At 44.9% G+C, this 71,320-nt stretch overlaps 1 protein-coding gene across 1 annotated transcript; it reads left to right on the forward strand.

The window, feature by feature from the left end:
* The first annotated feature begins 12,916 nt into the window (after nucleotides 1–12,916).
* Nucleotides 12,917–47,058, forward strand: CDS1 (CDP-diacylglycerol synthase 1). Its single transcript, XM_087736362.1, has 13 exons — nucleotides 12,917–13,297; nucleotides 21,390–21,517; nucleotides 25,222–25,318; nucleotides 30,435–30,532; nucleotides 32,859–32,998; nucleotides 34,547–34,605; nucleotides 36,801–36,883; nucleotides 38,380–38,467; nucleotides 39,558–39,626; nucleotides 40,439–40,591; nucleotides 43,163–43,282; nucleotides 45,303–45,406; nucleotides 46,592–47,058. Exons 1-13 carry the CDS (start codon nucleotides 13,208–13,210, stop codon nucleotides 46,719–46,721), a joined length of 1,359 nt encoding a protein of 452 aa, XP_087592488.1. The 5' UTR covers nucleotides 12,917–13,207; the 3' UTR covers nucleotides 46,722–47,058.
* The last annotated feature ends 24,262 nt before the right edge of the window (nucleotides 47,059–71,320 follow it).

Genomic DNA, 71,320 nt, shown 5'->3' on the forward strand with positions numbered 1-71,320 from the left:
TTTCTTCGAGTGATGGATAGGTATTTAGACACCTTTTTGTTGTAGCAGCCCTATAAAGCCACCGAATCATTTGTTGCCTGCCCTACATGGTGGAAGGGAACTGAGCCAGGAAAGCCTAATGTTCTTCTGGGTGCTAATTCCAACTCTTAATCAAGATCTGATTACCAAAAAGGAAGACAGAGCATAAAAACGCTATAAAGATTTAAAATTTTTCTCTCTTGCCCATAATTCACGCCGCAAATGTGTCCATTATGGCATTCACTCTAGCAGGGAAATTGTGATGTTGTTGCAAGATTCCCTACAGCAGAGCTCCTGCCAATGATGATGAATAATCTCGGTCCATATGCTAGCTCTATACAGCTCTATAGTGCCAGTGTGCTCTCGTTCTCTTTCTGCTTCCTCAAAAACACGGAATATCTGAAGAACAGTAAAAGCTAATTAAAAATAGTTAATAGGTTAATCAGACTCGGTCTTATATTTATCTAATGCAGAGCACTGATTCTTTAGTGATGTAGCTTTCAGGCATTACCACGAGCCAAGAAAATGAATCAGACATTTAATGGAGATGTGGAAACGGAAATTTCTTGTAAGACTACAAAATCGCAAGCCAATAATACACTAAAATATAATAAAGTTATCATTAAAATTCCACGCATGAAATGCCATCCTCTGTGTTCTCTCTCGCTAGGCGATAAACCAAGGCAAAGCTGGCCCGAAAATTTTTCGGGAGCCAGGCCTTTGGATACATCTCACCTGCTTTTTAGCATTCTGGTCCCAGAGTGTCTGCCTGCAGACCTCTGGTGACAGCCGAAGGCAGAGGCATCGCTTCGACGATGACCCCGCTGCGGACCCCCCGGTTTGCTTTTCCCAGTGCCAAGGGCCACGAAACGCTGCCAGCTCCAGCTGGGGGCTGTACTGGAGACATCAACCTAGGACTGATATCGCTCTGCGTTACTGATGTGGTCCGACCGCGCAGGAATGGTTTCTGTGGGTAACAGCTTCCCCTTTCCAGCCGGTGGCGGGTGCTGCGAGCCCTGCCTTCCCCGAGGGCTTCCAGTCGCTTCTGAGGGCACGCTCATGTCACTTTGCTGCTCCGACGCTGTGGTTTCCACATCCTGGCTGAATTTCTGTTTCCATTTACACTGAAGAACAACTGGGAACGGAGGCCGAGACTGTAATGAGACTGAGTGGAAACAGGACCTGGTCATTGCCTTTTTAAACAGCTGTAAGGACAAGGAGGGTGTTGCAGGCTGCTGCTTACAGTCACCTCTGTTGCCATTTCAATATTTCTTTTGCTTTTCTTAAATGAGATGTTCGAGCCTTTTCCATATCCTCAGTAGGGCAAAATATTTTTCTCCTTTCTGGAGCACTGAAAATATTTGATGCTGGAGCAGAGTAGTTACTTTTACTTTTGATTTGTGATCGTTGGTCCAGCCTGACCCCTGCTGGGGGAAAGCCAGGGGGAGAGGATTACGAGTGCAGTGTCCATCTGTCCGGGATCCACAGGTTCACCGGAGAGCATTCCCGGCACAGTCCTGCTCCCAGCCTTCTCCCACCCCCAGGCCCGGGCCCTGCTCAGGCTCTGCCCTCACCGCACGCTCCCCTCTCGGCACTACAAGCCTTACCTGAAATTTGTCCAGCTTACATCTCCAAAGACTGCCCACCACCTCCGTTGTTATGCTGCAGTGTGAAAGCAACAGGTATCTATTTAATGTGGCCGCAGGGGCCCGCTGCAGGTGCACCCAGCCCTCCTCTGGCATCCCGGCTCCAAAGCCCTGCCAGCCATAGCCGTGTGGCATTACCAATTACCAGGTCACTGCTTATCCTAATTAGTGCACAACAGATTTCTCAGTATTGCCGTGTTTGTCTATTCCCGTGTGGTGCTACCAAGAGCTGCAGCCGGCACGGATGTGCCCATGATGCGACGTGGCGGTCAGACAAGGTATTTCCCTCTAGCCTCGTGCTTGCGAAGGATCACTATCCTCGCGGTAGGGATGGCCCTTCTTTCCACTGGAAATGGGAGCAGCAGCACTGGGGACTGCTGCTGCCTCTGCCCACCTCAGTCTGCAGCGTGACTGCTTTTGAGTGGCCTGCTCCATTTCCTTGGCTTCTCCCCTTGGCTTGGGGAACCCGTGAGGCCTGGACGCGTGTGGCTGACCAGACACAGGCAAGGAAACTATTTTAGAAACCTTCCGTTAACAGTCATGCTGAAATGTATGTGTCATAGGCCAGAGGTGTAACAGCAGGGACAAGGGGCACTGGTGCTCCATCTCCCTCATGTATCTTTGCCTAAGGGTTGTGAAGGTGCCACCCTTCCAAAGTCACCTTCCTTTTTCTTTCCATCATGCATTGCTGCACAGAAATGTCCCACTGTGCTGTGTATGTGCACATGAGGTGTGGATAAAGACACCAATTTAGACCCGCCAGAAGTTCACCCATCATCCCCCGGCTCCCGTCGGGGTCGAGCCACCCAAGCACACGCAGGGCAGTGAGCGTCCCGACGGCCGCAGTGGTTGGGTAGGGGTCCAGGCGCTACCCTGGCATTCACGTGAGCGCTTTTTTGATGTGGATAGCCAGGGATGCTGTAAGGCTAAAGCTAATGTCTGGCTTTACTTTGGTTTCACATTAACAGCAAAAATGTATGGAAATGTAACTGGCATAGCTGGAGCTTTTATACAGTTTCTTTCACTCTGCGAGACAAATATATGTACGGTAGGCCATTGCTGGCTATTGATCTTTAAGCAGCCCCCCGTGGAAATCAGCAGAGAGCGCTTTGCTTAGAAATTGTTGGCACAGGGTGGTCCACTGTCAGGGAACTGGAAATCGTTAAATTGATGATCTAAATGGGGATGGGAGGGAGAAAGCGGCGGCAGTAGCTATCATTATGTGCATATTTTTATGATTTTTAGAAAATCATATTTCAGCATTTTCCATCACATCAAAGGCTGACAGGGCTGCATTGATGAGCAGATTCAGAGTAAATGACAGAGAAAATTACCGAGCGCGGTGTGCTTCGTAACGCGACTTTGTTTAAGAACAAATCTCGCTTGCTCCGTTCCAGCTTCAGTGGAGCAACACGCCGAGGGGCCTCAGCGGCGTGCGGGCACGGGGGCTCGGGGAGCCGGGCCGGGGCCCGGGGGGGCCCGGGCAGCCCCAGGCGGTGCCCGGCAGCCCCAGGCGGTGCCCGGCAGCCGGCGGGTTCCCGGGGCCGCGGCCGGCCGGCGGCGCGGTGCTCGCTCCGGCAGCTCCACCTAGCGAGGAGCGCTCTCCCCGGCCTGCTCCGGCTCCCCGCCGGCTCTCCGGCGCTGGAAACCCCAGCGCTGCGTCCGCAGGGCAAGGCAGGGCCTCCCTGTCTTCCCCATCCTCCCCAGTCCTGGTCCCACCAACCCAGGCCGGGGGTCCGGCGGAGGCAAGCTCTCCTCCAGCCCCGCAGCAGCACCCGGCTCGCCTGGCTGAGCCTCCCGAGGAGCAAGGCTGGAAGAGAGACACCCTGCTCAGGGAAGGGCACGAGGAACGAGGTGGAAGCTTGATGCTTTCATCCTCTCTCTTACAGCCTGCTGAAAAAACACCTCAGCTAGTCTACAGGGGTTTTATCTCAATAACGAACTTTCTCTGAGCTGCCACCCCTAAGCTCTTTGCTTGTGAATCACCATAATGCACTCAGGTCACACCAAGCTTCCCTTGCTCCAAGCCCCTTGCCTCACTTCTTCTCTGAACCCAGGTGGGCTCAGCAAGGCCCCGCTGCCTTGGCCATGCTGGTCCTGGCCTGGCACAAACCAGTGGCAAGAGGACAAGTGGCTGGTTGCTCTCAGTGCACGGGCAAATAGCGAGGGGAGTCACCAGGCGCTGCCTGGGCCAGTCCCCCTGCCCCAGCAGAGCAGCAGGGCAGACCCTGTGCTCTCCTTCCCACCACCGAAAAACCTTACCATGTCACGTCCTGCACAGAGGCCGGCTGCTTGCTTTGTAACTTGATTAGAATATAATAAGGGAAGATACAAACCTATTTGCATAATCATGAAGGTCACGATGCTTCTGCCTGCCCTATGCCAGCAGAGGCTGCTGTGCCGTAAGGGAAGGGGCAAGAGTGTCTCATCCTGGATGGGGCCAGGGCTGTAGGCTGCACCGTTGCTTTAGGTGTGCACCGTTCCTTTAGGTGTGCACCATTGCTTTTGGTGTGCACCATTGCTTTCCTTGGGCTTTGCTGAAGCAGAGCAGCCTGGCAGCAGGTTGAGCAGCGGGAAGGAGTTACTTCCCTCCCTCCCGTCAACATGTGGCACCATCCAGCCCTGCAAATTCCAGGTCACCTTACTGGCCCCGGCAACGGTGTGGGATTTTGGCCCGCAGCCGCTCAGGGCTGCCAGGCTGGCCCTGCGGCCGCAGGGAAGCGCAGGACGGCTGGACCTGCTCTCCAGAGGTGCGATGGGGAAGGTGGGGAGAATGCTGTGGAGCCTGGGAGCTGCTGAGGGAAGCAGGAAGACTGATGGTCAGATTTTTCTGTAATAAGCCGGATCCTTAGGAGAGGAGGCTTGTTCAGGTTTGTTTGTTTGTTTCCCTGTGCCTTTCTCTCTCTAGAGAAGGAGATGCAGACCAAGAAAAAGCCTGAAGCCAGAAGGGGCAATTTCCTACTGTGACAGTTTGAATCCAACTTCCCACCTCAGTCTGCAGTGGCATTGCCAAGGACTCCTGGGATAAAGCATGCCACTATTTCTTGCCCCACAGAGGAAATTGTCATTTTTCTACAGATTTCTCAGTCATCTCTACTGGCTCTGACTCCTGTTCACATTCACACTTTCCTTCTCATCTGTCATAACCAGTGGTGTCAATAGGAGTCACGTTCTGCAGCTTGCATGAACTTCTAGTGGTACTGAGGACAGGGCAGCAGGGAACGCTTGACTGCAGTAAGATACCCAGGGGTTTTGTCTCTTCTACCTCCAAGCGTGTTCTTGATGCTTTGCTCTTTTGAAATAATTTCTTCCAGTACTAGCTTTGGTTAGCTGTCATGGTGGCATGAAGGATGCTGTTCAGAAAGCACCTCCTGAGCGTGTTGGTACACCAGCTGGCTGAAAGTGAGTCTTCTTGAATTGGCAAACAGGGAATTTATTTAGTTTGCAGTTGCATGAAAAAAAACCTGGATCGAAGAGTGAGTGAACCTGAAGATACGGTTCTGGACTTCTTTCTCTTGTTTTGGCCTTGCACTGCAGGCTTCAGGTAAGCAGGCAGCCGTCTGGCACAACAGTAGAAGCAGAAGAAAGCCACTTGCTGTGGTTGCTCTCCGTTTCCATTTCGGCTCTTGCTCTTCCGGCAGTACCTGACTGAGGACCGGCCACATTGGTCAGAGCCCCAGAGGGAGCTAAAAATGCTAAGAGGCAGAACTGGTGGTGCCTCTTTTGGGCAACCATTACCCAATCCTTCTGGTCTTGCAGATCCCTCCTTCACTGTGATCTCAGCACGAGGCAGGCAGCTAGCTGAGGGGCCTGGGGGACAGGTAGCAGGCTGATTGACCCCAGCTTCCTTGGCCCATTTAGCGCACAGAGCACGTCTCTAGAAGAAGCTGTCTGTTCAGGACCAAGTGCTTTTCCAATAAATCTGGCACCTCCAGGTAAGAAAAAGAGGCATAAGAAGAACTTGGCAGCAGCTGCCCCCGTGTGTGCTGGCGACTTAGTGAGGAGAGAAGTGAGATCAGGAGCAGGAGTGCAGTGGCGCACATCCAGAAATCAGCAGTCAAGGTTTGCTGAGGGGCTTTCAACCACAATCCTGAAAACTTTCAAAAGAGAAGAGGCCTTGAGTGTCTGTCTAGCTGACTTTTTCTTGGCTCTTTTTAGGTGAGGGGAAGACACTTCTCTCAATCTGTATTCCCCTAGTAAAGAGCTCAGGGTCTCATGTAACACAGTTCCAGTCCACAGGGTTTGGAGAAAGATGGCAAAGATGCCAAAGGTATAACCAGTCAGTAATTTTTAGTGTATTTTATGACTATACCCCTGGAATATAACTCTCAGATAATTCACCTAAGTGAATATGTAGGAGCACCTTTGTAAAGCACAAGATGTACTTCAATCTGAAGACTACCACAACAAAATGGCAGCAAACCAGGACTTTACAGGGCAACCTTTCCAGATCGTGACTGTAATACTTGGCTTAATTGCATCCTGCCAACTGCTCGCCACTTATAAAATACACTCTGAGCGTGCCATAATGCTCCGCTTGTCCCTTGAGATAAGACAGTAGGATGGTATTGCTGGCAAAACAGAGTGATATTTCATAAACTGCTGAAAATCAATGGTGATATGCCTGCTCATACCTTAGATGAACTTTTCTTATGAACTCGAAAGTAATAGTGTGGGTAATACTAGAGTTCAATTAAGTGAAATGACATAAAACTTTTTGAAAGCAGCATAAAAAGGAGGGGAGCAAATCCAGTGACAGAAAGCAGAGACAAGTGCAAGCTGTGCTCTGTGCACCACAAGTCAAGTAAACAGTAAATACTTCACGTGGAAGCGTTACTCTGACCTGAGAATGGGAGCAGATATTGCTGAAATGGCAGAACAGCTTCTGCCTCGGCGCAAGAAGATGGCAGAATACCCACTGATGGGCCTGGGGCTCGGCCTTGTTGCAACGGGCCGAAATGGGGATTGCCCATAGTGCGGTAGGAAAGCCCCTTCCCTGACAGCCCAGCCGTCAGAGAGCTTTGTAGTCTGCTCAGTTACACAGAAAGAACCAGAATGACCTGCGACTGAAGAGGGAAAATAAAGTTTGGGCACAAGCACAGTCCCCTTGAGATCATGCAGAAGGGCTTGTCTCTTGCGGATGAAGACAGCTGGCTGTTAGATGCAGGTGCTTGTGGCCTTAAGGCTGGTGCTAACCATACATATGTTAATATAAATGGTCTCCACCTCCAGTGAAACCGCTGGGCAGTGCACTGGGCACAATGAGTTTGCTTGGCCAAGTTTCTCCTGGGAAGGAGGTTTTGCCAAACAGAGTGTGGGGGCTGTGTAGGAGGCAACAGGTCTCCTCTTCCTCCCTCCTGCCCTGCCCGCTGCAGGCTGTGGGTAGGGCTCCCGACCTTGTCCTCTGAGGCACCGGGTGTCCCAGCACCCCCTGAGTCACCGCCAGACTGGCACCACTCTGAAGGTGCTGGTGAGCTGTCGTGCGGCAGCCCCAGCTGCGGGGTCACCCAAAGGAACTAGTGTGTATCTAGTGAGGCCTTTCTAAAAGCATCTTATAAAACCTCACGGAGAGCGGTTTGCTCTTCAGTCCTGCCCAAGACACCCAGAGGGTAAGCTAATTTCTCCAAAGACTTTAGATTGAATTCAGTGGGGAACAGCTGATTCTGTCAGTGCTATGTTTCATGGGACTTGTCTAGAATGCAGCCAGCTCCTCTTTTCTCTCTGGCAGTCACTCACATTTTGACAGAGCGGTGCCGTCAGTCCCTTTAAACGATCTAGTGATTACCTCTTCAGCCTCACCCAGCTGGAGCTGCAAGGTATAGCCTCTACCCCTGGCATCAGCCAGTCTGTTTCCTCATCAGGCTTGTCCCCACCTTCTTCCATGCCCACACACTCCTTGCAAAAGATACCCCTGCCAGCAGCGAAGAGTTGCAAGCCGATGAATTATGGTATTCCAAACAGAGGTTTGTATTAAAAGAAAGGATCTGCATGGCTAATATAACATGCAATGCATGTGAAATCGCACAGCAAGGGTGTGTTGCAGATTCATGGCATGTTCAGACAGCCGCAACAAGTAAGTTCAAGAATTAATTTCACATCTTATATGAAAACAGCAGCAGCTTGCTGAACACCCACCGTGTATGAACCCTTTATTGGGAAAAAGCAAGAGCATCCCAGGGATTATGGTAGGAAGGAGAGATCAAGGATAAGTACAGTAGCACAATAGCTGTGCAATACTCAGCCACTTGGACCAAACCGAAGGCGACGGCTGCCTGGGGCAAAGGTTTCTGCAGCCAGACCTTTCACAGTGGTCACTAGATATGCTCCTCAGACTTTGGTGCTTACTTTGGAAATAATGAGGTCAGTTTGTTTTGTTGTTTTGTTTTTTCTGGCATACAAGTGGCCTGCTTTATAAAGTTCAAATGTGCAAGTAATAAGCAAATAATTCTTGACCACAAATACCATGGACTATGATGTTTTTATGCCAGACTAGCAAATGTAAACAGATTACATGACATGTTAATTAAACACAAAAGAACAATTCAGTGCTGTCAGTGGATTTAAATTACTAAAATATAGATATGTATGCTCTATTCAGAACGCCTTGGCAAAGTATCATTGGCTTTTGACCCATGTTAAACCCAGCAAGACAGTATTAAAGCTCATGCTGTATTCATTTAGAGGGGGAAAAACAGCCTCTTGATTGACTCATACACTCCTACATTCCAGTGCAGCTTTCCTTTTTTTCAGCATCTGAGTCTAGTGCTTAGAGCTGGAGGAGAATTCATCTCAGAGTGCACAGGTTGTGTAATAACGAGCTTCTGACCTGGAATTTCAGCTCTGAGCGTATCCCGAGCACCTGGGCTTCAGCGCCCTGCTCCCACGCGCCGTCTCAAGGCAGCGCCAGGCAGTGTTTTGCAGCTCTCGGTTTTGTCAGGGGAGCACAGGGTATTAATAGCTTGCCTTGTGCTTTGGAGAACAAACACTCAGCATGATCTGAGGCTGTTGTATCGCTGTTCTCTCTGCTTCTTTCTGGCTTGGGGTTATCGTCTTCATAATGATCTAGGGATGCAAAAAGATTATAAATTGATTAAATGCAGCACATTACAATATCTTTCATAATTAATATTATCTGAGCGGATATCAAGCTGTTGTTGACATCGTTTGACGTTGCTGTCTATGCTGACCAGTAGGTATCGACATTTGCCACTTGTCTCACTTGTTCTGCGCATCAGGAGGAATCCATTTCAAAAACCCAAAAGCTGCGAACAACTTCTGTTTCCGAGACTGCCAGCAATAGGGCTCCTCAGCGTTACGTCTGCAGATGTGCCGTTCTTTCCAGCACACGTTTTGAGCCGGGTACCTTCTGTTCCTCAGCCTCTGAGCGGCTAGGGGACCAGTTCCTTGCATTTGCTTCTGCTGCAGCAGCAATGAAGCAGCCCCGCTCTGCTTCTTTCCCACACAAAGGGGCTTTCAGAGCAGAGTCAGCAGAGACGACAACAGCCCCTAGCCGGCTGCCTTTCTGTCGGGAGGCTGTATGTGGCTTATGTAAGTGCTTTAACACAGGGCTTATATAACTCTTTTAATGTCAGGGCTTTAGTTTTGCGTCTGCCTGCAGAGAACTCCCCCTTCTGTACGTAGGTCGAGGCAGGCAGCAGAGAGGCAGGTCCCGGCTACGCAGACAAGGCAGAACTGGAGTGCGGGGCAGGGAGGAGCGTGGCCGCGGCAGGTGATGTGTCTTAACTTTGGGCTCCTGGGGGAAGTACAGGGATGTGCTTGTTAGGGGCTTTCCCGCGCTGCAGACAATGTTGGGCCAGGTCGCTGAGGTTTGGGTTGTTTGCTGGCAGTTTTCAGCCACTAAATTCATGTGGGAATACAAGGCGAAGGCAAAGGCAAGACAGAGCAACAAAATCCTCCGAGGCCTCACACATCAAGATACTGAATTTCCATACAAGACAGGTGATAATATTTGCATGTCAGAAAAGTCGGCGGCTGACGTGATAATGCCCTTGTGCGCAGAGAGCAGGAATGTTTCTGCCGCACGTTGTGAAAACACGCAGGGCCACAACATTTGGAGCAGTGATGTTACATTCCAGCCAGTGTAGTTACTTGCCCCAAAGGAACCTGAGTAACAGGGTGTTGACTTGGAAAATTCCCATCCGACCAGTCTAACCAGCTGCGACTCAAGAGACACACTGGGCTCCCATGACTGCAAGGCGCTGCAACCAAGAAGCGAGAAGCGGGACAACCACGCTCTGCTTGCTCGCTAAGCCCCCTGCCCTGCAGCTCTTCTGGGAGCCGCTTGCCTCTTTCCTCTGGGCTGGAGAGGCTTGAAACACTGCGATACAGCTGTTTTGCTGGCCCTCCTCGCGTTTCCGAGCACTCCACGGGTGAAAAGGTGCATGGCAGCAGCAGGAGCACCCGGCTGGGAGAGAGAAGGAGTGAAGCTGGGGCTGGGTTCCCGCCTGATCCCGCTGCAACCTGGTCTTTGTTTTTAATTCTCTCTCTCCTGGTGGCCCTGCCCAGAAGATTGCTCATTCCCTCACCCCACTGTCACCAGTTGTTCATTGCTCACTCTCTTTCTTATGCCCGAAATGCAGTGACTCATCTTCTTGCATTCACCTTGCCTCTGCTCATTAATATGTTTCGAGTACTTCACCTTTTCCTCCTTTGCCATTATCGTTACTTTCTTCCATCACACCATTTGCTAAACAAATATTTTTTCCTCCGAGCTTTTCTGGGTGAATTCTTTTCCCCTTCACTGTTTAGGTTAAGGATGGAGCAAAGATGTAGGAGAAATGGAGGCTCTTACTCCTCTCCTGGATAGGATGTAAAGATCTGCTTAATGATCTTTATGCAGGTATTGAAGCATTGTCTCTGTCTTGTCGACCACAGACGGGCCTTTTCTGAGGCAAAAGCGTAGCATCTAGTCATTCTCAGCCCTGTATTTGTTAGGCCAGGTTTACCAGGAAGGTTTATAACAAGGCATGTACTTCTTCAGCCAGACCCAGCTGCTCCGTGGTGGCTGTAGGGCAGTTAGTGTCCACCCCGCCCCGGGCTACTGACCCACGTGTGGGATCTGCGCGCTGGGGGCAACAGCCTGGATGTCTGCTCCACGCACCGCAGCCACCACGGGCGGCAAAGCTGCGGAGACCAGACAAACCACTTCTTATTTTCGCTGCACAGAGGAAATAAAATTTGATGCTTTCCCCTAGACAGATGGTCCCATTGCAGGGCCAGCAGAGTAAATGCGTGTCTTGCGCTTGAAGTAAGGGAAACTGGTTTCTTCTGAAAGCTTTGCTGGAGAAATGCTCGCAAGGGAAAATTCAATAGTAGCAGCATACTGAAAGAGGGGAGAGTGGAAAGGATGCCTCGTTACCCATTGGGACCCACTCTGTGCCCAGCTCACCCTGTATGGTTTAGGTTTCTTCCCTGCTGGGTGGGGAACTGTTTCCCACCCTCGCATATTCTGAGGAAAGAGAGCTGAGTTTTGGCTCCATTTTCCCCCAATAAGATTTCACTTACAGAGAAATAGATTTAAAATTATACTTAGTAAGAGTGAAGTGTTGGAGGATCCAGGCCATATGGCCATATTGCTGATCTGCAGTGGGCTGCCGTTGTCACCTTTGTCCATAAGGGACCCGATGGCAGAAGCTGTGCCTCTGTGGCCTGTCTGGTCTGGCGCTGGGTCTCTTCTTTGCCTTCTGCTGGAGCAGCCCTCCTCTTAGCACACCCGGTTTTTGCGCGTGCTTGGGGACGCTGCAGGCACGCTACCTCCTGACACTGTCAGCAGTGCACGGGTAAAACTTTTCACAGAAACGGCTGTTTTTCCTGAACACTGAAGGGTCCGCGCTTGTCATCAGCGAGGTCAGAGTTGGTTTATCAACGCCATAATCCGTGTCCGCTCACAGCAGCTCGCTCTAACTTCCTGAACCGCGGCGTTGTCATTAACAACATGCCGGGCATACCTTCGGAGGGTCATAATAATAATGTTGTTTACAAAATAAAATGAAATCATGAAATAAAACCAATCAAGCTCAGTGAAACTGGTCACCATAGGGATAACGTACATAACAGCAGACGTGGCTAGACACTGCCTTGCAAGAGGTGCTGGCCCCGTGTTTGCAGACACAGTAAGCCAGCATATGGACACTGAGGTGCCATCCAGACTGAGTGTCTTTATGGGAATGCTCTGGGCCAGCTGGCTGTTGCCGTGGCCAGACTGTCGGTAGCCATACAAACACGGTAGAGCAGGACGGGCACTGTAACAGGGCAGCCAGAGGGATTCAGCAGGCTTTGGGAAGCGAAGGTAGTGTTTGCTCTCCTGGTCACCCGAGAGCAGCGTGACAGAGCTGAGAGGCACTCTGACACCATCATCTGAACTGGACCAGAGGGCCGGGATGACACCGAATTGTAGCAAGTCTCAGCAGACAGGGGTGATTTCCAGACAGCTCGGCAGGTCACGGTGTTCAGCAGGGTCTGCTTGTCCTTGCAGGGGGATGCGCCCCGCTTTGCTGCGCAGCCAGGCCTGCCCCCGGTGCCTCCCGCACGGGGGCAGCTCTGGGGAAGAGGGCCCGTGCACCGTGCGCCTCTCACACCCACCCTCTGCGCAGCTCCTGGGGCAGCCTGTCTAGCAAACACTGGCTATTTTGAGAGGAAGATAGAGCTGACAGCGTAATATCCGTGACAGAGCATGTGTAACTGCCCTTGCAGCGCATTTTTCTTGACTGTGACCTCTGCTTCACGTTTCTGTACAGGCTGGTGGCACCGTGCCTGGCGGGGCGCGTGGCGTGGTGGGGCAGGAGCGGGGCAAGCACCGAGCTTGCCTTTTCAAACGGGCACACAGCAGCGGGGCAGAAGCATCCCAGAGGAACGCAAAGCACTCCACGGACAAGCAGCGACGCCCGTGCGGGCTGCAGCACCGGCGGCCACGGGTGCCGCCGCAGGGGTGGTACCAGGGCTGCCTGCAGATGCCCGCCCCGGGGAGCTCACCGCCGGCCCGCGGGCGGGCAGCAGGCCCAGGCCCCCGCCCGCAGGCTGCGCGCGGAGGCAGGGCAGGCGGCGCGCGCGGGGGCGGCGGGAAGCACCGCCGGGGCGGGGCCGGGGACGGCCACACCCCCCTCCCCGCCCACCGTCGGGCGAGGCCCCGCCCCGCCGCGCCCCCTGCGCCGGTCGGGGGCGTGGCCAGTGCCGGGGGCGGAGCGCCGGGCGCACCTGGGCGACCCGCCCCCTCCCTCTCCGCCCCAGCCGCCGCCGCGGGGACGCGGGCGCTTCTCCGCTCCCGGGGCGGTGGGGTCCGGCCGCGTCCCCGAGCCGTGGCGGCGGCGGCGTCCGCAGCGAGAACGCCCCCCTCCCCGGCGGGGCGGATAGCGCCAGGCCCCTCAGAGGAGACGGAGACGGAGACGGAGAAGGAGGAGGCGGCGGCGGCGGCCGCCGGGCTCCGCGGCGCGGCCTCCGCGCCCTCCCCGCCCTCTCCGTCCCGATCGGCCCGGCTCCGCCTGCGCCCGCTCGCCGCCGGGTGGGCGTTGGGCTCCCGCGGCGCGATGTCGGCGCGGCGGCGGCGGAGGGCGGCTGCCGAAGAGGAGGAAGAGGAGGCGGCGGCGGAGGAGGAGGAGGCAGCGGGTAGCGACAAGGTGAGGGCGCGCGGCCGGGGGCCGTTGGCGGCCGTTGGGGCAGGTGTGGGGGCGCGCGGCGAGGGGAGGGGCGGGGTGCGGGAAGCGGCGCTGCCGCCCCCCAGGGATCGCCGGGCCCTGACTGCGACACGCGTGGGGCGCCGCGCCCCCTGCCTCGGACCGCCGTCCTCCCGCGCTGTAACCCCGCTGCTCGCTCCCCGTGGCGGCAGCAGGGGCAGGGCGCCGTGCCAAGGGGCCTCGGCGCCCGCCGCGCGGGGGTTAGGGGCCCACGCGTGTCCTGCCCCGCTGCCGCCTCCCCCCCCCCGCCGAGTCTGAAATGGGAGCGTCCGGTTCTTCTCCGGGCCCGCAGCAAAAGCTGAACGCCGCTGACCCTGTCAGGCTGCGTGTTGTAGTTCTCCCCTCGCCGAAGTAGCAGGGCCGGGCGAGGAGCGCGCTTCGGCGTGGCCGGGCCGGTGTGGCAGCAGGGAAACAGGCACGGAACGGCGATCGGCCCCGGTTAGAGGCTGTGTCAGCACTTCCCCAGCAGCTATTTCTGTTTTATGGCCTTTTAAGTGATAGGCATTCACCTCTGGCCTGGAAAGGACTTACAGTATGACATTTCTGCTAAGGCAAGAGGTTTTCAAAATACGAAGGCTATGCATCAGGTTCATTATAGTGGCAAAACAGCCACAGTGCTGTTCTTTTGTTTGCTGCGGAGTTAAGGCTTATCTCTACAAAAGCTAAGCACATCCCAGTTGCTAATTGTCTGAATAAAATGAAAGAGATGTTCTCCTTTTGCTAACTGGAATTAAAAAAAAAAAAAAAGCTTTCTGATTGCTAAACTGAGTTTGCAATACATGGTGGAGGGCTCACGCATCGGTGACTATTTATTAAACCTGCATGGATGTCGAAGTTGCAGGGCGTGCAGTCTGCCTTAGGCGTTGTGGCAAGGAATTGGAAAGTGAAACTCAATAGGCAGTGTTTATTCCGCGCTTTCGTTGCGTGAACTCAAAGCCAATGAACTTGAAAATTTGCAGTACTGTGCTGCGTTGAAGGCTGTGATCGAATAAGGTAATGTTTTGGCTATACCTGTGCAGAGAGTATTTCTCTGTAGATGAGAATTAGCTTTTAAACATAATTTCTTGTAGCAGTGTGCTCAGAAAGCTGTCCTTTTGTGGCGTTGTTCAGGTTTGCTTTATTTTGTAGGCTAAGCTCATTTCTGAGGTGCACAGTGAGCTGCCTTCAAAGAATTCTTCCCATTCAAAGCCTCTACTCTCCAGGCCTCAAAAGGGGGCACCTAAAACTTGCTAATGTTATTCTTGGTTTACCTGTGTGATTTCCAGAGAGGAAAATGCTGTTCTTGTCTACAGGCCTGCTGCGCTTTTACTTTAGCTGCTTGACAGTCTAGTGTTTCATCCAGTTTCAGATGATGTTGAACAGAAAGGACTCTGCTGCTGTGTGTGCAGCTAGGGTGTTGGTTACAGGAGATGAATTTCGATATGCATACGTTTGTGATGATTGCTTGAGCTGTTAGATAGTGGAAAGCCTTTTCCACTGCACAAAAGACTTTTTGATGGATTATTTGGGGGACCCTCCTTGTTCCCGTTAGAGTTGTTCAACCTCTGTGCGATGTGCGCTGCACTGGTGACCTTTGTCATGGCTCACAAGCGACGTTAAGGGTTGATTTTGCATATTAAACTGTCCTTAGTGACGTTGGTAACTGAGAAGATAAACCAACATTTTGTACTGAGTTTTCTCTCAGTGGGTCGCAGTTTGGGTCTCTGTTTTGAATATGAGTACATGAGTCATGTCTGCTGTAGGTGATTCGATGGGAAGCATCTGGTCGTCTGGATTCACAGGTGCCACATTATAGGCCTTCTTAGATGGTTATCTTTCTGCTCTGCCTCTTGCCTGACCTTTACAACGAGTGGATAGCTTATTGTCCTTTGGCTATTTTGAGATGACCTATTTGGCGTGGTAATTGCGCGTTTGGACCCAAAACTTGGTCGTTTATTCGTAACTACTCAGGATGGCCAGGATGCAGTGGTTTTCCACTGCTTCCTAGTACGCAGCTCAGAAACATCACCCTCTTCCTCACTTGTAATGAAGAAGAAAACTTGTTTGTCTCCTTTCATATGGTACCTGCTCTGTGCTGTTTCTGCTCTTGTTGACTCGATTAATTCAGGCTTCGAGATACGTAAAGGCGACATGCTTTAAAGCACCTTGTTTGCCAAAGTAGAGAAGCACTCTGTGTTTGCTGAAGAACTCCACAAACACTAAATATGTCTGGAGTGTTTTATCTGTTGTACTTTTAGTCCTGTTTTCAGTATGTAATCTGATACTTTTTGTGTTACGCTTACTCGTTTCCTACTGAATTTAAGTGAAGCTGTTTTTTTTTCTCATTTGCATGGGTTTTTTACCACTAACTGGAAACAACTGGTAGCCATTTCTACATCCATATAATTTCAAATAAAAGTAACTTCCTTGGTTTTGTATGAAGGAATATGGTATGCCCTTTGTGAAGCTTCTTCCTGAAGTTCCCAAGCTCTGCAAGTCTCGGTGTCTTTAGTTGCTCACTAGCTTTGTTGAGCTGATGACTTTTTGCAAAATTCCCATGAACATGCCTTTGCCCTGAAGGGCTTTGCAATTTCACAAGTTTGTCGTTTCTTTGCATTGTCCTGTGGCATGCAGGAGTGACTTTTCGGTTGTCTCTTTCTGATTTGCTGCTGCTTGCCCTGGGACGCTCTTTTCCTAAGAATGTCTTGTCAAAGTGCCTTCATAAATACTCTGCGGCCCTTGGGAGCAAGAGGAATGATTTGGCATTCAAATACTTAATATGTTGAAGTCTGTTAAAGTTTTACAGATTGATCTGTGTGTCTTCGTGCTTCTTTTAAAATTCCGGTTGTTTGCATTCTTTACTAAAAAGCAAGTGACACTGCTTTCAAATGCTTCAAAAAAATTGGTGTATCCTGGAAGTAATCACTCTTTGTACTGTGCAGAGTTGTTGGAGTAGGACAGGGACGAGGTAGTGGAATCGTGTGGCATTGCTGGCTGTGGGAACAAGTGCCTCTTTGCCTAGGATCATTGTTAACTATCTGTAACTAAAACAAGCCCAGAATCACTGACCACTGTTTTTCCTATGGTATTGAAAAAGCTGTTTCTGTTCTGTGAGACAGCCCTTCCAGGGAATCAATTGCTAGATAAGTTGCTCAGACCTGTGAAGCTGGGTTTGGGACTTGGGTCTTTGATGCCCAAAACCTTCCAAACCTGCTTGGAGATGAATGAAATTCCTGGTGGCAGAGTGGGTTATGGCGGAACAATAGAGCCTGTCGTGGATCACTTAGTTACTTCATTTGACTTACTACTGTACTACAATATCCAGAAAATGGATCTGTTTAATTTTCATAGAGAAGTCTGACCTCTCTGCTGTCTGCTACAAGCATGGTAATAATAATAAGGGCTGACTATTTCCAAACCTTTGTTTTCTTGGAAGTGGTGGTGAATTAGTACTAATGCAGATAGTAAAGGAATTTGTAGGTTTCAGTTGTCGATTCAGTGCGTGCGGTTCTCTTGCTTGTGTTTCTGCACATGTCAGGCTTTAAGAGTTCGGAAAAAAAGGTTTCATTATTCAGGATCTTCTGACACTTTGATATCTTGACTTCAGAGGAAGGTATCAAGGTACATCTAATTAAATATGCTACCGTGTGGTCCACTTGAACTATTGACTTCATTGTAAAACTTGTGAAAGAAACTGCAGAAAGGTCGAAGCTGGAGGAGAAAACTTTACTTAAAGTAGCACTTACACAGGTAAAATGACAATAATTAAATTCTTTTGCTTGCTAACTTTTTTCATGTTAGCTGTTGGAAAATGTCTTCATTTTCTCACTTGCTCTTCATGTAGATGCTGCATTCTCCAAGAAAAACATATTTGCTGTCTACTTGGGAGTTCCTTATTGTGTCCTGGAAAAAAATGCAGTACAAGCAAAACATTGCAAGTGCCTTTGTAACTAGAATAATTCTTGTGCGTGGTTCACTCAGCACGTGTTAATTGTAGTGGAGGGCATGTGGTACAAAAGAGCAATTCAGATGCGTATGTCCTTTTAGATGATGAAAGATTGACGTGTCTATTTTTTTCTGCATGACACACAGCTGTGTTCTGGTAGCAGGTGCGAAGTAGCCAGCAAGCAGAAATCCACATGGAAGCTTAATTTGTGGCAAGATGTCGCATGTTTTGAACTCCTGGTAGGAGGCTCGGGCTCTTGACTGTTTGAGTTCCTCCTTTGTATGTCCAAGTATTTGTGGTCTTGTACAGAAGACTTAGCTTAAGGGTGAAAGTCTTGTCTTTAAGAACACCAAAATTAAATCAAAACAAAGCCCTACAACTAAATAAACCTTTGTCTCAGGGTACTTTGGAAACGATGAAAACCAATGAGTGTCATAGTGTGTCAGATAGGCGTGTTTATTATGTGCTGAGCTGTTTGTAGTGTGTGAATAACTGTCATGTTTGCCTTCTTCCCTGTACTTGTTAGGCCTGCATCGTCTCAGCCTTGTTGGACTTGTATTCTATGAGCTGATCAGATAGATTCTCTTGAAGGAACACGTGCCTTCAAAGGAAGAGAAGCAAGGCAACGACCTCATTGCAACATCTATCTGTTACAGACACTTTAGATGTGAATCAGGGAGACAGGAGTAGCACATGTTCTGCATGTGAAAGGCTCTGTCACCTGCAGTTGGAGAACTCTAGAAAAAAGTGAAAATACCTCAGATCAAACATTTAATTTGGAGTTGGGGTTGAAAGGTGTCTTAGTCACTTAGGACAGTACGACTTCTGCTGTTTTCAATTAACCTTTGAAAAACCTTGTAAATACCTGCTCACAGTAGGAAGCGCATGGCATTTCAATTAATACCCCTTGTTGTTACTGTGTATTCAGCCTGCCCAAATCCCAAACCTGAAGAGCAGGAGAAGGAAGCGCTGCTTGGTTTTATACTGAACTCCAAAACTGCTTCTACAAGGTCAAGCTGAAGGAGCAAGACTCTTGATTTTTTTTTTTTGAGGGTTTTAATAGTGATTAACTCAGTGTTTCCTTCCATAATGATTGTTGTTATTCATGGCTATAAACTGGAATGTTTATAATCAATCATGTAAAATAATCAAGAAGACAATTAGCAAGAAAGGCTTGTCCCCCGGTGATGGGGTTCTCTAAGCACTTCACGATGCAGAAGACAATTAACTAGCTTCTAGTTAACAACTTCCTCTTTGGCTTCTGACTTTGCAAATTAAATGGCTTATTCAGGAAATAGTTGTGGCCATTATAGCAATTAACCGGAAAATAAAGTATTCAAGGTCATTTTTGAGGCATGTTACAAAGGGAAGTTGAAGATAGTCGGGGGTTTGTCTCCCACTGGTTATTGTAGTAATGTAAAGCTAAAAAATGACCAAATGCACCAAGTTCTATGCAACTTTCAGGTTGCACCAGCCAAACTCCCGGTAGCGGCAGTATGAAGCATGAGGTACCGAAAAACACATCGGATACGCACAGGCTCCTTCTTCAAGGTGCTCAGATACTCTGAAAAATGCCATGCTCTTGTGAATTCAGATGTTGGAAACGGCAAATCTAAAACATTGCTTCTAATGAGGTGCATAAGTGACAGGTGTGTGTTAAATATCAGAGGGATAAAACTAAGTATGAATTTTTTTTTTTTTGATGTTTAAACACCGGTTGAGTATGGAAACATTTTCTGCAATACCAAAAGCCCAAAAATGGAACAAAAAAGTTTGGAGGTATTCTTAGTTCCGAGTGCTTAAAAGAGAACATTTCTGCCATGTGCAAGCAAGGATTAGCATTAAAGATGCTAAGTCGTGGTCTTAGGGCCAGGATTACTGCCCATCGTCTGCACAGTGAGTCGTGTCTTCTAGAACCGTACAGATAGCTGGCTGCACCCCAGTGCAGGTCACGGGAGTTGGAACCTGGTTTTGGGAGAGATCCGTGATTCCCGCCCCAGTCGCATCTGTAGTTGATATCCTGAGCTGTGGTACAACACTATGAGAAACATCTCTGAATAACAAGGTTGCAAGCAGAGTAATTTTTTATTTATTTATGTGTTTTTTCAGATGTTCTACAGACTTTCTGAAGTCTGGACCACAGTTAGAGTATTTGCTCTTTTTACTTGTATTAATTATACACAATGTCTGTCTAATAATTATTCAGCTGTGGGGTTTCAAGGAATAGGAAAAGCATTGATCATGTTTTTCAAAGAAGTAAATGATGTAAACTCCATTCAAGAATTTCATCTTGGGCACGTGTGCGGTACATAAAGTGAGTGAGAAAAACACAGGCCTAACATGTTGAAAAAAGAGAATTACTCTTCCTGTTGTTACCTGTTTCCCTCGTGCGTGTGTATAGTGCCAGCTCACGGGCTCGGGTTCCAGAAAGACAAAACCAGTTTGTAAGTGGGAAGGGTGGTGTCCCCGCAGAGCGCGGGGGCTGGGGCGGGTCGGAGGGGCGAGCCCGGCGCCGGCCGGGGCTGCGGGAGGGCCGGCTGCAGCACCCTGGTCAGCTCCGGCCCGCCCGCAGCCGCCGCTGCGCAGCTGCTGCCTGTAGGCTTCGACGTGGACGTTGGACGGCGGGGCTTGAAAAGCTTTATCTGTTCCACCTGTGTCGTTTACAGAGGTCAGTCACTGAGGCAATGGTTACACTGAGGTGTAGCTTCCTGGGAAAGGCCAACGGATTGAGAGGACGAGGCAGTAGCCTATAAACAGAGTAACCATGCGGTGGCTGGGGTGGTAGGCCGCCTTACTTCTGTGGTGTCTTATGGGGGGGGGGGCGAGAGGGAGGATATACTTCTGCTGTCTTCCAAAATGCCAAAAATACTCAGAACAAGGGAAGAAAATAATATTATATAGGAAAGAAAAGCAGTCATGTTCATGGAAATGGATTAAGGAGAAAGAACCGAGATCTGCGATGAGGAAGTTGGAAAGAGAGGGAGACTGAGAAATAGCAGTATAGTGGTGGTGAAAAAAGTTTCCAACCACTTCACAGTCTCCAGAGCTATTAAGAAGTGATGAACCTGAGGCGGCAGGGCCGGCTGGAAGCTGTTTGGGATTGTAAGGAGGTGAGGCAAGTCAGGCAGGTCAGGAGGAAGTTCAGATCTCGGGAGAGCCAGACACTGAGCTAGAGACAGCTCTCTGCCTTACTGCTACACCAGGGCTGAGTGCAGCCTTCTGACTACCTGGAGTTGTGGTGTTTGTAACATTAGAACGAGTTAAGTAAATCATCAGCACCCTTAGTGCTGGGTTTAACTGAGGGGAAAAATAGTCTTGACAGTCTACTCTGACCGTTAGTGACAATTTGTACACTGTCACCAAAATATGTACTGCCTATTTTGCATTTGGGTTAGACAGTCTGTCTAGATGATGTCTTCCTGAGTGGTCGTTAATGAATACTGAAGAAACAACTGCAGTCATGGAGTCTTACAAGAAATTATTCTGAGTAATACTGTGTCCATAGGACACTTGGTCACTTCACAGTTTGGTTTTGGATCATTCTTTTCAAGCTGGAGGGTTCAAGTCCTAGTGTATGTGTGAGGCTGTGCCCACAACCTCTTCTCATTGTACAAAGGGACTGTTTTTTCATGCATTCCATTTCCTTTTTTTCTTAATTTGATATTAAACCACCAGAAGACCCTTCTCCTTATTCCACAAAAGGTTGGTTTGAGATGTAGGTGAGAGAATGTCTTAGAGGGTTGGGGATTTCTGTTAAACTCATGTGTTCTGTCAGCTGTAGTATTTCTGGAAACATATGTTCTTGCGCTTAGATACGTGGGTTGAAAAAGGGCCTAGATTGTGAAGTTTCTTGAGCACAGCAGGTAATGTCACAACATCTGAGTACTGGCCCTTCTTAGAAACATTTATTGGGATACATTTGTCTCCTACAACATCTACGGTTTCACTAGTACACCACTGTTGTCTTTTTAGAAGGTCATGTAGATATTATCAGTTCCTAAAGTAATGTTGATGACTCTGAATACTGTTTTCTGACATAATAACTAATAATCTTGCATGTTGTGTTGTGTTGGTTTTCTTCCTTTTTTTTTTTTTTTTTTTTGGTCATAGGAAGTGGATTTGGAAGAAAGACTTGGTGAGTTGGATCTTAGAAGTGATTCAGATGTTCCTGATGTTCCTCCACCAACAGACAGCACTCCAGAAATCCTCAAAAGGGCTTTATCAGGCTTGTCTGCCAGGTATAGTAAAACAAACAGCTCTCAAATTTAATAACTGCTGGCTAAAATTCTTATGATTATGTTGCAGTTTTAATTTTTACAGATTGTACTGCAGTTTTAAATGTCGTATGATACACATGAAAATTCAAGGATAAATTTTTATTGGATATCATTGATTTATTTATGCTTTGATGGTCCCTTCAGTGTAATATTTCTGAAGATTGCCCATTGCATGCATTTCTAAGTAAACCACTGCAATGTTTAGCTACAGTTTACATAAACATTTGTCATTGCTCAGTCTAAGCATTGCAATAAAATGGGCTAAAGAATGGTCACCGGGTTTGATATCCAGAATAACTGTTTCTGGGGGTTATAATAAACTGATTTCCTATATCCAAGGTTGGGGGGAGGAGGCGTGGTGTTTGTGTATGAATGAAAAGGGAAGAACTGTAAATTCTCTGGGTGAGCTTTGCTAGCTTTTTGTGACCGCATTTCCACTTCTAAATAATTTTTCTTTACCGTTAAATACAACATAGCTTTTATTTTCATATCTTTTAAAGCAATGTTTACTTTTTTCCTGCTGTCTCTTTTCAAACCTAGCTTTCTGCCTGCAACCCCTGTTCACAAGAGCTTAAGGGCTAGCAAATGCCAGGGGGAGTGTATGTGTATAGATACACAGATAATCGTGGAGACCTGCATATTCATGGAGGCTAACAAATAAAGTCCTTACTATAATTTTTTTATACAGTCCCTTTACAGCACTTGATCAGTCAAACCCTTCTGGAGGTGGCAATTCACATTACATTTTTTTCACTAATGCAATGAAAGAGCAGTTGGGTGTGTGATAGATCACATACCAAAAAACTACCTGGTAAAATGAATGTGTGTACCATATATAAGTTATGCTCAATATAACAAACCAAGCAATATACAATGTATATTTTAGATGCAACTTAGGTCTTGCAAGAGTCAAAAGAAGGATCTCCAATCCAGATCATGATTAAAAACTTCCAGGTCCTTGTAAAAAAACCTAATCTCCAGTAGGTATCTCTAATAGCAGAGAGAAACTACATTTTTTTTTACTTGCTCCTTTTTTAATCTGTTGTCTGTTTCTGTTGTGATGTCTGGCAGCTATAAACAAACGTATTGTTTCCAGGTTTCAAAAAGCATGTTTCTAAACTGCACCAGCTGTGAGTAGAATGTGATGTTCTCTACTGCCATCACACTGCGAGGAGTATCTAGCTCCTATTGCTTTCAGAGTTCTCTTACCATGTTAAATGTTGTGCAAGTCCTAAGTCTCCAAATCAGATTCGTTCCAAAGGGCGCTTGCATGGTGATACTAAGAGGCACAGGCAAAACCTTTCCTGTTTCACACGCTTCAAAGTCTTTATTGGAGTGTTTGCACAAAGGTGCACAAAGGTGCTTTGAGAGCAAAATTAAATTCTTGGTGCTTTATGAATGCTAGATTGAAAATTACCTGCTAGTTTAGTAACTGGCAGTCCCACCAGAGCTGTTGTCATAGCGCTCAACATGAGTTGCACTGTAACTCCCAGAAATATTGATTCTTTTTGTATTTGGCCTTTAGAGGAAATAGCATCTGTAACTTTCCAGTGGAGAGTTAGGATACAATAAACTTGTCAGGTGGCTTCCTAGATTCTGGAGCTTGTTGTCTTACTGAAGCTGTCTTTCCGGTGCTGTGCTTGTCAACGCCCTCAAGATCCTATGTGGTATTTTAACATTGTTCTTAAGGGAAGTTGAATTCTTCTTAAGGAGTCTGGCTCACTATAGATATGCCACTAGGAGCAAGCTGCTACTCTATAGTTCACGACATAGAGGAACAGAAAACATCTGTTGTGATAAAGCCCGTTGTGCCTTTGTTCTGATGCTTAAGGCAAATCCAATTAGTGTCTTTAGCTGCCATTAACCTGCTGATGAATAGCATCCTTGAAAATCACATTAATATAGTTGAAGTTTACATTAAAACTGGAATATGATGCAAAACTAAGTGCCCCCTGAATCAGGTGTATCTCCTGATGCAGCAATGAAACACTAAGGCTGATAGAAAGCAAAACATGAGAATGAATTTCTTTAAGCTATAGTAGGGTTTTCTGTGTTTAGCAGTAACTTGTGATTTGCTGGTTCAGTGTACTTTTAGAGGCAAAATTCTTGAAGGGAAAAACACGGGCAAAAGAGGAGAAAAACTTACTGAAAAGTAATATGAACAATAAAATACAGACTATTGGTAACTAGAAACACTTCCATGGCAGAGTGGGGCATGTGATGAGGTTTTTTTTTTTAAACTGTTTTTTTTTTAAATGAACTGGGCTCTTAATTTTTCCTGATAATGGCCTTTGCGGGCAGGGGATTGGGGGTGTAGAGGGCATGGGAAATAACATTTTGGTTACTCTAGAAATTAAAAAAAAACAAAAAAACAAAAAACAAAAAAAACCACCACAAAAACCAAGCCAGCAAAAACTTCCCAGTTGTTTGTTTCTTTTTAAAAAGAACTCTTTTTTTTTTTTTTTTTTCTTTTTCTCTTCCTCTCATTCAAAGAAAACATTCCACACCTCAAGTGCTGTGTTCAGTTTTGGGCCCCTCCCTACAAGGAGGACATGGAGGTGCTGGAGCGTGTCCAGAGGAGGGCAACGAAGCTGGGGAAGGGTCTGGAGCACAAGTCTTAGGAGGAGCAGCTGAGGGAACTGGGGTTGTTTAGTCTGGAGAAGAGGAGGCTGAGGGGAGACCTTATGGCTCTCTACAACCACGTGACGGCAGGTTGTAGCAAGGTGGGGGTTGGTCTCTTCTCCCAAGTAACAAGTGATAGGACCAGAGGAAATGGCCTCAGGTTGCGCCAGGGCAGGTTTAGATTGGATATTAGGAAAAATTTCTTCACTGAGAGGGTGGTCAAGCATTGGACCAGGCTGCCCAGGGAAGTGGTTGAGTCCCCATCCCTGGAGGTATTTAAAAGACATCTAGATGTGGTGCTTAGGGACATGGTTTAGTGGTGGACTTGATGATCTCAAAGGTGTTTTCCAACCTAAATGATGACATGATTCTATGGTAATGGGAATTTCTATTTTGCTTTGATTAGGTAGCCACAAGCAGCTGCAAAGGTCTACAAGGGCAAAAGAGTACATCATTTGATATGTATTTGACCCATCACTCCTCGTTGTCACATGTTTTCCTGTCCTAGTTCCAGTGCTCACAAGAGCACAGGACTGCGATAAATAGATAACCCTCTACCTGGCAAAATAGCTACTTTGCCGCTATGGAAAGTTGGTGATCACCTGGTTGGTTTTTTTTTTTTTTTTTTGTCTGTTACTCCTCAAAGCATCATATGCTTTTACCTAGCAGCCTGTCTTTCATATGTAAGCCTTTACATGGCTGGGCCCCCATCAATCTTGCTGACTCTTGATGCTTTTTGAGGGTCCTGGTGTATTTTCACAGCAGCTTCAATATGGGGTTGGTCCATTTAATTGCAAATGACGTTTGGTGGGGGGGAGCATGGGGGAAGAAGAAAGGTGGCTAACTTTAATTTCTTTTACTGTGTCTCCTGCTTAGTTGGATAGTTGGTTGATTCCGTGTTTCTTGCTATGTGTTTTATAAGGAAGAAAATTTCTGGAACTCCCACTGTTTCTAATACACTTTAATCTCTAGTTAGTAAAAGAAGTGGCATTTATTTTCATTTATAACTGCTCGCTTTTTATTCCCCTCTTTTTTTTAAATAGATGGAAAAATTGGTGGATTCGTGGAATTCTCACTCTAGCTATGATTTCTGTGTTTTTTCTGGTCATATACCTGGGATCATTTATGCTGATGCTTCTGGTAAGTTTGTTTAAATACATTCTGCCATGCAAGAATTACTTGCTCGCTTCGTTCATCGTGCCTAAGACAGCTGGAAGCAAACCACGCAGACAATTCAGAGCAATTTGTGTCTTATTTGCGTAAATGTAAATACTTTTGAAAAACACTGGACAGATTCACAACTGGGCCTTGTGGATTAAGGAATTCTTATATACTGTAATTAATTTTTTTTTTAAGTAGGAATTAAAATAACTCTAAGAAGTTGAACGATTGTTGCCTTGAAGTTTACTAAGCTACTGTCATCCATTTCCTTGTCCGGTTCCCATCACCTACTGTTACATTCTTTGAGGTTTGTTTTAAAAAACAAACAAACAAAACCCAAACAAACACTCAAAAAATTCCCCCCCCCCCCCAACCCCAAATCCAAAAAAATGAAGACACAAGAGGTTGGTTTTTTGAGGCTGAGGAAAGCAGGCAGCTCTGGTCTGCTGTCACTGGCACTGGAAGGCTTTCCTCAGGCATGCTTCGTTAATTCCCTGCTTCTCTACGGGGCTGCCTTCTGGCCTTGGGTTTATCTGTAGAATGGAGTTAGATCCCTTTCCAAGGTACAGAGATAAAGTGCATTTTTAGGTCATGAAGTGAAATAATAATAAAATATTCATCCACCCTGCATACCCGGTCAGCCTTTACTGCTTCTTTCCATCATTTTTATTGCTGGTATTTTTATTGAGTAATGGTTTAACTATCTTACCCAGTCATGGCAAGTAACAGGCAGGGATGTGGCTTCTAAAACACTGGAAATGGTACTTCTGGGTAACTGCTTTGATTTTTTACTCTAAGTTTGTTTAACTGTTGAAATGTGCTTTTGCTTTTTTCATGGCCTCTTGTGAAACACCTTTTGGATTGTATTCAGAGAATCATTTAGGTTGGAAAAGACCTTTAAGATCATCAAGTCCAACCGTTAACCCAGCACTGCCAAGTCCACCCCTAAACCGTGTCCCTAAATGCCACAGCTACACGGCTTTTAAATACCTCCAGGGATGGGGACTCAACCACTTCCCTGGGCAGCCTGGTCCAGTGCCTGACTACCCTTTCAGTGGAGTTTTTCCTAATATCTAATCTAAACCTGCCCTGGCACAACCTGAGGCCATTTCCTCTGGTCCTATCACTTGTTACTCGGGAGAAGAGACCAACCCCCACCTCCCTACAACCTCCTTTCAGGTAGTTGTAGAGAGCCATAAGGTCTTCCCTCAGCCTCCTTTTCTCCAGGCTAAACAACCCCAGTTCCCTCAGCTGCTCCTCCTAAGACTTGTTCTCTAGACCCTTCACCAGCTTCGTTGCCCTTCTCTGGACACACTCCAGCACCTCAACGTCCTTCTTGTAGGGAGGGGCCCAAAACTGAACACAGTACTCGAGGTGTGGCCTCGCCAGTGCCGAGTAGAGGGGGACGATCACTTCCCTGGACCTGTTGGCCACACTATTCCTGATACAAGCCAGGATGCCATTGGCCCTCTTGGCCACCTGGGCACACTGCCAGCTCATATTCAGCCAGCTGTCAACCAGCACCCCCAGGTCCTTTTCTGCCAGGCAGCTCTCCAGCCACTCTTCCCCAAGCCTGTAGCGTAGCATGGGGTTGTTGTGCCCCAAGTGCAGGACCCGGCACTTGGCCTTGTTGAACCTCATACAGTTGGCCTCGGCCCATCGATCCAGCCTGTCCAGATCCCTCTGTAGAGCCTTCCTACCCTCCAGCAGATCAACACTCCCAGCCAACTTGGTGTCATTTGCAAACTTACTGAGGGTGCACTCGATCCCCTCATCCAGGTCCTTGATGAAGATATTGAACAGAACCCACCCCAGTAGTGAGCCCTGGGGAACATCACTTGTGACCGGCCCCCAACTGGATTTAACTCCATTCACCACAACTCTTTGGGCCGGGCCATCCAGCCCGTTTTTCACCCAGCAAAGAGTATGCCCATCCAAGCCATGAGCAGCCAGTTTCTCCGGCAGAATGCTGTGGGAAATGGTGTCAAAGGCTTTACTAAAGTCCAGGTAAACAACATCCACAGCCTTTCCCTCATCCACTAAGCAGGTCAGCTTGTCATAGGAGATCATCAGGTTAGTCAAGCAGGACCTGCCCTTCATAAACCCATGCTGACTGGGTTGATGATCACCTGATCCCCTGGTTGTCCTGCACATGCCACCTGATGGCACTCAGGATGATCTGCTCCATAACCTCCCCCAGCACCGAGGTCAGACTGACAGGCTTGTAGTTTCTTGGATCCTCCTTCCAGCCCTTCTTGTAGATGGGTGTCACATTTGCTTAACCTCCAGTCAACTGGGACCTCCCCAATTAGCCAGGACTGCTGATAAAGGATTGAAAGTGGCTTGGTGAGCACCTTCACCAGCTCCCTCCGTACCCTTTGGTGGATCCCATCTGGTCCCATAGACTTGTGTGTGTCTACGTGGTGTAGCAGGTTGCTAATCATTTCCCCTTGGATTATGGGGGCTTCATTCTGCTCCCTGTCCTTCAGCTCAGGGGGCTGGGTACCCCAAGAATAACTGGTCTGAGTATTATAGACCGAGGCAAAGAAGGCATTATGTACCTCAGCTTTTTCCTCATTCTTTGTCACTGTATTTCCCCCTGCGTCCAAGAAAGGATGGAGATTCTCCTTAGCTCTCCCTTTGTTGCTAATGTATTTACAAATATTTTTTATTATCTTTTACGGCAGTAGCCACATTAAGTTCTAGTTGGGCTTTGGCCCTTCTAATGTTCTCCCTGCATAACCTCATGACATCCTTGTAGTCCTCCTGAGTTGCCTGCCCCTTCTTCCAAAGGTCGTAAACTCCCTTTTTTTTCCTAAATTATCTTGAGAGACTGGAATGCTGTTTCACCAGTATTATGATGTGCGTATGGTCTACATCTGAATTAGTCTGTTTTATATTTCCTGTTTTCAAGTGAATGACATAACAAACTAGTAATTCATTGTTTCATTGGTGGAGGATTTTCTTTTTTGTATGTGAAGAAACAACAAAAAAAGCCACTTTAAAGTGTAGGTTGTTGTAGAGAGATAATTTTTTTGCAGTCCTTCCTTTAGTAGTCTGTTATACTTGGGAATGATGATAACAAACAACAAGGAACTAATCAATTTGCAGCATGATTTGGTATATTCATTATATACTCTGAGATTGCAATCATGGGCAAAGCTATCAAGAGATGAAGCAAAAAGTAATTAAAGTTAGTATAGAATTGGAATAGAGTTCTGCCTCTGTTGTACCGTAAAGCAAAAACTCTGTCTTCTAATGTAATAAACTGTTCATAAAGTGGACATTTGAGACTATGTAAAAAGAAGAATGGAGGGAAAAAACAGTTTTGTTCATGAATTATTTCACTTCACTGCAATGAAATAGCTTACATTTAAACCCGAGTTGTCATGTTAAAACCAAATCTTAATTCTGAGATTGAAAATGCCCAGAGACTTGTAGGAAGGGTAATCCAGTGGTGTTCGGAGGACAAGCCCTGAGACTGCTCTAAAAAGTTGGGAGGCATGTTTTACATTTGCCTGCTACTAAGGTAACAGGCACAAGCTTCCATGCCTTTGAACCCCAGTGTCCTTTTTCACTGTAAGGTGCGATCCTTTAATGTTGCTGTTGCGTATAGCATTTAAGTTTTATAACATAGGCCAAGCAGAACAAAGAGCACGAGATAGGGGAGCTTAAAAATTAATTCACTGAGGTGGTGTAAGACTGTTTTAAATTGTGTTTGCATGTTGAGCAAGATGAAATTTATTCATGAATGCAGGTGGTAAGAGAATACTGCAAAGCCTAGCATGCCGACGTGCGCAATCAGCCTGGGTAGGTTCTTACTCCTGCCCCTGCACGGGATTACTGATGACCTGTGTTTGGCAGTACTGGATATCTGGGCAGGGCGATCTGCTTGGTGACTGTGGATTAGAAACAAATGGCAGAGAGTCCTTTGGAGCCCAAAGACTGACAGGACCTACTACCAGACTTGCATGGGCAAGCACTGAAGTAGTGAAATCAGCAAAACAAAATGAAAGCTGTGGAGGATGTGATGTTTAGACCTGGGTTAGACAAGCTTTGCTTCTAATCATCAATGCTAATTGCCCTTAATGAGACGCTTGCAAGTGGAAGACCTGGGTGTCCAAGTTGTGTTGCACAGCTAGTTTTTTTTCCATTGGGCCTAGAAAATATTTCTTAAACTAAATTTAAAGATAAAACTTAGCCAAAAGAAATAGAAGAGCCTTCTTTACAGGAAGTACTTTTGACCTGCTGCTGCCAAAATGTTTTAATGAAGAAAAGTCAGGAGCTTTCCCTTGTTTCACAAGCATATTCTTGCAGCTAGCTGTTGTGGTTTAACCCAGCAGGCAGCTAACCACCACACAGCCGTTCACTCACTCCCCCCAGTGGGATAGGGGAGAGAATTGGAAAAAAGGTAAAACTCGTGGGTTCAGATAAAGATAATTTAATAGGACAGAAGGGGAAGGGAAAATAATAATGATAAAAGAATGCACAAAACAAGTGACGCACAATGCAATTGCTCACCACTCGCTGAGTGATGCCCAGCCAGTTCTCAAGCAGCGGCCATGCCCCCTGGCCAATTTCCCCCAGGTTTTTTTTTGTTTAGCATGATGTCATATGGTATGGAATATCCCTTTGGCCAGTCTGGGTCAGCTGTCCTGGCTGTGTCCCCTCCCAGCTTCTTGTGCACTTCCAGCCTCCTCGGTGGCAGGGCAGTATGAGAAGTTGAAAAGTCCTTGACTTAGTACTCACTGCTCAGCAACAACTAAAACATCAGCGTGTTATCAACATTATTCTCATCCTAAATCCAAAACACAGCACTATTCCAACTACTAGGAAGAAAATAAACTCTATCCCAGCCGAAAACAGGACACTAGCCCAATGTGTTTTTTCTCAGCTTGCCTAGTGGTTTTGAAGTTTTGTGGGGGGTTTAAATGGAGCTTTAGTTTTCCTTGGACTCGCTTTGAAGCTGTCCGTTTTCTGTGTGGAATTTGAATTCAGAATAATTTCTCTTCTTAATGCATGTTGCAGTACTACTTACTGCCTTTAAGAAACAACGGCAGCATATTTACATAGTTTTTTATTTCTCTTATTTTAGGTCTTAAGCATCCAAGTGAAGTGTTACCATGAAATCATTACTATAGGTTACAGAGTCTACCACTCGTATGACTTACCATGGTTTAGATCCCTCAGCTGGTGAGTAGCAAGCAAGAACATCAATAAGTAGGGACGTTAAACTTAAATCTTCATGTTCTTCATATCCGGTCATGGTGGAATGATAGCTTTGTCCGTCATGTGCAGACATAAAACTTGACAGCTGTCTCTAATGCAGCCTTCTGTAGTTGTCTTCCACCTGTGAACTTAGACAAGTCAGTTGGCCTTTTACTACTTCAATTATTTTTCCTTGTTATAAATATGTATATATGTACACGTATGTGTATGCATGCATATATGCTTTAAGTCAGAATTGAGCATGTGTAAGATATCTAAAAATGTGCATAGCCAAATAATCACCTCATATGTGTTACCTGAACTGCTTCATGGGTTTTTTTGTTGTTTTGTTTTTTGTTTTGTGTGTGGGTTTTGGTTTTTTTTGTGGCTGTTAACCTTGCACAAGAAATAAATAGAAAGGCTCCTCTTCGCACACACAGCGAATTAAAATAATAACGTAAAAGTTTTAAATCCTTTCCAATCGTGCACTTAATCACAGGACTGCATAAATATAGTGTTGAGGGATCTTCTGAAAGCCAAAAGATGAGTTTAATTTTTCTGGCAAATCCCGGATGCTTGTGACAATGTCCAGTCGACTCTTCTTCTGAGTTCTGGGAGGCAAAATAAAGGCTTTTGATTAGAGTCAGTGTTATGGGAAGGTGTTGGGCACATGTAGTCTCTAAGGTGCTTAGGGACATAATTCTTCAGACATGACCTATGTTGTGTTGTTTTGGTTTTGTGTTGGGTTTGGGTTTTTTAAGGAATTGAAATATCTAGGTTGTCTCTTGTCACATTGCTTCTCCATTTCTAGAAGCAACTTTACCGTGTAATGTGGTGGATTCCTGCTGTCGGCTCCTCTGTAAATGCTAATCGGTTCCCCTCTGGTCACTCCTGGATTATCCAGGGGACTGATCTATTGTCTGCTTTATTCCATGGCTCCTGGATCTACAGCTAGAGCAGACTCATACATGAATGATTCTGTGGTCTTGCCAAAATTTTTAGAGGAGGAGATGTGCACTCTACCACTTAGTCTACTTTGGCAGTTGTCCACCGTCACTTGCAGATGTGGAGCTCAAAATCAACTCCTCTGCATTGCCACACTAGTTACCATCAAAGCTCCTTTCAGTCCAACATCTTGCCACTAAGACATTTCAAGGAGATGAGAGAATCCTGTTAGTAGTCTGAACATCAACTATTTGGCTTATTTAGAGATGTGAAGCCTTGCAAAGTGAGCATTAACATCTATTAGGGGGAAGAGAATGAGTACTGATCGCTATGAGACTGTCCAGAGATCCAGTCTTGAATCACAAGTTTATCTTCTGCGGCTGACTTTGGTAATAAGCCGAGGAGTATGTTGCCTAGAGAGCTGCATCTCCTAGTGGTTTTGGATTTACTATTTATTGGTTTTTATTGAGTGCTGCCTTGGCATTTGAGGATCCTCTTGTGACTTAACTCTGGAAATCTGAGTAACTGAAGTTGTATGGAAACCTGTGACAGAATTACTTGAGTGCTGACTGTTTTGACTGAGAGGAATTTTTTTTAAGATCCTTCAAAAAGAGATGGCTGAAGGTCACGTTTCACCTCAGCTGAACCTTGAGTGTAGACATACTCCCACAAAATTGTTTTGAAAAAGTTGTAGTAATAGCTGCATTTACTAGTTAGTTAATAGATTTAACCCTGTAAGATTATTGCTCAGTCAAGAAAGCTAAAAGGCAAAGTACGTGGTGGAGTGGAGCAGGAGATGCAGCAGTAACTCTTTCAGATGAGAATCTTCAGGCCAGATGGCAAAAGTATAATTGCATTCAGATCCTCCAGCCCCGTGTCAGATTCGCTGTCCTGTAACCTCAGAGAATTCGTTATGCAAGTACCTTTTCCCTCTTTGTAAGGCAGAAATCACAAACTACCCTTATTAGGATACAGGAAAAGAATCTGCAGAATATCGATGATAGCAGATGCTTGTTCTCTACCTTTAGAATATCTGAAAAGGACTCGCGTAGGCGTGGAGTATTCAATACTGTAGATAAGGATGAAATGAATTTTCCAAGTGTATCCTGCGAAATGTGTTTGTTTTTCTAGTGCGGTTGCTTTAGAAGTAAATTACAAAAATTGGCTTGTCAGAGGAGACACCAACCCCGAAGTATAAGACTGGATTTACACTTGAATTTTATTTTTATCACGTCTTCTCTACCCTTCTGGTTTTCCTTTTGTATGGTGTTTTTTGTTGTGTTTTTTTGTTTAGTTGGTTTTTAAGAATGATACTTAAATATATATTTATTTTGTTAAAATAACTGCTGGCTGTTGTATGTTGTAGGTACTTCTTGCTGTGTGTGAACTACTTCTTTTATGGAGAGACTGTAGCTGATTACTTCGCTACATTTGTTCAGAGAAGAGAACAGCTTCAATTCCTAATTCGTTACCACAGATTTATATCTTTTGCGCTCTATTTAACAGGTAAGTGTAGGAACTTGCAAAAATGAAAGAACTTTGTGCGGCATTTGTTTCTGTGTTTCTTTCTTTTTTTAAAAAATAATTGCTCCCCAGCTTTATGCACTTTCAGTTTCTTTTTCCTCTTCATGTTTGTGGAAATGAGATGTTCGCAGTTCCATTTTTCCTGTGAAAAGATGAATATAAATTTTGCATTCACTGAGAAGAAGAAAGCAGCCTAAACAAGTACATGATCTTGAGAAAATTGAGCTAATAGCGCTCGAGAGAAGTTGGCATGAATTAATTCTGATCGCTGAAGAACTGGGGCTCAGTACCTGAATACATGAACAGTATTTTGGCAGTCTGTGGAGATGACTTGTATGTGTAATTGCTGTCCTGGGTTGATGCTTTATTGTGCACGTGTTCTGCTAGGTCTACAGCAATAAGATTTACCAGTATATTTTAAACTGATTATTTAAAATGTCTGAGGCTTTATTTTGTCTGAAAGATATTCAGATGCTTGCCTCATGGATAGATTTTCCTCCCTATCCAAAGAAAGACTTTTTAAAAGCCTCTTCTCTAGCAAGAAGAGACATAAGCTGGCAGTCTTTGGGGGTATCGCTTTGTGAACATGTAAATATAGTCCACATTGTTTTCAGCAATGCAGTTAATATTACTTTAGCTTAAAATTAAATCAATTGAAGACTCAGGTTGGGCTAAGGGAGAGGAGACTGCTATGCTACAAATACTTATAAAATCTATTAAGAAACCTGATCTTCATGATGAACTGTCAGTCTGTCTACTGTTAATTTTTTTTTTAAACCAGATAAAAATTCTACTCTGTGCTTAGATCACAAACTTGAAACCAGCTTTGCAAGACTTGACCTTTTTCAGCTGGCTTTGGCTTGAGGAAGCTAACTTAACTAATGCCTCGTGACCACTGAAGGGCGGTGAGGGGAGAGATGAGACAAGCCAGTCATGAGCAACAGCAGGAGGCAGAGCATAGCAGAGCCCCTTGGCGGCTGTCGCATTGGGATCGTGGGGTCCCTGAGGGGCTGTCCCCAGGGTTAAGGGTCTTCTGAGGGCCTCTGGCCCCTGTTGGTGCAGGAGATTGCCCTAGGGGAGAAGAGGTGCTCTGTTAGCCACCCGGAATGTTCCTTTCAGTCAGCTGAATTCTCCAACATCTGCACTTCACGCTGGCGTTGCATGCAGCCGTGTGCCTGTCTGGGGAAGAGGGGCAAGCTGGTCTTTTCCTTTCAATTATTTCTGTTAATTATTCAAAACCAGCTTGTCGACCTGATTTTTGAGTGGTTTTTAAAGGTGATGGTCTCCTCTCCTAGAAACTGATGTCTATGATGGGACCTTGTAAATAATGAAATGGATGCTCTCTACTGATGTTAACTAAATCTTGTGCTCGAATGACAATAATTCTATATGTACGCTTAACTGAATACAAGCAAACGCTCCTAGCAGCAGAGAGATTAAAAGCTGCTTCAGGGGAAGAGAATTACTGGTATATCACAGTTCAGTATAATTGAATAAGATGGTACAAACTACACTTGCTTTGTTTTACAGGCTTCTGCATGTTTGTTTTGAGTTTAGTGAAGAAACATTATCGTCTGCAGTTTTACATGGTGTGTATTACCCACTTTGCTGTGGTCACTCACGTTATGAATGTCACTAGAAACAGTCATGTCCCTATGTTCATGAAATGGCTTGGAAGAGGGGTGTGGAAAATGTGGTTAAACTGACAGTACCATGAAATCAAGTGGTGTTGGGCTGTTCAGTATCTGTTCACCTTGCAGCTTATTATTATTATACGATGGGACGTGGCCTTTCAGTCAATACAAGCTGTCATTGGTGAGGCCTTGTGCATGTACAACATGGTACGTTTCCCTTAGTGACAGGCGGATACAAAAGAGGTTCCTGGAGAAAGGGGTGTGCACCTCCCTCCCAGGTCTGAAGCCAAATAGTTCAGCATAGTGTGGGAAGTGGTTCTTGTGACTCAAGTGTTACTTTGGTAGAGGCCCCACTGAAGTACTATGAAGGGAACTTGATCTTAACCCCTATGTGGAGGATTTATTCTGTGACATTTAACAGCAGTTCTGGTTTTCTGCTCCGCTGTGCCTCAATAGATCATTCATCTATTCAAAGAAACCAGTGTTCTCATCTCTTGTATTTGTCCACCTAATAAACAGCGTAGTAGCTAATCAAGAGCATGAATCTTTTTCTTACATGTAACTTATAGGTCGAAAACTGATTTTGTAACATCACAGGTTAAAGAAAACAAAACAAAATCCCCAAACCCACCCAAAACCAAACCAAACCCAAAAAACCCCACTGAACACAGACACACCCCCTTCTATATAAGAATGATTAGAAGCAACGGTGAAACAGTAATGCAGTACAGCTCCTCTCTTTAAAGAAACTGCGCAGTCGGGGCACTGTGCGACCTTAAAGATTTCCTAAAGCTCTAGGGATGCAGTTAACCCCTCTGTTTCTACAGTGCTTTAGGTAGCATGTTACCATTGAGGATCCTTAATTCTAGACTAGGACTTAGCTGAGCCCTGTATGAGCATGTAAAAAAATCTTTTACTCAAAAATTTGCCCTGTTTGTGGGAAAACTTGCCTGACAGGGAGATACAGCTTTTCTAGGAGAGGTGGTCTTTATCTTCTAATCTGCAAATAACGTCCTCATCTTCAGATTAGCTCATGGTAAATATATTTATTTTCCATGATTTTTTTTTTCCTTTTTCCCTTTCTGGAAAGAAGGCAGAAAAAATGTGGTGTCAGTCATATGACTTGGTGCCCGCCCAGAAAACATAAGGTGTGACTAGCTAAGAATTGTAGTAAAACAGAGGGAAGCTGTGTGTCCGCTGTTTGGCACCACAGTGTTTAGACAGACAAGGCGAGTAGCCATTCGGTTTTAGGTGGTGTTCCAATATCACTGTACAAATACTAAAAATTTTGCTGCAGAGGTGCTTTAATTAACCAGCAGGTAATATTTTCAGAAACCTTTAGTCAGTTCTTGCACCCCCTCTTTCAGCCTTCTTGAGTTGTCTTAACTGGAAGTAGATGCTGGCTGCCATAGAAAAACACATGTGATAAGAGAATTAAAGAAGGGCATTACGAGTGTTAAATTGCCCATATATTTAGAGTGCTTAAATTTGGTGTTTCATGGAAAAACTACCAGTTCTTGATTTAAAAGTTTTTTGAAAATAAAATCTATTGTAGAATCTTTACTGGTAAACCATTTGGAAACCACTTTATTGCACACTGGTGCTTCAGAATATACACCAAGTACGTACAGTAATACTGAGGAAAATGACTGTTTAAATGACCGTGTGCATAAAATGAACACTTTCTTTTCACTAATCCTGAGAATTTTTATGTTTCATAAGAGGACTGGTATTCTGTTACGAGAGATACCCACATCTGTGTAACATGACTCTTTCATGAGTAGTTCATTGCCATTTTATTGTTACAGTTCTAACATGTCTGTTATATGTATATACAGAATATCACATTGCTTACATTTCTTTGCTGCTTTCATGCTGAAGGTGTATGTCTTATTAAATCAGATGTTAAACTGCACGTTAAAAAATTCTGGGTGGAGGTAAGTGATAGGGAAGCCCGTTAAAGTTTCAGTACTTGCTTCAGAAAGCCAGCTAACTTGTGATATACTGTATGCACACATCTCTTGCATTATCACTAGAGGTGGTCTTTCCTGTGAGCTCCTAAGTAAGCTCCTCTAGCTGACACGCCAGTATTTATCAAGGTGTATGGATCGGTGTTTTCACTAACCGTTGTGTTGTTGCATTGTTAACAGTTCGCATGGACTCATGTCACTTTGCTGATCACTGTAACTCAATCTCATCTTGTCATCCAAAATCTCTTTGAAGGCATGATCTGGTAAGGGGACAGTAATAAACTGATTTGTAACTCTCTTGCATTGAAAGGCTGGTTCTTTTACGTAGATCTGGTTAGGGAATAATCGTGGGAACAGTTAAAGCAGCATGAATTAAAGGAGCTTTAATGTCTATTTGGAAGGAGAGTCGGGGGAATTGGGAGCAATGAGTTAAAGGATCCAGGAGAGGAAGCAGAAGCCTCTCGAACTAGATTGGCAGCCACAAGTATGATAGTTTTGAACAACCACTTCATTTACTTGCAAGGAATAGGATTGCTTGCAAGCTTGGTGAAATCGTTTTCATAGCATTTTGCTGAATGGATGAATATCCAGCAATTCTTTTTCAATTGCTTGGGAGCTTCACGTTGCTCACAACTATTGAAGCTGGAGCATTTAATTTGAAATCCCCAATCTGGCTGCCTTCCCTGCTGCCTTACCTGTTCAGATAAATTCAGATTGCTTAAAGTATTCTAAGAGTTTAAATCTTGGATATCGTTGAGTCATCTTAATGCCCCATTTCCAGCAATATATTAAATTCTGATGATGCAGTTAAACTTGATTACTTAAAACCGCTCCCCAAAGAGAGGCTGTGTTTTCCCACCCCCCTGTTCTTTAGGGACAGGGTAAATTACAAGTCGAGAAAGAAGGAAGAAGCACATGGAAGATGATTTGTGTTCTTCTAAGGACATAATACTGCATGTTCTCCTTTTTCTTTTCCTGATATATGTACAACTGGGGAGATTATTGCAGAAAAGACGTGCTCATAGTTAGAAAGAAAATGCAAAGCCTTTGACAAAGTTTTTATAAAAAAATTCTTTTCATAGTGATCATGTTCATGTGCCAAAAACTGAACCTAGTTGCCTTGCTCGCCTACTGTTTCTTATTTCCACTGGTGCTCGGCAATTTGGCAGATGGTCACAAAATCTGACTTTTAGCTTATTAATACATCCCTGCTTTGAAAAGGGGAAAAAAAGAGGTTAACAGGCTTGAGTAAGTAACAAATTCAGATGCCGTCTGCATGCAAATAACAGTTCGAAAGCTAACACAGGCTGCTCCAAACTGGCAAGAGGAAAAAAAGGAATTTTTTTTTTTTTTTTAAATTTAGGTATCATTAAACTTCACAAGGAATTTGCTTGTTTTGATGTTACCAATAACATTAACATGTTTATATCTGTTGATTTCTTCTTAACTGTGGTACCAGTCTTCAAGCCTGATAAGCAAAAAGCCAGCCTGTTTACGTTTTAAGCTTATGCACCAAAATCATATTTTAACTTGAACTAGCATGGATCTGTAACAGTCTTGATCGGCTGAAGACTAAAACCAGTCTAGCTAAATGTGCTGCTCGTGGGGGAGCTAGGTGAATAAGTTATGCAACATAATTCCTTCTAAATACTACAGAAAAATTTCCCAGAAAGAAATGCTGCTGTTCCAATTTCTGTCATGTATTTAGGTTTGGGCAGCTTTTCTTTTTCTCCAGGAAACTTTTAATGTCTTTCTCTAGGTTTCTGGTTCCAATTTCAAGTGTTATCTGCAATGATATTACTGCTTACATTTTTGGATTCTTCTTTGGCAGAACTCCATTAATTAAGGTATGTACTTAGGCACTTCCTCACTAACAAGCTTTTACAATTTATAGCATTTTTGATACTTATTCAAAAACATGTTCATGGAAAAAATACTTTCCGCTGTACTGCATGATACGCATCTTTGCTAAAAAAAAAATAAAAATTGACTGTCCTGTTTCTGAAGATTTGTGAGTGGAACCTGGGATTAATGTGAACGTAATATTGACACTACAGTATAATACAGTTCAAGCCTATTGCATCATCATTTATAATCGCTTCCTTTTTGGGCTTCATATGCAGGTTTAACTGCGTGCTTACTGTCCAGAAACTGTAATTTGAAATAAGCTGCTAGGTCATATAAACCTGTTCCTCATCTGGTCTTTTTGCTGTAGCACTGAGAAGGGCGCAAGTAGTAGTCTTCCTATTCTGGTAGAATATGCTAGACCCCACAGAAAGCCATGAATTATTATTTTCGTGATGTTGCCCTGTTAACTTCTGGGTATTTAGTTGGTTCTGATATTAAGCTGCTCCTAAATTGAAAATGTGATAGAATTTGATGAAGAAAATAGCTTGCTATGCTGGTCTCTCTAGGCCTGCAGTTATTTGCTGTATTAGTTTGCCAGTCTGTCTGTAGGAAGCTAGTGTCTCCCCAGGAGCGTCCCCGGCAGTAGTTGTCTCACACGCAGGCTTCTGCCGCTATCTAAATGTGCAGTTGCTAGCAGAGGTCTCCACAGAGCCATAGGACGCTTGTGCAGGTTTCCAAGCCTTCTGCTTGAAGGAACTCAGCTGTTCAATCAGGGTCAGCTGTGGCCAGAGGCAGGCAGCAGCCTCCAGGCGGTAGCAGCAGATAGGAAGGGAGCTCTCCGTCCCCTCAAGCTGCCCAGCGGCACCAACCAAACTGCAGCCCTTTCCCCTCTCCTTGCCTGGGACAGGTCCTAGCCATACTCCTCTATTTATCATGTTCAGTGGCTGCAGCTGCTGACATTCAGTATTTCACACATACCTTTGACAAACCAAGTAGGAGCTTAATTTTCACAAACAAGGTCCAGAAATAGAGTAAAAAAGAGTTCAGTGATGCAACTGATGAGGTTAATGCTATCTCTTTTGTGCCTAGCTGTCTCCCAAGAAGACCTGGGAAGGGTTCATTGGAGGCTTCTTTTCCACAGTTGTGTTTGGATTTATTGTAAGTAACCACGAGACTTCCCTTGTGCAGGTTCAGTCTTCAACTTCCTGTTTTTACTTGAAGTAAAATTACTGACAAATTTGGTCATCTCAAACCGCTGAAAGCCTAAGAGTTAGGGGTTTTTTTGGCTAGAGAACTCTGCCAATTTGTAACTAGCTGGAAAGGTTAGGCAAGGCTTGCACCTCTCCTGAATAGGTTGTATGGACCATTTTTGCCATTACTGTTACTATATCTGAAATTATTTTATCTATTAGCTGCATCTCTATTTTGAAATTGAAGTTTCTTGATAGCATTATTTATGCTTTGTAAAGTAGTACTTTTGTATTACATACTTTATAATGACATTTCTCCTGAGAAGTAGTTTACACTGATGATATGCATGGAAGATAATAACTTTACAGTAACTGTTCTGATAAGTAACTTATCACCAAGGTCAGCAGAACTCGTAACTGCCAAACTTGGTAGAAGCGATAGTTCAAGTTTTAATGGAGAAGTGAACTGCAAAGAAATGATGAGTGGCTAACAGTTTGGGATTTTATAATGCAGAAATGTTCAGTAGATATGAATCTGAGACATGTGAAAAGGAAAACAAGTTGGGAAATCATCACTAAGCGCATTGAACGTCCACATTTGTCTGCCTTGTTGAGGCATTCTCCAACTTAAACAGGCCAATTTTAAACCATTCTGGGTCCCTCTGTTATTAAAAAGATTTTCATTATCCTCAGCTTGCGATGACAAAGCCATCCATTACAGTGTGATTTTTGACTGTAACAACAAATGCCTATTTCAGGAGTTCTTGGTTTGCTTTTCAGTTTTCCTATTTTTTGGCTCAACATCAGTACTTTGTCTGCCCTGTGGAATACAACAGTGAAAGCAACAGATTTGTGACAGAGTGTGAACCTTCAGAGCTCTTTCAGATGAAGAAGTACTCTGTGCCACCATTGCTTCAGGCTGTGCTGGGATGGGTAAGGAAAAAAACAAGGCTTTGGTTAAAACAGAAATCGTACTTCCCAGCTTGAATAGTTTTCTAAACCTTTTTAGAAAGGTACATGAATGCTGGTGGGGCTTGAAGGGTAAGAACTGAATCGATGCCGTGAGCGCCTCTGTTGCTCAGATAGGGGAGGTGGTCACCCAAGCAGAACTGAAATGCATTGCTGGAGTCACCCAAGCAAACCCACCTGCGCTCTTGTGGCCTGTATTCTCTTGGTGCTGGAAATGGGTGTCACTTAAGCATTTTGCAGACAAACCTATTTTTGAAGAGCAGCCTTTAAATTTTTGTGGAAAGTGGACAAAGGCTAGTTATGACCCGAATTAGTAGCAGGCTTAAGTAATCTTGTAGAACTTCATTCCATTTTCAGCAAGTGTGTAACTGCTGTTAGCATTGGACTCGTACTTTCTTCACCACATGGCATCTTGTGCGTTGGTGCCATTACTTCCGTGCTGAGTGGAAAAGGAGTACCAGTAATAGTTCCATGTAACGTAGTCACCGACCCTTTTCCTCACAGCCAGCCTGCAAATTCTTTGAAGTGAGCTGTTGAATCTTTACCAGTCAGGAAATGGGTCATCAGTTATCCTACTATACAACGCAGTGCTTCCGAAGTCACAGGCTCCAGAGGCGCTTCAACAGGAAGAGAACACCAAATAGAAACAAAGCAGTCTGTCATTCTTTCCTTTAGGGCAAAGAGGAGGTGACTGGGATAAACGCAGAACAAGTGGGTTCTGCAGCGCTCCCCTCGCCTGTGCAGTGGCTCAGCACAGAGAGCGAGCGCACAGCGCTAGGGAAGGCAGCGGGCTTTACCTGTGGTTACGTGGGTGTAACACTGAAGAAGAAAAGTTGATGTGGTTCCAAGAAGAAAGCACAAACTGGAAACTGCAGCCACCAAACCTAAGACTAAAAGTAATTAATGGCTACAGTTGACACTTAGAAAAGTAAGATTCCATCTAGGAGCTCCAATATTTTCATACCAAATGAACGTACTGTTGCTTCAGGGACTGTGGGGTTGATTGCAAATTTAATAAGGATCTTTCTGCACAAAAACATAATGTGGACTGAGCAGAGAGAAATCCTACGGTGTCCAGCTGTATCATGTATTTTGGTAAAGGGCAAGGAGATGGGAATGCCCAGCTCTGTGCCAGTGTAATAGAGAGCTGTCAGTTAACCCTAAAAAGAGATGACTTCTGCACTTCTGGAGTACTTTTGCCAGGCTCTAACACGCCTTTTGAGGAGAGAATTCTTTTTAGCACTCCTTATAGAAAGTCAAATTGAATCTACTTGTTTGAGCAACAGTCTGGTTTTGGTTTTCCCTCTGTTACTCAGTTCCTGATGTTCTCTCTCAGAAATATGACCACGTTATGTTTGGAAGACATTTTGCTTGGCGTCAAAAGATGTCGAGCCTTGTGTTCTCCCAACAAAATTGACTTAATTCCAACTCATAAACTTTTCTGTTTGACCAACTGAATAGTTTAGCCTAAAAGAAAGATGTCGTAACACAACTGCACAAAGTAGTCAAGAAGTTAATTGGTGTTGGCCAGCTGTGATGCAAATTAGAAACACAAGGTACAGGATTTTTCAGCTACAGATGGTGTTTATCAAGACTTGCCGGTGAGGTGTGCTCTGCTCTCGGGCATGAGGCCAGCATAGCATTCCCTCAAAGGCTGGAGCTTGTACTATTGACTTGAAAGTCCTCAAAGCTAAGTTACAAAAAAACCCCAAACAAACAAACAAAAAAACCCCAACCCCCAACCCCCAAAACCTAGAAAACCCAAACAAACCAAAAAACTCCAATCAAAAAAACCCAACAAACCCAAAACACCCCAACCAACCAAAAAACCCCTTTTTTCTAATCTGTGTCAGGAAGGAAAACGGGTACCTGTTGCCAGTGAAGTCTCCCTTATCTGTAAGAACTTGAATGGATCAAAACATATTTCAAGTCTGAACAGGCTGGGGGGAACAAGATCTGTTTAAATGCAACCCAAAAAATATTAATGGGGATAACCCTTCTATCTCCCATTATTGCCGTATGTACGCAAAGGTGACAGTGTGGTGGACTAGTGCAAAATTCCTATCTAGCTTGTGAGAGCACCTGAAAGAAGTGACAGTGAATTGCATGAAGGTGACAAGTTTGTGGAGAGCATTGGGCCACTTACTAGAACAATAATAGGAATTTGTGGAAAGATCCTTTGTTTCCAGGAAATGGAGCTGGAAAAGCAGAGCTAGGAAAGACTAGAGAGTCCCATCATACGTTATGGAATTAGTGGTTGTATTCCCTATGATCAACTAAGGGATTGGCTGAAAACCACATCATTTGTCGAAGTTAACTGCTCTGGCAACCCCAAATACTTCACCCTGTTCACAAGGCCAGACCTTTCAGCAGCTTTCTACAGTGTGTCCACTTTTCCTTTCTTTACAGTATTGTGTCAGGAAAACGGGAGCTTTGTGGAAATTTGCTCTGTAACAGCCCCATTTGAAAATATTTAAGCTTAAAATGCCTACAATCAAACATATTGAAATACACTGCTAATTATTTTTCTTGTAGGAAACGGTGAACATGTACCCATTTCAGATGCACAGCATTGCACTGTCAACATTTGCCTCATTACTTGGGCCATTTGGAGGATTCTTCGCCAGTGGATTTAAAAGAGCTTTCAAAATCAAGGTGTGTAATGACTCCTGTAAGCTGGTTTTGTTTTGGTTTTCTCTTTGAATTAGATAAATTGCTGGGTTGGGTTTGTTGTTTTTTTCTTTTTTTTCTTTTTTTTTTTAATTGTTCATTATAGTACCTAGTGTTTCTACCAAGGTGTGATGATGTTTGAGCTGTTTTTTAAGCATCAGCAGCACTACTTCGTTTTATCAGGTATATGTATGTGTTATTCTTAAAACTTTGCATAATCAGCATGTGACTTCAGTGTTGGAAATCTAAGAATAATTTGGTTTCATATTTTGGTTGGTAATTACTCTTCCAAGTCATGTTGCAGAAGTGGTTTAGACAAGCAAGATGTGAGATATTACACTTGACATAAAGGCAATCTGTAGATGCCTAAGACGCACCAACAGTGGTTTGCCCTTCAGATTGTGGCTGGCTGTGTTTTACCGATAGTATTTGTGTTGTACGCAGATGCTGACCTGTCGGGTTCACCAAAGCATGAGATGTTGGGCTGCCTTTGCCAATGCAGTGCCGCCTTGTAACGAGAGTGTGTATTGGCAAACGATGTGACGTGCTAACCTCTGTTTATTGCAAGGTGTGCGCTGTCGCTTGTGGCAGTGTTGTCCCTGGCTGGTATTAAGTGGCAGCAGGAGTAATGGGAAGAGGGCAGCCCCAAATTTTCTCCCGACCTTCTTTATGTCTTGGTAGGACTGCTGTAATTCTTATCCTGTTGCTTGTTGTTGTTCTTGTTGTTGTTCCCTATGTCCACCAGTTTTGGCATGTGCTTTGCACAGAAGCATATGAACCTCTCTGTTTGTGCTGAACTCCCATACATGTGCTTGTACTTACCCCTCTTTCTTGTGCCTGTCCAAGCCGCTTGTCCGGCACTTTGCTAGCTACAGCCTCGTGCGCTGTCGTACCTGTACGTCCAGGTAGCAAAAGACTGTTTGTGTGAAGAAGGGCTTTTTGGGGAAAAAAATGCTTCTGAAAAGCAGCACTTATTCTTAAAAAGTAGAACATTAAAAAGTAGATTTTTTTTTTTTTTTTAATACTTCTGGGCCCCAAGGTGGTGACCAAAGGACTGTCAGGAAGAGACAGGGATATTGCGGAATTGTTACTGAAGGCAGCGCGTAGGTTGGGTTAGACACTCCATGCCTGCCCAGCACTGGAGGGCTGGAGTGGCACCGGCACAGGACTGGTTTAACTTGCTGGCAGTTGCCCCGCATGACTAAGGTCGGGGTTTTCACCCAGCGAGTGCACAAGTGAGTGTGGATGACAAAGAGGATATATGAGGGTAGTTTGACTGATAGAGCTGTTCTACAGACAAGATCAGGTAACACAAATGTAGCGTATCGACCTTTGTTTGCATCAGAAATATTTTTTTTTTTTAAGTAGCGATAATTTTTTCACTACAGGGTTTTTTGATTCTGTTAAATATATCTATATTGTATGCACACATTATGGTTTTTAACTATGGTTACCAAGAACCCTCGGAAAAAAATGGCAGGTGAATGGGCAGTACAACTTGGAAAGCCAGTGTTAGTGGAAAGAGTCCTCAGGTTGCTGCTTCTCTTGTAGCAAATATATATTCCCTGGTAACAAGTGCTTCAGCAGCAGCTACCAGTACAGGATAAAGCAACAGAAGTATTAGAGGAGAATTAGATTCTGCAGAGGCAAGAAACGACAGCCATTAGCTTAAGAGGCGTGCTACAAAATGAAGTGTATATAGGCACGCAAGCGTACTCAGTACTGGCAAACCTGCACCTGACCTACCGCTGTCCTGCTGTGTGGTACTGTGGACAAGTTGCTTCATCTCTTCTTTTTCTTGTCTCCCCTTGACTCACCTTTGCAGTTAAAAACTCCTTTAGCAAAGGAGGCTCTTGCTAACTTTTGGCTCAGTGCAGTGAAACCGTAGCTTAATTGCGGCCTTAATGTGCTGCTGTCAAGTGACACATTGTTAGTGTGTTTCTTTGGAATCACTGACCATGTTGGTTTTCTGTTTCCCCCCCTCCCTGTCCTTCACACCCAAAAGGATTTCGCAGACACAATCCCTGGGCATGGTGGGATAATGGATCGCTTTGATTGTCAGTACTTGATGGCCACTTTTGTTCACGTCTATATCACCAGTTTCATAAGGTATGGGCTTTTTACAGTATTAACTACTTAAGCTTGCATAGGAGCTGTACCATGGTTACTTCATACAAGTTACGTTCTGCACGGTTAGCATAGCAGAGATTGCAGGTTTCTAAATCTGATTTATGCAATGATTTCAAATACAGAACTGTTAAGAAAACATATGTCACTGCCTAGGATTTGTGTCAGGTTCAAGCTACGCCTTAATGTTTTTGTGACTGCTGTTAAAGGTAACCTGTGTACCCTAAATACCAGAAAGTTTTGTGTAGCAGCCTCTTAGAAGTTTTACTAGAGTTTACTGATTACAGAAAGGTATGAGGATGGGGTTTTGGGCAGGAGGGTTGCTGCAGCATCTGCTTTCCCTGTGTGGTTCCTGAAGACCCTGTAGGTTGTGAGACTGCAGTTCGTCCTGTAAGTTTCAATATTTCTGTCACTTGACTCAGGATATTTTGTTTAAGATGAAAACACTATGGTTAAAGAGAGGAGACAACTTCTTAAACATACTGCTCATCTTCCCTGAACCACACCAGCTTTCAAGAAGAAATCATGGGAATGACAATTCTCTTACAGTCAGTCATTTTAGTTCCTGGGGCAGGGGGGATCAAGGGCCTGTAGGTGTCCAAAGTGATAACGTGCCCTTCATTTTGTAAATCCATATGGCTAAATAATTATTAGACACCTAATCAGCAACAGATTCTTTGCCTCGTATTTGGTCCATCTTAGAAGCAGACTGTAAATAAGTAACTAGCTAAAAATGAGGCTGTTACTTAGAAAAGCTTGGTTTAATTTGTGGTTTTCTTTACCAACTTGGCCAACTTTCCATTTATTTCAATAGTACACAGCTTATCTGGCAAGAGATACTAAACTGAAAAAGATCTGTTGATGAAAAATGTTGACTACAGTGATTAAGGATGAATCAGTGAATCTTATTTGTCATAAGCCTTCTTAATATCCCCATTTGACAGCAAATACAAGAAATGCTTTTTAGTTTCTGTTCAGATTGCGCTAAGGAGTGTGCTTTGCCAGAAATTCTCGCCCATGCGTTCTGAGCTAGGCTGGGAGAAATCCATAACTTGGTGTCCGCAGAAAAGGGAAGGCATTGTTTGTGCAGCAAGGGGAGAATGGAAAGCTGTCAAAAAGTTTCTTTAGAGCTGCTGCTCACAAAAAAATTTTTTTTTTCACTGACAGGGGTCCAAATCCCAGCAAATTACTGAAACAGCTGTTGATACTTCAGCCTGAGCAACAACTAAGCGTGTATAAAACCCTGAAATCTCACCTTGTTGGAAAAGGGATCCTGCAGCCGTCTCTGAGAGGGTAGTTTGTCAAAACGGAGGACTAGAAGAAGCCTCCATTTCCAAGAAGCCTGTGGAAAAGCATTGCAAATGTGCACATAGATCATAGCTAAAGGAAGAGCAGTTTGTCGTCTGGAAGAGGTGAATGTTTCCTGAAATGAATGTGAATGCTGTGACTTCCTGTTAGGACACAGAAGATCTCTTACTCCTAAAATAATTAGACTGCTTGCAAAGTAACACTACACCTGCTGTATATTTTACTTCTGAAGTGGATGGCAGCAGTCTTCCTTCAGCACGCAGCCTGACAGGCTTTGTATTTAAAAAAAAAAAAAAAAAAAAAAAAAAACCACAACAAAAACAAAACCCCAAAACCAAATAAAATTCACTGTTAGTTTTTAATGAGTTATTTAATATTGTATATCTTAGCAATACTTTTTTGGTCTCCAGTGGTTACTGAAGCGTAAACAGATGAGGCAGGTGGTCACTTTTATGTAGCCCAGTGCTGAAATTACAATTGGCCAGAAAATACTTGGTAGCCCGGTCAAAGAGGTACTTACAGCCTGCTGTATCAGGCTACCTGTATTTACTAAATCACTATGAGGGTTAAACTTAGCTCTGTTTTTAATTAAACAGCTTTCTTATGAAACTATTTCATGCTTTCAAGAGAAAAGTACTTTTACTGAAGTATGGCTGGGCTGTTTGGGCTGTGGAGCTGCTAGTTTTTTGGTTAATGTTACAGATTATAAACAAGCGTCTACATCTAAGAGTAGAGATTGCCTGAGAAGATGGGATTCTCCGACTCGGTAAACGGATTGGGGAGAAGCTGGAGTTTAAGCCCTTGGTTGCCATGGCCTGGTCAGTGTCTGAAGACAGTAATTCAAGCCTTATTCCTTGTGCCTCTTAACTACTGCGTAGAATGGGGGTATTTCCTTCTTTTTAAAAGCACTTTGAGGTCCTGAATAAAAAGTGAAGTTTACGTGCTGTTTTATTAACATGTTACTCAGTGAAGGCAGAAACTTTTATCTCATGAATGTGCACAGTGCAAGACAGGATCCATGGTTCTGCTGTGTGTTATTATTTATTGAGAAGATCCTCAAGCAAGCTGGGGTAACCACACAGGTGTTTGAATAGAGAATTTTTACAGAAAGCAGCTATTCTGTAGACTTTGTGGGGCATATGAGGAAAGCTGATGCTCTAATTCTCAATCCTAGCTGTTTTCTAACTTTTTTCATCATGTGACATGTCTTGATGCAAATAAAAATATAAACTTTTTTTGAAATGACAAAAATGACTCCTATACAAACAGAAAGCACAAATGCCAATTTTGTTTTGGTATATTGTAACTTGATACAATTTAATCTTTCCAACTAATTGTAAATAAGTTTCTCCTGCGGTGAATGTACCGATGCCACATACATGCATGTGTATATATATAAAATATTAAAAGGTGTATGTCTATATATATTAAAGGTGAAAATTTTAAATGGTTGGTGCTACTTGAGGATAAAACCATGGAGAAAATCAGTAGGGTGAGTGATAAACTGTATCTGTAAAATTCAGACTGCTTTTTGTTGAACACCATGCAGCTGAGACCACCGTGCTCCCTGTTTTGCACTTAGGCCGTTGTAGCGTGTGTACAGCTTGTGTATGGAAAAGCACACGGCTATGAAATAAAATCCAGGTCTGAAGTAATTCCTGTTGATGTCAGGTATTTGGCAGAATTAAATTATGTCCGGCCTGGAGATAGCAGTACTGTATTGAAGGAACACACTCCAAGAAGTGAAAAATGTCGCCAGCTGCTTGTCCATCAGTGGCCGTGCAACTTGGCTTACTAATTGGAGGGGACTGAATTCCAGCCCTTCCACCGGAAGGGCAGCACAGCCTGAGGTGAAACGGTAGCGCAGCCAGGGCGTGGGACATGTGGGAAGGTGCTCTAAGAAGAAGGGAAGGGAAAATGAGAGGGCGACCAAAGTAGCGTACCTGGAAAACTGACTTTCAGATGAGGCTTTGGTTATGTACGGGACTTTGGTAGGTGAAAAAACACAGCCGTACTGGAGCTGGTATATCTATCTGGGTATTTTAAAAAAAAAAAATGAACAATTTAAAAATTATATATAGAATATATAGAGAGAAAGGTAATTGTTACTTTGGAAACTTGAACTTTTTAGTGTAATTTTATAGCATGTATAATAAGGAAGTTAAAATATATTTTAGGATTGAATACAACAGAGCATTTGAAATTAATTGCTACCTATTTGCACAATAGAAAGTTCAACACTGCGATTCTGCTGTTCAATGTTAAAATGAAGAAGGGATCACTTGTGAACTCACTCATCCATTTTCTGCATAGAGGAATAGCTTCCTGCTGGCTTGGGCTTGGTGTAAATAAAGCTCCGCAGGACCTGTCACTGTGAAGTGACAACTACACTTGCTTACTACGAAGTGCATTTACCCCACTTGTTACTTCTGTTAGTTCAGGCATTGCAACGTGATCAACAGGAAAGTTTAACTGTGTACACAGTGATTCTTCTCCCTTGCACTTTCGTTCCAAGTTGCTATAATTACCCGTTGAGCAAAAAAAATGTATATTATGTAAATATTGTAAATGCGTACGAGCGTATAATGTCTGTTTGACTGTTTCAATCTTTCATTGAAGCAGCCGTTGTAAAAAAAAAAAAATAAATATAAAACTGGGGCAGAAATCTTCCTGTCTGGTATTTCCTATAGCACGCACAGTGGGTGGAGGTTGCTTAACAAGCATTGATATTCCTTTGTCCTTAATAGCGAAGCCTGCTATTCATTTCCTACCTTTTGCCCCTCAAGACTTCAGGCCATCCCTGACTGTCGCTGCAAGCAACTTGTACAATGTGCCTCATCCCCAAAGACGGGCAAACTTGTCCTCTTCTCCAAACGGTGCTCACTCCAGCGTGTGCTCCCCCCCGAGCGGATGGCGCACGGCGTGCAATGCTGCGTGGCTGCTGAAGTTCCCTGGAGCTGACAGAATGGAAAAGCGACCCTTTCGTTGCCCTCTGCAATTACTTACAGAATCATAGAATCGTTTAGGTTGGAAAAGACCTTTAAGAACAACAAGTCCAACCGTTAACCCAGCGCTGCCAAGTCCACCCCTAAACCACGTCCCCAAGCGCCACCTCTACAGGGCTTTTCAACACCTCCAGGGGTGGGGACTCAACCGCTTCCCTGGGCAGCCTGGTCCAGTGCCCGACCGCCCTTTCGGTGAAGTTTTTCCTAATATCCAACGTAAACCTGCCCTGGCGCAGCTTGAGGCTGTTTCCTTTCGTCCTGTCGCTTGTTACTTGGGAAAAGAGACCGAACCCCACCTCGCTACAACCTCCTTTCAGGTAGTTGTAGAGAGCGATAAGGTCTCCCCTCAGCCTCCCCTTAAGGTTGTAGCTGTAAGAATGAGATTAGCTGCAAAATCACTCCTTTTCCAGCCGAGTGACACCAACCTTCAAGCAAAGGCAAAGACGAAGACGGGCTAAATACAGGCCTCCCCCTTGCATTACACCTTTCGCTCCCTCCTCTTTACATACGGTTCCTTGCTTGCCTTTCGTTAAGCTGCAGCTTGCTGTGCCGCGCCATGAGCTCGCGCATCCCCCCTCGCTGTCCCTTTTCCCCCTGCACACACAGGTTTCGAATCCCCACGGTCCCCTTTCCACTTCCCATTGTAGCATGGGCCATGCAAACCCCTTCTTTCATCGACTATTTTTGCAGCTCCGCCCTTACCTCTGCCCTCCAGGGTCTCTGTACTTCAAGTCTCATGTACAGTAAGTGTGTTGTAAAGCAAGCAAAATCATCGAATCAGAATCGTGACGGTTGGAAAGAGATCATCCAGCCTGCCTCTCCCCTGCTTTCCCGTTCCTTCCCTTTAAGTCTTGGATCCGAGGCCCTTCAGCTCCTGCAGCCTCAAACAAGCCGGGTGACAAATGCATCTCATTTCTAAATTACAAAGGCGGCTGTAACATCAGTGAAACGCTCACCATCAGGAAATCACGTCTGCGCCGCGCACCTCCTCGGACTTTGGGAAGCTACTGGGGACACGCAGAGGGAGCTCTCCCGTGGCCTGCATCTGCTTCCTGGCGCTCTTCCGAGGAAGGGAAGGGGCAAGTTAGAGGTGAGTTTTCTCCTGCTAGACAGATAACGTTTTGGACTCTTCCTTGCACAAAACCAGGAGATTTTTGCCTTCAGCAGACAAAACCCTCTCAAGGCACGCTCGCTGAGGCAGCTGGAAGGAGCCGCTTCCAGGGGTACGAGTGTAGCCGTGGCCTGGCCTGGCAGCCGGTGATCCTTATTTGTGCACTTGCAGCAGAGGGAATTAGTGACTTTTATTTTTTTTTAAATGTTGACTTCAGTTGTCTTACCTAACATTTAAGCCACACTGCGCAGAGTCCCTTTGTCCACCTTGTACTAGAACCTGCACAGAGCTAAGGTACAATTGCTCTTTCTCTTGCAAGTAGTTTCTCAATTATAAAATGGATATTCAATTCCATGGTTTAGCAACGTCAAATTGCATAAACTTAGACGTAAGTCCTGTATCTGACAGGATTCCAGAAATAGGCAGTCATGCATCACTCGTAAACACAGACTCAGAGAATCATTTAGGTTGGAAAAGACCCTTGAGATCATTGAGTCCAGCCGTTAACCCAACGCTACCAAGTCCACCCTTAGGGTGCCGCTGAATACTACAGACGCTATGACTTGTTCCTTGCGTGCGTATCGCACCCTGGCTCCCCAATACTGATGCTTGTTCTGCGAATTGCAGGGACACGCTTTGATCCCTAAAGGAACAGGTGAGAAAGACTGGTGTTATTAGGATGTCATTAGCACAGACATAGCCTCTGCACGTGAGTGTGAAAAGGTAACGTATTCTCATAGGGAAGCCAAGCTATAAAGCTCCAGCCCCATTTAATTGCCTCCGGTTCACTTGCACCTGCCAAAGTCGAGGTGCAACAGCAGCCGTTTGCTTCCTCAACCGGTTGCTGCTCCTGTGCAAAGCGAGCAGGCCAGCTGCCCCCGGCTCAGGTTTGGAGCTAATCCCACGTGCAGGTTTCAGAGCAAGGGGACGGGTTTTCACTCCTCCTGCTAGGACGCTGCTCTTTGATCACAGGAAATTAAGTACGTGCGCTATCATCTGGCAGAAATTGCGCACACCTCTAAAGAAAACATAGCAAGAGCCCTAATTGCCCAATAGTGGCTTATATTAACTACATAACTGTGGCTAATCACTGGGGTTTGTGTGCACTTGAAGGGCGTGTGTAGCTCGGTGTGTACTTTGACCTTGTTTCTGGTGTGACAAACTATCATACCCACCAAATGCAGGCTACCCCGAGACAGGGGGAAGCCAGCTCTGCCAGACTCTGTGCTGTGCCGTGTCCAGCTGCACCGAAAGAAGTTTCTGACTTCAAATTCAGGCGGAAGCTCTGTAAAACTACAGGCCAGGTCCTTTCTTCTTGCAGCAACTAAGATGCAGCAAGCCTCTGGACAGTTAGTTGACTTATATTTGTTTTGAAGAAGAAAATCAGTGTGAAAACCAACACGTCTGCATTTAATCTAATCTGTCTGCATTTAATCTGAACCGAGTACAGCCCTTTTTTTCGTTGCCCTTCCTTGTCCTGTCTAACTGTTGGTCTCCCTTTTTAGGCTCAGTTTGTAAGACTCTAACATCCCTAACAGGGTCAGGCTAAATAACAAGTGTGTGTCACCTGCAAACAGCCTCGCTTTGTGGACCCAACTGCATGGGTTTGTGGCCAGCGGTCCCTCCGCAATACACGGACAGCCCTCCCGCTGAACTCGTTTTGTCCCTCTTTTAAACAAAGCAGACCGTGTAGTCCAAAGAAACAGGCTTTACTTTTTCCACAAGCATTTCACCAAGCATCTACGCGGAGCAGCAGGACCTAAAGTCACGCCTGGGCTCGGCGTGCAGGGCTGGCAGGGCCAGGCGTGACCCTAGAGGCCCTCCACTGTCCGCCGCACCCCGCCCCGGGACCCTGGCCCGGGCACCGCCGCTGGGCTGGCGGCTCTTGCTCCGGCCTGGCAAGGCAGGAGGCTTGTTGTGGCCGGGCGCATTTCTCAGCAGCGGGCCGAGACCGGGCTCAGTCACGGCGGGGTGGCAGAGGAGCACAGCATCACTGCATCTGCAAGCGACACGAGCGCGGCAGGGGCTGCCAGCACCCGGGCACGATGCAAAAGTTATTGGGGACCGTTCAGCAAGGAGAAGGAGCCACGCTTAAGCAGGGCATAGGTGGCATGTAACTGCTTCTCCTGCTCTTTTTTTGAGGGACAGTGGGATCACAAGCTCGCTGTTGGTAGGCCACGTCGTGATACTGGTTTTTGCTTTTTGTTTTGTTCTGGTTGTTCCAGTTGCAGCAACCGCAGCGGGCTGCCTGGTTTCTAGGTGCAGGAGGGAACGCGCAAGATGCACAGAAGAACCCTTCTGCTCTGCTCAGCTCGTTTGGAGCGGCCAGTCCACGCTGAAGCATGGTGCTGCAAGAAACACAGCAACCCGACTGAGCGGTTTTTCAAGGGAACAGCATGATCAGAGGAAGGTTTAAAGACGCAGCCTAGAAGGGATGTCTGGCTCACCTCATGTCGTGGTTTAACCCCAGCCAGCAACTAAGCACCGCACAGCCGCTCGCTCGCTCCCCACCCCGGTGGGATGGGGGAGAGAGTTGGAAGGGTGAAAGTGAGAAATCTCGTGGGTGACACCCCAACAGAGTCAGTCTGGGGAAGGGATGACTTGAAAGGGGACACACAAGAGAAATTATTAAAAGGCTGTTACAAAGGGCAAGGTACTAGGTGAGAAGGTATGCAATTAACTAGGACAAAACTGCCAACTCAGCTAACATAGTCACAGTTTGGAAAAAGAACTGGCAAGCCTGCACCGTGAAAGCAGCTTTGGCGAGCGACACCGCAGCAGGAGGGCCGGAGCCGTGAGGGGGAGCCTTGCTGGGCGCGGTAAAACCAACGCCTCCACTGCGCCTGCACCGGGGCTTCAGTGCCCGGCTTCGCAGAGGACTGCTCATGTTCACGCAGGGGGGTGTTTATGAAGTCTGTAATCCCAAATGCTTGCGCTTTTCAGGAAAAGGATATATTTGACTTCTTGGGGATTAAATGCAGAGGTTGCTAATGTAAATGTGAAGACTTCAGGAACAAAATCCCTTCTACTAATGTCCCTCATGACTTTACAAGGCACAAATTAGTACCTCTGCAGGTAACACCTGCAACGCTTGACAAAAGCAACGCTATGCCCTGTCATGCTTCCAACCACCCTTTTCTTTTCCTCCTCCTTCTCCTCCACGCCCTCCCTTCAGCCTCCACCTCCAGTCTCTTTGCAAATGGACGCATGTGGAAGGGCCAGCTCTGCAGGGACACCGGCTGCAGAGCGCTGACCCCTTGCAGAGAGCACTTCCCTGCCCAGCTAGCGGCATCCTCATCAGGGTATGACAAAACTCACAGTTCCAGTAGGTGAAGTGGTGGTGTTATGGTCACAGAAAAGATTATTTATTGCACTGAAGCCTCCTGAGGTTTCAGTAGGCAAAAAGCAAGCAGCTGGTGAACAGCAGGGAACACCAGGGAGACGCCACCGCGCGTGAGCCGGCTCCACCGAGCGCTGCGGCTTCCAGGCAGGCACAGGGCCCTCCCTGCCAGGGGACATGGAAGCGCTGAGGGCCGGGACTGCACAGCCAAGGGTGGCCGTGAGAGAGAGAGAGATGCTGCGGCCTCCTGCTGCTCAGTGCTGGAGAGAGCTACCGCCCCTTAGCTGAGGCCATCTTACATGATGATTGCCCTGACGGAAAAAAAAATCCCTCATATAACCAGCTTAAAAATAGAAAAGCTGTAAGAGTCTGGAGAGTTGTGGCATCCCAGCCAGTCTCCTATTAATACCAACAGCAGCAAGGGCCACACGGTCAGCTAGCTCACTGTGCAGCTGAATTGCAGAGCACGGGAACGAGTACTCTAGCTGATGGTCAGTGCTGCCCATTGCAAAGCTTGCCCTGAGTAACTTGTGATTTTATTTTACTTCACGTCTTCTTACTGATTTGAGGTAAGAGCTAAGATCGAACCAGTTTTTGCAACAGCATGTCCTGCTACCATTTATTTTTTCTGGGTGTGGGCTTCAGCAAAAACCCAAGACAAGAAGGTACGCCATTAAAACAGGCGGTGTTCTGGAAACCCTAACTCAGTAGTGCAGAGTAATCCACTAAAAGCTAGTCAGCAGTTTCTAGCATTATGATCTGTTTCCATGATCTGAAAAGAGGTGACGCTGACAATCTGTGCATTAGCAGGTATCCTTAGACTGACATTTCTATTGCTACTGCAATCTCTCTTCCTCACGCCCCTCTCCTGCACACCGTGTGCTGGAGCCACCGACGGCCAGCCCTGGGACCCTCAGTCAATTTTCGCTGCCCGTACTATGCGTGTTGACCTTGAAAAACCTGCTCCTTGCGCAGCTGTCTTTCAACCCTGAGACCTGAAGAGAACAAAGTTTCACCCAGATTTTTTTCCCCTTACATTTTTGTAGTTGCCCACGAGGTTTCTGCCTTGCTTAAGCAAAGGAAGAGGTGCAAAACGACTGGCGAAAGGGGATGTGCTGACGGGAATTATTACCCATTTCACTGCCCGTTGTCCTCCAGACGCGCAAGCCTGCCAGCCTGCCGCGCAAACCCTGCTGTAAGTCCTGGGGAATATGCAGTGCGCTGCACTTTTTTGTGGTGCTCGGACACATGTGATAACCTTTCCCTGCCTCCTGTGCCATGTCTTCACACAACCGCAGCCTGCGGCGCAAGCTGCGGTGAACGTGGGGTCGCCTGCAAGACCGGATGGGAAGACCAAACCAAAACGGTGCGGCCATGGCGAGGGGGGAAGCGGGAGGTGGGTCTTAGTAAGGGGAGACAACATCTAGTTTGCTTTTCCATAAGGAAAACACTTTTAAGTTTTAAATAGTTTTAAGCCCTTTGGAGTGTCCCGTTTGTGCCTTGGTTAAACGTGGGAGGCACTGCTCCTCATCAGCAAGCCTGCTCTGAGTGCTACAGGTGCTGGGTGCATGAGGTGACTCGTTCATAAGCCCTCTAGCAGCAAGTAGCTTTACTAAGCAGTTGCTTATAATGAGTTATTTTTTGTGAGTCAGTTTTCCAAATCAAATTTGAAGAAATAGTTGCTTTCCAGACAGAGGATGTGCATATGGAGTTGAATAAATATCCAAGGCTGAACCTGACAGAAGACAAAACTCCTGGCATTGGATGGTCTCCACCTGAGGCCCATCTGCTGTTCGTTAGGTGACCACTCAGTTTTACTTCATTGATGTGAGCAGCAAAAAGCACCTGGGGTGTGCTCTAAAGGAGGAGCTTCCCTATCACCCGTGTTTGACCGGGAGGGGAGGTGACAACACATCTGTCTTTTGGGGATTAGAAGGGCTTGCTTCAGGAACTCCAGCCACTAGGTTTTCAAAACATTCAGTATGGTGGCGTTTGAAGCTAGCTGAAACTCAGACGAGTCTTTCACAGTACTTCCAAGAGTATGTTTAACCCTCTCTCCTCAGAAGAAATGCTTTATAAGACTTGTGGCTGGCTCAATTACATGCTATTAATTTTATTCCCAGACCTGATGTGGAACAGCTGCAAACATCAACAAAGTGAGCCACATGTCAATTTTTTTGTTAATGCCCAAAGTCTTGAAGCCAGATGTTTGAGCAGCAGCAGAGGGAAAAATGAGTTCAGTTTCCTGGCAGGGATATAAGCCTTTGTGTCACAGGATCTTCTCCACTCCGTTGAGCCATCATTTGTACAGTTTTCCCGAGTGCTTTTCTCAAAACAAACAGGAGCGCCTGGAAGCTGGAGAATGGCTATCACGGAAGAAACCAGAGCAGATAAAAAGGGCTGACCAAGTATGCTGGCTTCAGCAGGTATGCAGACTGTCTGGGCTGGAGGGTCCACACCCAAGCAAATTAGCCCTGGTGAACCTCCACCCAGGGTGCTTCCACAGGAGACCAGCCTTCCCTGGGGGAGACGACTGCCCTGCGGTGGGCTTTCCTGGGCAAGCACAGCAAGGGACAGCCAGCGGTGGCACAGGTCACGGGCAGAAAGGACGGCTTCTAGTGGGCGAAGCTGTGCCCCAGCAGCCTCCCAGTTTCACCAAGGGTACGCCACTTTAGAGCTAGAAGGCTGGATGTCCAGATGTACTCGGGGACTTCAGGATAATCTTACCATCAGGTAATTTTTGAAATGTTTGTAAGAATTAGGTGTTTCAGAACGGGGCGGGGGGGCTGGAGAAGTCAGCTGCAGATAACTTTCTTTACATCCTAGAGACCCTTATTAAATTTCTGGTCAGAATACAGTGTCTTTTGCTACTGTGATTTATAGTGAGGTACATGCTGCTGAAGAGAGAAAACCAATTCTTCTCTCTTGAGAGCCAAGCAAGGCCCATCATCCCCCCCACACCCAGGAGAGGGGCAGGGATGCAGCCATCACCCCTCCATGTCTACTCTGGCATACAGCAGTGGAAGAGTAGTTGCCCAGTTCAGTGTTTGGTCTCCTTGCTGTCTTTGGGAGCGCCTCTGTGCTACGTCAGGAATGAGACCCTCCTTATCTCCCATGGTGGTGTTTGTAGCGGAAATCTTTGATGCGGAGATTGTCTGAGAAGGAAAATGCATGTTCAGTTATCCTGAAGGGCAAGGCGTTCACCGCCAAAGCTGCAGGTCTCAGTCCCAGCTCCCAGCGACATTTCTGTGCTGGGAAGCAAATGTGTCTTCCCGCTCCCTTCTGGGAAAAGTTGGCATCGGTAGATGCTGCATGCCAAGCACCTCCAGAGGAGAGGACGTGAAAGGCCGTGTGTGCAGGCTTGGTGTGTTCAGGATGAGTGTGGATCCGCAGGCTAATCCTCAGGCTGAAGGAGACCCATGTTTTGAGCAGTCCCAGAAGCAGAAGTTGGTGACCCTGGGGAGCTTTAACTTGAAAGTGTGTAGGCATTTCCATTTTCAAAAACCTTCAGGGTTAGATAGCAGATGAGCAGGAACGCTGCATAGCACAAATCTGGATTTGGGTATTTAGATCCCCCATAACCTTTCTGTTTGTCTGAGCAAAAGTAACTTCAAATGCATTTCGAGAATATGGCTTCCCAAACATGGAGCAAAGGCTGCGAACTCTAGCTTTCACATTAACTGGGATAGGCTTAACCAAAACACATCATGTTGATCTGAAAGCCTTTGGTTTACCTTGATGGATTTTCTCCTAAGGGCTTTTATACCCAGACACTTGATCAAAGTGACCCCATGCAATCAGTAGTACTTTGAGGCTAAGTACATCTAGTAAATAGAAAGGAAAAATTTAGGTTTTTCAACTTGGGCTCAAAGCAATCTGCCGCCTTGTTATTAAACAGCTTTTCCCAGGCTTGAATGACCCTCCTCCCTCCAGCAAAGACACATTTCCAAACCAGTCCCAAGCTAGCTAATTTCAGCCTCAAACAAAAACTAGGGAGGCCACTCGGCAAAGTGAATGGACATGAGGGGAAGCTTTTCCTTCAGCTTGCAGCATGCAACATCCTCACCTCTTCTAATGCCAGGGGTACTTTCAAAAGCAGAATGTAAATTTGACCTTAGCCTGCTCTGTTGTAAACTGACAAATTATAGTCATTACCCAACCAAAGTAATTTCGCATTGCAAAAATACATGTTTACAAACACTTCCTATCCAAAGAGAAACAGAAGGCATAGCTATAAAAGAAGCCCAGAGACTGACATGCATAGGAGCTCTTGAGGCCAAGAATGTCACTGAGTGGGGACGCAAGCCTCTGCTGCACTAACCATTACACCAAAAGATCTTTGCTGATCTAATAAATCACTCTTAAGACTCGGTAGGCAACCCTGCTTCTGCTAGGAAGCATTTTGACTATTCCAAAAGTAGATGATGAGACTTTTCTGTAGTAGATTAGATTGCTAGGTGGCTAAGGGCTACTTCTGAGCAAGCCATGTGGCACATATGACTAGAAAGAGCCTTAATGTATTCACAGCCACTTTATACACATTTGCTCCTAAAAACTTTACATTTTCATTAAAAACGGAGCTAGATCCCCCTATGACTAATGTTGCACTGGAAGAACTTGGAGTCCCTTCCTCTTCAACATCATTAGAATTGCTTGTGGGTACACGGAGTGGACATGGAGAAAAATTCTGGAGCTCTTAGAGGTGTACGTAGCTTACTGTAGAGAAGAAGTAATTTCTTTGATGGTCCCTTGCCCGTGAACAAATCAGGCAACCTGAAGCCCTTCTAATATTATTAGCCATGTCATATAAAACTAGTTTTAAGAAACAACAAAAAAAAATCTTGGCAGTCAGTGCCTGTGGCAGCCTTGTTAACAGCAACTTATATCGTCAGTGTCCCTTCAAGTTACAGTCTGGGAAGGGCATTTCATTTCAAACATAAAAGTGTTTTCTGTGCGTCTTCCATCTCCAAATCAAAAGTTTGGCTAATACAAAAGTCTCTTTGGATGGTGGCATTGAAAAGAGTGCTAGTCTGTAGGAGTTGGTGTATTTGACCTCACTTCAAACAGAGGATGTCCTCTGAAGCTTTGGCTAGAAAACAACATGCTATTTGTCTTCTATGTTCTACTAAATAATTTGACAGTGTCAAGGTTATCATATTTATCTAATCTGGTATACAGCAAATGTAATACCACTGCTTTTGAACAGAGGCTGTAAGACAGAGAACAGTAGCTCGTAGACTTCTGCTGCTTATGAACTTTTTTCCATGAAGACCCGCGTACAGCAGGACAACAGAATGGCCTGTCTACCGCAGATGGCATTGTCTCTAGCCACCAGATCACAAACTGCAAACCTCTAGAAGAAGGCTTTAAATGCGTTTTTTGTTATTATTATTTACAGTCTGTAGAAACTCATATACGGCAAAAGTTCAGAAGAGAGCATTTGTCAGACTCAGACAAGGTCCCTTTGTGTATTTCATGGTTGCTTTTTAATTTGTGCAGAGATTTGGCATGTCTCTAACACAAGGATGATTTATTCAGTGGCTCAATAACACTAACTTCAGACAAATTCTTCTGGTTCATGGTTGTTTGGTTTGGTTTTGTGGCTGGAGCATCTGTAGACTCCCATGTATGTGGAAAAGGTCCCAATTGCCTGATAAATTGAATGCTCCTAGGCTAAAAACTTGGAAAACTTTCTTGTAAAACAGATTTAATTAAGAGCCATTTTATCCAGTCTCTTCTACTCCCATCCCTTCCCTTTTTGAAGGGCTCATTTAAAAACAAACAAAAAGGAGCGCTGCCCAAGAAATGCGAGTTTTTTTTCTCAACCGCCTCACTTGGAAGCTGTCTTTAACTGTGCTCTAGCCAGAAATTACTTCCAATTTACACACTCCTATGTTTGAAAACTTCCACAGGCGAAGATTTATGCTCCATTGTAGCTGTGATGCCCAAGTATGACTGCTCACTGGAGAGCCAGTCTGCAGTGATCTCCATCAAACCAATGAAGAAAACCAGCTGACCCCCTTTGCTACTGCCTTTAAGCTTGCCGCTCTTACACCAGTAAGTTCAAGCAAGCGGCAACTGCAAATCGCCAATATTGTGCTGCAAGATAGCAACACAGTTAATGTGTTTTCTAGATTTAAAAGCTTGAGGACTCGCAGTCCCTTGTAAGTTCAGCATGACTAGCCATGAGCAAAAGGCTCATGAAGGAAGGCTGCAGTGATTTTTTTTGTTTTCATGCCATTGCCAGACAAAGATATTTGGAAGGTGAGGATTTTGAAAGCCTCCCTGGAAGAAGTTTTAAGAGGTAGGAAGTCAATGTAACTAAGCAATGTTGTTTTTTTAATGATTTAGTCCTTCAGTGTTAAAATTTAAGGCAGTCAGTCTCCACCACAAGGGTGCAATGGTAAGGCAGGCTTTACTGTAAGTGGCAGAAACTTTAATTCGCTGCCCTTGTTCTAAGGGGTCAGATGATGATCTTTACATCAGTACACCAAAGGAAATAATTTAAATATAATTAACTTGCGCTAACACTGAAACTCTTGGGAGCGTGATGGTGTTCGATGCCGGGGGGGTTTAATTTGCTCTTTATCAGGGATGCGATGTTACTGTTTGAATTAAGACGAGTCTTAATTAAACTTGACCTAAGTGAAAATACAGTTGGGTTAATAATATTACATTTGCTGAGCCTGTAGTTCTAGTATACTTTTAGAGTGGAGAAGGACTAAACTATTGTTTTACTGAGGATTAATATAGCAACTTATTTTTAGAAATGCTGTGCAACTTCTCCATTGCTTATGCCTCGTTCTCGCATTCTTGTTTCAGTAATTGTTTTTTTGGAAAATGCATTATAAATCAGCCTTATTGGCATTAAGCTTTGTTCTCTATCTAACAATTAGTAAATGGGTTATTTTATACTTGCATGCCTTTTCAGATAGGCTGTCTGTTGGGGTTTTCAAAATTATTTTTATTTTAAACACACAAAACACTAGAGCAAAAATCCCTACAGCAAGACTTTTGAGAGACAAATTAAGGAGAAACTTAGAAATGAAGTGCATTCACGTGGATCCTGAGAGACTGACAGCTGGATGCAATATTTTGAAAAACAGTACTTTTGCCTGGGACTAACAAATTAGAATATATTTTGGTAGTTTGAATGAAACTGATCTCCTTTCGTCTGACTGAAAGGACCAAGCCAGATGCTACGCCTCCTCCCAATGTCTGTAGAGTATGGCCCTTCATTCCACAAAACCCAGGCTAGTTTTTCTGAACCCTGCCTGATTTTTCTTGAGCAAGAAGAGATGAGAGGAGGGAGTTTGGTTGTGTAGCTGCCTCCGAAAGAAGCTACTTGCAGCTTCAGAGCAGATACTGATTCCCTCCGCCTACGTGTGGTCAGCTCCCCTCTTGCAAACCGTCTGCAAGCTGCAGCCCTGCTGCAGCATCCACCTGTTGTGAAACACAAGACAGTGCCAAGCATCTCCTCTGCAAGGCTTTGCAAAAAAAAAAAAAAGTGTGTGTGTGGGGAAGCCTTCAAAGCAGAGCCAGTAGCTCGAAAATGACTTTATCTTTTTTCAGGGTGTCAGGTGCTGGAGGTGCTGCTCTCAGGTTCCAGCTGCCCTGAAGGCCAGCTGGCAGCCCGTGGCACAGAGGGTGGCCTTGCAGAGTGCACCCACCTGGTGGCCCCATGGAGCCACGAGCACCTGGTCCAGCACCCACCTAGTCGAGAGACCTGAGTGTAAAGCCCAAATTAGCTGTATTCACAGACCAAAACCCCAAACCTGAAGGAAAAATTACACTTTCCTGGAATTAACTATTTAAAAGACCAAGTAAATTTCTAACTTATGACTCGTCTAGGTGCAACAACTTGAAAATCAAGTCGTCTATCCAGGCGCCACATCTTTTTCACAATAGCATGCAAATGCCTCCTACAAGTTTGGGCAACCCATCTTTCCGCATTGGTCACTTCTGCTTCTCACCTGCTGGTTGAGCCAAAAAAAAAAAAAATAGCCTTTTGTGTATTTTGGGAAGGGGGTGATGGAAGAAGCAGATGAAGTTTTTTTTCTGTATGGATTCAGATGACCCAAAATGAAAGCAGTTGTGCCAAGTAGCCAACTCAGAGATCTGTTCCCCTGATCTATGCTGCTCACATGCACCAGTGTGCTGTGTCTGGTCCCGGGAAGGAGCACACAGCATTTCCCGACTGAAGCTGGCTAACCCAGTTGGACCTATTTAAGCACAAAAATTATAATCTTCTCTTTTTTTTTTTTTCTCAACTTGTAGAATATTCCCTTCCAAAAAAAGCTCTGTGCCCTTCCCTGCACCTGGGTCTTTCAAGCAGCTCTCTCCCCCTGCAACCTACTTCCAAAAAATCCCCGCTGCAGCCTGTTAGACACAATTGCTCTTGCTCCGAATCATCGCTCCTGTGCAGAAAAAAACATAAGCTGGAATGCGTGCGCGGCAGCGGCGGGGCGCTCCCACCCCTACAGCACCGGCAGGAGGGCAGTTAGGGAAAGTCTCTCCAGGTGCAGCGGGTGTGACTGCCTGCTGCTGCTGGGGGGGCAGACTCAGCTCTGAAAATCCTGGTAAAGGAAAGGCCGAATTTGCCAAATGGACTGGCAAAAGGCAGAAAAGCAGGGTGTGACTGTAAATCAGAAACCGAGCAGCTTTGTGCAATTAAAGCAAGATGAGTCTGGCCTGAGTTTAGCCTTCTGTCCGGTGTTGAGATGCTGCCTAGGCTGGCTATGGTGTTTTGGTGTGCTGGGCGCTGATGTGGCCGTGTTGGCGCTGCTCTGGAAACAGTGAGAAAGCCCTGCTCTGGAGGCTGCTTTACAAATGGCTGCTAGTGGCAATAGGACATCTTGAAACCACGTGAAAGCTGCAGATGGTGGAAATGTGGTACGTGGGAAGCATGCGAATTGCTCAGTAAGCCTCTAGGAACAGTGATGGAAACTCCTACATGGTAGAGATCTTCCTTGGGTGTCTCAGGAAGGAGTTTATCACCACAGTGCAAGCTAGAGCTTACACTCATGCAAAAAATATCAACGTTATTTTTGGATAGGGAGATTGAAGTCATCTTTGAATTTTAGGTAAATTGGATGGGCAGTTTGTGTGACAGAGAAATGGGAATAGAATGCTATTTGTAGGTCACGTAATACAATCCCCTACAGCAGGTACAACTATACCATCAAGTCCTGTTGAGAAAGCAATCTCACCTTGAATTTAGAAGCTATTTCACTACTGGGAAATTGTCACAGAAATGTGATTCCTTTCTCAGAGTATTAGGAGGTATGTGAGCCAACGTAATTTGAGTTTTTTGTTTTGTCTTCCCCCAGTCTTTAGACAGTCATGGAGAAAAATGCAAATCCTGTAACTTAAAATGATATTGATTTTTCCCCAATTAATATTTGCTGTTTAAGGTTGCATCATTTATAAAGGTTAAAGTCCCCTAAATTAATCCAATACTGCCAGTCTACCACCAATTCGGTTCTTAGTATGAATTGTGCTGTGTCCTGGTATTTGTTTAAGTTTGCTTCATTTTTCCTTTGCACTAGTTGTTCTAGGAGAATGGACCAAAGACCACTTCCATGGGAGTCTTATCTTCAAACTTGTAATAGGTATGTTTGAGAACCAGCTGTGATTCCCAGGTGAGGAGAATGAGAAGATAAGCATCTGTAACTGGCGAGTCTGTACCACAGAGGCTGAAGTCCAGCAGATTTTCTCCTGCAGTCCTTATCTCTGACCAAAGGTGAGTCATTTTGGTAATAACTCAATATTGTGTCACAAATCATCAAAAAGGCTAGATCGAAGACCTTCTTATGAGGGATAACTGAGGCTTTGGGTGGCCAAAAGACTGGCACTTCTTGAAGATACTGGCGAATGGAATTACTGCAGCGACTGGTTCTGCAAGCATTACCTCTTACCTCTTTGGCTTTGACAAGAAGAGCTGAGCAGGGCAGTCCTCTTTTCCTAAAAAGGTGGTTTGTGGCTTTCTTTCAAATGGAGAAGAAAAATCTCCTTGCGTGATCTCTTATTAGGTAACATGGAAAAGGAACAGCTGAAGTGTTGTCTGCACAGGTCCATCTCTGTAACATTCAGAAGGAATTAAATATGATGTTCATCATTTTCCTTATAGATTACTCCTTTACCTTGATTTACTTCCTGTAGCATCTGCTGGAAAATGTAATGTTTTAGACACATGTAGGGAATATTCCAGTTAACCAGCTAAGAGAGGTTTTTCAAGCTCTGTTGGCTACTTCCCTGTTCCCAGAACACAGCTTCTGCAGGAACTGACCTCTCTTTGCTTGGCTGTGACAGTCAGTGTTTTCTGCTAATGACTTGACAAGAGTATATCCCCACACCTTTCTGATTGGTGCCTGAAAGCAGAAGTAAAATCAGTTGCAGGGTTTGTGGTTTCTCTCTTCAGAGGGGACAAGAGGAAATGATGGGGAGAGAAAGCTAATCTGCCAAGAGGAAAGATTTGTGCTCCAAATGAGAGAACACCAGCAGGAGGAGTTTGTGGGAAGGGACTGTTTTCCAGAAGCTTCATTGGATGCTTTGAGAGAGGAGGGTGGCGCATGCAGTGACAGCGAGTGTGTAATAGCACTCGGGGCTATCTTCTGTTAGAGGCCCATCAAATTCCAAAGAGTGCTGCACTTGGTTTCTTACTGCTGACAATGTACAAAACTATCTGGTGTTTTGAGGAAGAAAGGATCACATGATGGAGGAGAAGGAAGCAGGGGAATAGATGAGAGGATTAAAATGAATATGCAAGCTAGTTGGTGTGCTTTTTGATCAGTTGGTTTAAGGAAAAAAAAAGAAGTAAGCTTAAAATCATGCAGGGAAACTGCTGCCTTTCATACCCAAGTCTTACTTTCAGACATGTTATCCATTAGCAATAAAATAAATGCACGCATTAGCTACAAATGTCATTGGGGTGAATGCACATCTGGCAAGGTAGTGTTCAAACCCTATCCTGTCTGACCGACCTGTCTGGCTGGCTTGAACTTAGAACTGGATTACATCAAGCTGCGACCACTTCTTCTGCCTCAGGAGGTATAGTTATAGATTCTGTGGCTGGGGCTCTGGTTCATTTTCAGAAGCCTACATTTTACATCTGATAGTGGCAATTGGGTGTTGAGAGAAGAACCCATTCTTTTAGGCAGTATTTATGTATGAAAAATGTAAATAAAGAGCATAAGGAAGCTGACATCCAAGTACCGAGCTGGTGATAGTTTTGCCATGGGACATTCGTACATGGCTTCTTCCAGAACTTTTGGTTAAGCATTCATTTTGCCTATCAAAAAAAACTTTTTGCAAAAGCTGGTTGGCCAAAATGATGAAACCATACAAAGCCAGGACTCGCTTCTTTCCTCTTGCGACTCAAGGTAAAGTGTCATTTTTACATGTTTAAAGTAGCATATGCTAATGTACAGATGGACAATGTTGCTGACAGATCATTATCGGTACCAGTCTGCATAAATCAATGAAAAGCTAAGACGCATTAAATCTATTTCTTAACCCTGCAATAGAGGTCTTGCAATGCACGAGTACACTGAATGATGATTGTAGGCCGATAGCTAGAATATTCTGGGAAACTAATTGGGGTTGTAAGGAAATCGCATGGTACTGTGGTAACACAGGCCCAGAGACAAACACATCTAGCCATTTGAAAAGCACCAGGTAACTTCTCATTATAGATAGCATGAACTGTGTTTTGTTATCCTTGAGACCACACAAATATACCAAGGCTGTAGCTTATCCCTACTACAATTTCACCTCTCTGGACACTGGATGTCATGCTTATTTTAACCTGTTTTTCCACTTTTCTCAATAGGCAGACTCCTAAAGAGTGATCCAGTGGAGATGTGGACCCTGTATACTGGGTTTAAGCCTACTGACAAGGCATGGGCTCTTTCCAGTCACGTATTACATGGCTTGGTCAGAAGTAGCCCTTAGCCACCTAGCAATCTACTACAGAAAATTCTCATCATCTACTTTTGGAATAGTCAAAAGTTTGGCTAATAAGAAATCTCTTTGGATCACCTAGCCGATGTGATACAATTATTCTACTCGGAGATGGAGAACTCACGGAAAATGCTTTTATGTTTGAAATGAAATGCCCTTCCCAGACTGTAACTTGAAGGGACACTGACGATGTAAGTTGCTATTAACAAGGCTGCCACAGGCACTGACTGACAAGATTTTCTGTCATTTCTTAAAACTAGTTTTATATGACATGGCTAGTAATATTAGAAGGGCTTCAAGTTGCCTGATTTGTTCATGGGCAAGAAATTACTCCTTCTCTACAGTAAGCTATGTTACATATCTAAAAGCTCCAGACTCCGTCTGTGTACCCACAAGCAATTCTAATGATGTTGAAGAGGAAGGGACTCCAAGTTCTTCCAGTGCCACGTTAGTCATAGGGGGATCTAGCTCCGTTTTGAATGAAAATGTAGGTTTTTTTAGGAGCAAATGTCTATGAAGTGGCTGTAAAGACATTAAGGCTAGGAATTAAATGGAAGAAGTATCTTACCATGGAAACAGTAAGTTTTTGGAACGGCCTTTCTGAAGCGAAATCAAGCTTCGTATAGCTCATCTAGTAACTCTTCCTTTTTTCCACAGCACTTTAGTAATTTAGCCAAAGGGTTAACCTGGCTTGTTGTTTTCAAAGGACATGGTAAATAATAATAAACAGTAAGTAATAATAAATATTTTAACATAACATGTTCCTTGTTAATTACCTGTCCATTCTTTGAAAGCTGGAATAAAAGCAGTCCCCTAGTGATTTAGGAAATGAGGGTGTTCTAAATTTATTTGGTCTCGTGATTTTCTGTACTTACTGAAGTCTGTGCCATGACAGACTCGGGTTGTCTGCAGGTATGCATAACAGGAACCTGTGGTGGCAAAAGTTTTGTTCGGTCTCATCAGTCGCTCACTGGAAGAGAGAAAGTTAGCACTGAATTTGCATCTTGGTGAATCGGATACTTCAGTTGAAGATACTTTAGTACATGTTGAAAGTACATGTTAAGGCAGATACAAGAAAGCCCTTTTAGTTATAGCTTTACAAATCCCTTTTCTTTTGCTTGTAAACATGTTCCCGCTCTTTGCTCTGCAGAGTTGTACAAGAAACCCTTTGGAAGACTCTCTGGTCCTTAGATTATTCCATGAGCTTGAAGCTGTTCTTGGATTAGAGTATCTTCCTGGGAAATTGATGGTGGTGTGGGAGTTCATTTATCTGCAAGAGTGGATTGCATGCCTGAGGTTTTATGACCGCTTTGTTCCAAAAATGATGTGTTTAAAAATAAATAAAGTACGTAACCCACTTCACTCAGTTTTCTTCCAGTGGGAAGCTGACCTGCGGGCCTTGGATTTTTTCCTATGCCTTGGTCAAGGGACAAACAAATTTACGTTCACAGAAAGAGCTATCTTTATTACTGCTACATCTAAAATAGAGCAATGTATGGGTTTTTATTTGATCAGTCATTTCAATCTCTCCAAGCTACCGTTATGGCTTTCTGTGAAAGCCTGTAAAAATAAAAATATCTTAGACGAAAATAACACTCCCTCATTCTAACACCACTGTGGAGTGTCTCAGTACATATTTGGCACATCCTCTGAGGCTGTATCAACAATCCGAAATAGGCTCCTGTAAAAGGCGAATCATAAAAATAAGCGGCGTTTAGTGTCTTGTCCTGTCTCCTCTGAGGCTTCTGACATGTACTGACCAAGTATAATCTACGATGCTCATAGGATAAAATAGTGGGCATCAGAGGTTGTGCAGTGACTGTCAAGGTCAAAGTCAGTTCTGCAAAAGAAGCGCATTGAATCCTTGCTCTGTTAAACTTTATCACAAAATCTGATAGCAAAGGGCAGCTTCTTGGTTCTTTTTCAGATGCATTGTACAGATTTCAAGTTTCTTCTGATACACAGTAGTAAAATATGTACATATAGGATTTGTGATAGAAGAGCATTTTGCAATCTCTTGGTGTGAATACGCATAAATTCATCAAAATAAACAAGGTGTATGTTATTATCAGACCTAAGGGACTTTGTTTAAAACTGTCTTTCCTAAAATCACCTGCCTTAAAGACTACACTAATACTTAAAGATATTTTTTTCTGGGCAAACCACCGTAAAATGCACTTTTTCAGCCTGTTTTGACTATGCCTTCACAGGGTAGTCTTTCATATGGCGTGCAGAACGGTAACACCTTTGAACAACAAGACGACAAGCAGAGGTCTGTAGGACTGAACCGGCAGCATTGACAGCATTGCAGGTGAAGCATACCACCAAGATAACTCCTTTTTTTTTTTTTTTTTTTTTTAATTTCTCCAGAGGCACCAGATGGCAGCATTTTCCCTCACTCCGAGTGTGATCTCATCCTCTCTGATTCATTCCTGGGATCATCAGGCTCTGAGGCTGTGTAAGCCACAACGACCTCAACTGAACTGCACTTTCTCTGTTGCCACCTGCTCTTTTTCCCACTTCCACTGGACGTGCGGAGTCACATTCAGGTGGCCTGAATGCAATCCAGGCCCTTGAAATTGTGGTTTGCCTTTTGCCTGTCTAGATCCGAGAGTCCATAGGAATCATTCGCATACAGGCACGTAAAAATTTAGACCCGGTGAATATGGCTCTGAGCTCTAAATTTTCCATATCCTCTAAATATTAAGCAGCATGCAGTTTATTTGACTTTCTTTTTAACTACCTGCTCTTTCCCATGTGCATGCATGCACAATGTAATTCTTGTTTACAAGCAGGTTTTGCATGTGTTCTATCAACACTTTATTCTTTGAATCTTGTAATAATATTTCATGGTACACCAGCTATGTATGACCAGTTATGTGCAACTAGGCTTGTAACCTCAGTAGCAAGAACTCTGTTCTGCACAAATAATCCGAGGCAGGGCAGGGATTTTGAGAACTTAACTTTGCAAGCTATGGTTTCTTTTACAGTTACAGATGTGGCCTAAAGCTTTGTGGGCTGGGAATTCTGTTGTCGCACCGTCCTCTGTCCTGCTTCTTTCCCTCATCCCCATGTTCTTGCTTATAAATCCAATGCTGCTTTATCAGTGGTTTTGTCATAGAAGAAAAAAACCCAACACATTATGTTCAGCTGTAACAAACTGTTCATAAGTCGTCTACCTTTGAACTCTGAACCTGCAGCACTGGGATGCAAATATTTATTGACTTGAACTATGTGACTAACATCAACAGACAGCAGAAGAAAGGCCATTTATCCAAAACGGGGCTGGATTGCTGGGCCCCAGAGAGTGAAAGAGGAGTAGCCCTGGCTGCTGCTTTCTCCAACTGTTACTCCATTGAGTTGCTGGTGTTTCTGCTGTGGTGGCTCCGTTAATGCTTTACAAATGCTATGAGCTCAGCGGCAGACTATTTGTGGATTGTTTAAATTATTAACTTCTGACAAGCAGCCCACTATTTTTCTGAAGCACATATGTGACAAGGTTGTGGGTTTTTTTTTTTAATTTTTCAAATTTCAGCCAAATTCAACATGAGTGTCACAGGACGGGGACACTAGACCCTGCATAACTCCACCCTTCCTCTTATTTAATACCAGAAGTTATCTATAAAAAAGCAGGAAGGAGGGAGGGAAGAGCACTTCTCAAAGGAAGTCATAAGAATCTTGTATGATGAAAATGTTAGGCTGCGTAAATTTGGAAAACAGTGCTATTTTCTTCTTTAAAAATATTCTAAGGAAAAAAGGCTAAAATCCCCTCAATTTTCTTTCACTTTCTTGTAGCAATTTCATTCCAGTTCTGGATTTGCCTGTACTTTGGTATTAGCTAATATATGCAAACAGGACAGATGTAGCTTTACTGCCCAAGATGTACGAAATAAATGCGATGGAAGTATGCGAGCATCTCACCTGAAAGCTGAGTGGCATTGCACCACTGAAAGACAACTGCGTTGGTTTCGCCTTACCTTCTAATAAAGGAGGCAAAGAATTTTAAACGTATCTCCACATTTTTTAATGCTTGATGCAATCCCTTGTGCACAGTTGCTTTGTAAAGTGGAAGAAAAATTAACTGTAAATACTTTCTTTTGTCTAACTATAGCACTGTAATTACTAACTAGCACCTTCCCTGAGAAAGATAAGCAGGTACCCACGATGAGCTTTGCAAGAGAGGAGATGTTGAGAAGGTAAAAAGAGTATCCAGTGTCACTCAGTATGGATCTTTACAGCTTGCCATTATTTATTTTGGAACTGTGACAACTGACTGAAACATGGGGACTATAAATAGGAATGCAATGAGCATTAACTGTGCAAGAAGAAAAAAACAATATAACTTGGCACGCAGCAAAACTTGTATCTGGCATACAGCTGTCCATGCAACTCCCACTGCCATCCTGGGGGATTTTTGTGATTTCCCACTAAGTTTATCTCTACCGATAAAGAATTAGGAACAGCATTATCTCTGCAAGCTTTGATTCTTACTCAGTAGAGCTGGCTAAGATAGATCTTGTTAATCCTTTACATATGAAAGATGCAAGTATCCTCCTACACATGAATTACAGAGAGAAGATTTGTTTGTTTTGTGAAGCGTAACTGCTATATACCGTTCACAGACTGCATTTTGCACAGTAAGTGAAATAACTGTAGGAACAAGCTGATGAAATCAGTGCTTCCCCTTGCTGCAGTCCAGAATGAAAATACACCAAACGGGGCCAAATTCTGCCTAGTAGCGTGCGTCGCATTTTTGCTTCTAGACTGGCATGGCTTACTAACTGAGGAGAATGCACCTGTAAAAATTCGGGCATGCAAAGAAACATGCGTGCTAGCTTTGAATGGACTGTGATACAGACCTTGGTTGTTTCGTAGCACAAACACACTCTCCACTGACTTCGAGCTTAGCCTTTGCTCCAGGGGCAAATTACTTCAGTCCGGTATGTGATAGAATGTAACTCAACACGCATACTTTTCCTTCTGGGTATACATTACTGCATGATGTATACAAAGCATGGTGAGTGCCCTCAAAAGGCATCCCCGGAAAGCAAATCTATAGTTTCACGTTTTGACCCTCTTCATTTTCGCTTCCTGTTCTTGTGACATTTCTCATATGGCCTTAGCCATAGACAACCGTATTTTTTTTCCATAGCAGTCAGTGACAATTACTT

The sequence above is a fragment of the Nipponia nippon genome, unplaced genomic scaffold (genome assembly GCF_047370975.1).
Source record: "Nipponia nippon isolate SJK-2023a ecotype South Korea unplaced genomic scaffold, ASM4737097v1 scaffold_6, whole genome shotgun sequence".
Taxonomy (NCBI): domain Eukaryota; kingdom Metazoa; phylum Chordata; class Aves; order Pelecaniformes; family Threskiornithidae; genus Nipponia; species Nipponia nippon.

Excerpts from the sequence above, each read along its gene's own strand:
- CDS1 (XM_087736362.1), top strand. The coding sequence starts at position 13,208 with ATGTCGGCGCGGCGGCGGCGGAGGGCGGCTGCCGAAGAGGAGGAAGAG. Across the intron at positions 13,298-21,389 it reads AGGCAGCGGGTAGCGACAAG|GAAGTGGATTTGGAAGAAAG; the intron begins GTGAGGGCGCGC and ends TTTTGGTCATAG. Across the intron at positions 40,592-43,162 it reads TTCAGGCTGTGCTGGGATGG|GAAACGGTGAACATGTACCC; the intron begins GTAAGGAAAAAA and ends TTTTTCTTGTAG.